The 72,089-nt window shown below is 30.4% G+C and overlaps 2 protein-coding genes and 1 pseudogene across 3 annotated transcripts; 1 reads left to right on the top strand and 2 right to left on the bottom strand.

Annotated features, from left to right (window-relative positions):
* Positions 1–38,326: 38,326 nt before the first annotated feature.
* On the bottom strand, positions 38,327–40,716 carry LOC111302050 (tryptophan aminotransferase-related protein 4-like; annotated as a pseudogene).
* A 2,756-nt stretch (positions 40,717–43,472) lies between these two features.
* On the bottom strand, positions 43,473–49,615 carry LOC149519615 (S-adenosylmethionine carrier 1, chloroplastic/mitochondrial-like). The gene is made up of 12 exons (XM_089758438.1): positions 49,459–49,615; positions 49,106–49,213; positions 47,748–47,830; positions 46,972–47,048; positions 46,566–46,656; positions 45,943–45,996; positions 45,767–45,862; positions 45,356–45,445; positions 44,844–44,895; positions 44,270–44,331; positions 44,103–44,183; positions 43,473–43,741 (listed from the first exon to the last, which is right to left on the bottom strand). The coding sequence occupies exons 1-12, from the start codon at positions 49,511–49,513 to the stop codon at positions 43,610–43,612; spliced, it is 981 nt and encodes a 326-aa protein (XP_089614564.1). The 5' UTR covers positions 49,514–49,615; the 3' UTR covers positions 43,473–43,609.
* Positions 49,616–58,504: 8,889 nt separating this feature from the next.
* Positions 58,505–63,417, top strand: LOC111299319 (putative choline kinase 1). 2 transcript variants are annotated; one of them, XR_016340942.1, is made up of 9 exons: positions 58,505–58,735; positions 59,319–59,695; positions 60,334–60,455; positions 60,534–60,729; positions 61,910–62,027; positions 62,133–62,180; positions 62,677–62,777; positions 62,865–63,027; positions 63,231–63,417. XR_016340942.1 is itself a non-coding variant. In XM_022894452.2 (8 exons), exons 2-8 carry the CDS (start codon positions 59,345–59,347, stop codon positions 62,958–62,960), a joined length of 1,032 nt encoding a protein of 343 aa, XP_022750187.2. In that variant the 5' UTR covers positions 58,505–58,735; positions 59,319–59,344; the 3' UTR covers positions 62,961–63,156. The 2 variants fall into 2 exon arrangements, 1 of the variants encoding a protein (XP_022750187.2); XM_022894452.2 differs by lacking the exon at positions 63,231–63,417 and having other exon boundaries at positions 62,865–63,156.
* Positions 63,418–72,089: the final 8,672 nt, after the last annotated feature.

Here is a 72,089-nt window from a genome sequence, read left to right on the forward strand (position 1 = left end):
AAATATAGAAGGTGGTAATGATAGAGAAAGCAAAGAAAGTGTAAAGTTGAGAATGATGCATGCTTAGTTAGATTTTCTTTTTATATCTCATGGATGATGATCTGGATGGCAGTGTGTAGACACTAATGACATGGCAACTAGAATGTTATTGACATGGCCAGTAAAGTATAACATGTATAAAGACATGAGGCTAATAATATTTAGTTATTAATAATTTTAGTCGTAAATTTTTTATCATCATCCATATATTACAATATCTACATCATAAAAAAGAAATTAAAAGAAATTTAAAAGAGACCAACAATGCATAATAAATAAGTTCAAAATAATTATTATTGCTTAATTTGAATTTATATAACAATATTTTTAGTTCTATTATGCAATCCTATTTTAAAAATGTCATTATTTTATTTCAAAAGTACCCTTCTCTTTCATCTCTCCCATATTCTGATTGTCGATAAGTTTTCTTTTCTCTTTTCTAGTCTTTTTTTTTCTTCCTCTTTCTTTTTCCCTACATCTCCTCCTCGTGCTATTGTTGTTACTTCTATCAACAATGATTTCATTTTTTTTTTATCTTTTTTCATTTTAAAATCATCACTTCACTTAAAATGCCTCACAAAATTAATAAAACTCTTTTTGGTTTTAATTTTTACTATCTTTTATTTTCTAAAGAAAAATCAATGAAAAATGTTTGATTATGTGATTTAAAGTTTTATTTTTTTAATTTTGAATTTAGATTGATTTGGATTTCAAAAATAATGGTTGAAGTACTATTTTTCGTTTTGATTGTTTAAGTGAAATGTTAACTTTTTGATATAAGCATTAGATTTGGAGATTTTGTTAGTGGCCTTTGTTGTCAAACCATTGACCTTTTTTTTTTCCCCTCATTTCTCTCTTTAGGTCACTTTCTAAAAAGATTGCTATGTCAAATAAGTAAAGAGTCAATCTCAATATTGTAGTTTCTATTACAGTATCTTTTCTATAGATTTTTATTTCTAAAATATAAAGATACAAATATAAAAATAAAAATATTTCTACTAAAGGCATTTAGACTTGAATATTTATTAAAGATTTAATACCATATTAATTGTACATATATTGTTAAATTTATATTATTTTTCATATTTATTTCAAAATTTAATTTTTTTTCAAAACAAAAATTTAACTTCATTAATGAAAATGACTTTTATTTTTTCTCCATAAACAAAAATATGAAGATGTTTAATATTTTAAAAAATAAATTTTTTGATAGAAAGTAATATTTTTAATTATGATTTATGAGTAAAATAATATTTTTAACAAAAAATAATTTTTTTTCTTTTTAAAATGTATTAAATTATTTTAAAATTTTTAAAATTTTAACTTAATTTTAAGTTTTAAATATCTGTTTTTTATTTAAAAGAAAAAATCTAACTAATAAGTTATATTACACTAAAAAATATAAAAAAATAATTTTTAATTTAATATTTTATAAGATATGTATGAAATATATAATTTTGAAATAATTTCATTCTTAGTTCTTAAACTTTGAGAGAATTCTATTTTGATCCCCCATTACTACTCGAATCAAATTTGGCTAGTACAAGGTGCTAGCTTACGTTTACTATCAATTTAGACTGTTTCATAGATGAAAAATTCAAAGTGGGACATTTCTGAGCAATTAGAGATTTAATTAGAACTTTTTAAAAATTAAGAACCAAAATGAAATTTGAGTCAAAATTTGGGGAGAACAACTGCTGTTAACCCTAAATTTTATAAAAACAATACCTTAATTTGGTCAGTAGATTTTTTTGGTTAAATAATGATTTGTAATAACAAAATTATCATTTTTGTTTCATATCTATTGGTTAAAATATTAATTTTAAATGATGATTTATATATAATAACAAATTTATCATTTTCATTTAAAATTCTTACTTTTAAAAGAAAACATAAACAAAAAGGAAAATACAAATATATTTAAGCTTAAAAAATATAAAATTAGTCATCTCTTGATCTTGATAGGCACGTGCATGCATCATTGTCATTAAGATATTGAATTCAATGGCTATCAAAAGTATAAGAAGATGTATGTTTACTTAATAAAAATATTATTGAAACCATGGTTAACATGTATGAGTTTTAAATGATAATTCATTATAATAGAACTTGCATATAAATTTTACTTCTAGGTATATATATACACAAAAAGAATTAATATTAGGGATTTAATATCATATTAATAAACTATCTAAGTGTATTTATTTATTTTGATTTTATTCTCAAAATAATTTTTTGTCAAAATAACATTTTCATTTAGTAAATAGAAATTATTCATTTTATTTTATTTTCTTATCACCCATTCCTTAAAACACAACCTTTTAGCTATATTTATATATTTTAGAGAGTACAAGTACATAAACAAGAGATAAAGTACAAAATATTTATTATTATTTGATTTCATATATTAAAAATAATTTAATATTTATTATTATTTGATTTCATATATTAAAAATAATTTACTCTCCACTTATTTCTATGTAATGTTAGGTTTTCACACAATAAATACAAATCTTAAATATTTTTATCTTTTTTGAATACAAATTCTTTTAAATTAAAAATTATAATATGAAAAGTCATCATATTAATTTCAATGTTTTCAAGTGTTAATTAGTTTTTAAATAAATTAACATGAAAAAAATAGAATACGAAGAATTAACATATTTATCTATATATATAATTAGATTTTGAACAATAAATATGCTCATTAATGATAAATATTACATAATTATTTATTTGAAATAAAAAAGTAAAATATGAAATGTTAGAATTATAATTTTTATATTTTTATATTTTAATAATTAATGATTTAAAAATAAATATTTAAAATAAATATATAAATTAACTTTTCAAACTTTTCTCCTGATAAAGCAAATTATAATGATAGGATAAACAAAAATCTATAAAATATAGTCATATTAATTGTTAGGATAAAGAAAATTCTATAAAATATAGTCATATTAATTTCAATCTTTTCATTATCATTTTATTTTTAAAAAACTATCTATTCTACTAACAATTAAATTAAAAAAAATGGTAAAGGTGTGAAAAGTCACAAAAAATTATTATATTAATTTCAATAAATGAGGGATCAAATTAAATGAGTGTAAAACTAAGTTTTTATACATTCTTTTATAACTTCATATGTGATAAATATTTTTATAAATTGATGATTAGATTTAACAACCTATTTGTATCTATTACTCATATAAAATTTTAAGTTTATTCAATTTCCTATTATTTCAATTGAGAATAATATATTTTTAATATATATTGTAGACATCCAATTTGGTCCAAGCCTGGATCAATTAGGCCTAGTCCAATGGGGTCAAGTTAAGCTTAAGGATTTGGTTTATTTATTTAATTATTTATTATTTCATTTATTTTGTTATTTATTTATTTTTTTAGATTTTACCTTTTTTCTGATTAATTTTCAGTTGCTATTAGGAGATAATGATGGAGATCAGAATAATTAAAAATTAAAAAATTAAAAAAAAAGAATCTTGTTGTGAATAAGGTTGGTAGAGTCATAGGTGGATTTAACATACATAGGATAAATTCAATGTTTAATTTGATAATTCAGAAACTTAATCGAAGAAGGAGTCAGGATTAATTAGAAACTCTTTTGATTGAACTTATAAATACCCACTAATCAAAGACCTGAAGGACACACAAAGAGCATAAAACAGAAGACAGCAGCTAGAAAAAGTGCTTGGAAAAGCTAACAGCAATCCTAGAATTTTTAAGATTTTTTCAAAATTTTTGGTATTTTTTTCTGAAAATCTTTTGGAAAAATTCCAAATTCTGATGAAATTTTTGGCAAAACTTGCATTTTTCGACGATATTTTCTAGTTTTCAATGACTTTTCATAGTTTTCGGTGAAACATTCAATCAAAATCGTGGGTTCTAGAGAGAAAAAAAAAAGCAAAGAGGGGAAGAGAAAGAGAGAAGGAAGGGAGAAATTTGAAGAAAAATAAAAACTTTTACCTTTTATATTACCCCAAAATGATGTCATTTTGGCATTTAAAAGAATCCAAGATCCACGTGTTTTGCCAATGGGTGATCGACCTGATCAGAACTCGGTCCATTGACTCGCGTCCCAACCAAACTTAGATGCTGAGTCGAGCCAATTCACACCTTCGAGCCATTTTCTATGCCTAGAGCCGAACCGCACTAAACCTTTCAGCCGAGCCGTTTCATTTTTTTGGTATTTTTTATTTATGTATTTGGTTTTTTTAGGTATTTTTGCGTGAATAAATTTAAAAAAATATAAAAATATATAAAATTTTTAAGAATAAGTATTAATTATCCCATGATGTAATTTATAGAAATTTCAAATAGAAAATTTCTGTAAAATTCTTAGGTCAAAAATTTTATCTAAATTTGTCCCAAATGATAGAATAATTTAGATAAAGTTTCAATAACAACAATTAATATTTATTTTCAAACAAAAAAATATTGATAAAAATTTTGGAATTAAATACAAATTACCCAAGGATGAGATTTTTAGAAATTTCAAATGGCAAATTCCTAAGAAATCTCAAAGTGAAAAATTTCTCTAAATTTATCCCAAATGGTGGAATAATTTAGATGAAGTTTCAATAAAAGTAATTGTATTCTTTTCCAAATAAAATTTTAGTTGAAAATATGTGATAATTTTCCAAGGATGAGATTATTAGAAATTTCAAATGGTAAATTCCTAAAAAATCTCTAGGCGATAAATTTTTTTAAATTTGATCCAAATGGTGGAAGAATTTAAATGAAATTTTAATAAAAAATAATTGTCATATTATTTTCTTTCCAAAAAAAAAGAAAAAATAAAAAGAATTTCTAAATAGGCCCAAATGGTGGATAATTTAGAAATTCCAAAAGAGAAAATATTTCTAATTTGGCCCAAATAGTGGAATAATTAAGTATATTTTCAAAATAAAAAAAATCCAAACCAAAAAATGAATTAAATCTTTTTTCGACAACGGAGCCTTTTTAAGGAAACAAATGAGATCCTTGAATACACTTGATGTGAGGGAATATATTTTGAGAATTCTACCAGATTGATGGAAGAATCTTAAGAATTATTTCCAATATTTCAAAAAAAACTTGAAACCATTAGAATTAAGACCTTAGGATAAATTTAAAATAATATGGTGCCATCCTTTAGATGGGCATGTGGGGGTGCTATAACCTTCCCTACATGTAACCGAACTCCCGAACCCTATTTTGGTTTGTAAACCTAAACCTATTCTTTCAAGGACCTTTAGTCAAGCTTAGGAGCTGCTTAAAATGATAGATTCCTTAGGTGGCCAATCACACCTAGATAAAAAAGATTGGTGGTGACTCCATTTGTTAAGTCTAGCTATAGATTTTTTAATCTATATGTTATGACAGTTTGGCGACTCCACTAGGGATGCCATAGAGAGTCAGGCCATAACTTTTTAAATTTATCCTATCATTTGATCTAATGGTTTACATCATAACTATTTGTTTACTAATGTTGTTTCTTTTTTGTCTTGCATTTTATTTATGGGCTTGATTATTATATGTTCCTTCACACACATTATCACATCCATTTGCATACATGAGCTTTATACCTAGGCTCCGTCCCTCTTAAGAAAGAGTAAAGCACCTACACTCTCGTGAGATGATAATCTTCATAATGGCTAACAAAATACTCCTATTCAAATTTAATCTTTTTCGTTGGTAGCTTGTGATGGGTAAGGATTGGACTGCCTTACTAGTCTGTGATAGACAATGATGTAAGGAATAATTTAGGAACTGTTATTGGTCAAAATCACTTAACCCTATATATAGTGTACACTTAAGAAGTCACTCTTAAGATAGAGCCCATCCTACCCATTGATAAATATAACCTAAAATTAGGATACAAGAAGGAACAACTTGTATATTGCTTATCTAACCATTTGGTTTGCTTCATTTTGTGCTCTTGTATCATTTCCATATCATTTAATTCTATGCATCATTTTCATGCTCATGTTTTAACATTATCATTTGCACCATTCTCATATAGGAAATATTTATCACATATCAGTTATTGATAAATCAGATCTCACACTTACATCTATGGAAAGCCAAATGCAATCAAAGTCTACATCAATTTATCATAAATCTGCTCATTAATTGAAAATCAAGTCAGAGAAAACTCAAAAAAAAAAAGGGTGATTGCTTGTCTGAGGTTTTTATCTCATCATTGCCCGAGAGAGTTCATCTCAACCTCTAACAAAATGACTTGACTGACTTAAGCAATGTTTGGGGATGCATGAATAAAGCAAGGCAGAAGGCATTTGAGAACAAATATGACATAGCTTCACTGCTCCAAGTAGATGTCGATAATAATCTAATTAGAGCCATCATTCAGTTTTGAGATCCTTCTTATAAGTGTTTCATCCTCAATTAAGCAGACATGATGCCTACAATTGAAGAATATATGGTTTTACTTTATTTTGATTTACCAAACCTGGACAAGATCTACTGGTTGAATAAGGTAGGCTATCATAAAAAGTTAGTGCAAATGCTTGGAATTAGCTTGCCTCAAGTTAATGCATGTGTCAAGACAAAAGGTGAAAGTAAGGCTATCCCATGGAGTTTTTTGTGAGACTTCATCTAGGGGCATGTGGATGATGATCAAGGGTTAGTGGCAATGGCTATAGCTTTATATGGACTGATGATCTTCCCAAAAGTCATCGGGTATGTTGATGTCGCAATGATTGACTTTGTTGACCAGTTAGCATACCAAGTCAATGCAACTCTAACCATTTTAGCAAAAACCATTTGCTCATTGAACTTTTGTCATAGAAATGGTAAAGATCGATTTAATGGGTGCTCATAATTGCTTTATGTATGGATGAAGAGTCACATCAAGTGTGAAGAAAACCAGTTCTGTAAACCATACTTGCATTCTAACATTCCAATCAAGTGTTTTGTTACAGCACATAGCCTAAATCAAAGTCAAAAGAAGAATGGGTTTCCTACTTTTGAACCCTTGATAGCTAAGGGATAATTTAGAGAGCTCATTAGATGCATCATGACACAGTGTTGTATAGTTGTGGGAATTAACCTTGGGTATTTCTATTAGGCCTATAGGGTGCTATTACTTATGCCTCAACTCTGGTGAGAAGATAATCCAGATGCGAGCAATTTATTCTAGAAACCCATGGACTTAACAGTGGAAATTCTCTTTCATTGAGAAAGGGGCATGTGAAATGATTGAAAAGATAAAAAAAGCTTGGAAGCAAACCATCCAAGTTGACCAAGAGAAGTTCACCTACGACGTCACCCCATAATATATTGTGTGGCATGCAAGGAGGGGTAAAGATATTGTACTTCCTTGAGAGCAATTAGGCAACCATTCCCCAAAGCCTATTCCTTAAGATCCCCGGTTTAAGGTGGAAACGACGAAAATAAAGCTCTATACTGAGAGGGATGAGTTGGAGTAGGAAAATAAGAGAATAAAGGGAGAAATGAAAGAAAATTTAAAGTTGTAAGAGCAGAAAGTCTAGAGCTTAAATGAGCAAAAAGATCAGTGGAAAGCTTTATTCCATGATCTAGACAAAATACATTCATTAGTCACACCCGAGCTTGCCTAACTCTTAAAAAAAATGAATTACTGAGAGCAAAGGTGGAAAAAGGATAAAAAGCCACTGCTAGGGCACACAAACATAGTCAAATGCTACAAGAAATAGTGGATCAACACACAATGAATGCAAAAGCCATGTCTAATGAATGCAAAAGATAAGCTAAATAGAGTGAGCAATGGAAGGACATGTACACAGAAAAAAAACATCTGAGGTATTTGTTCGATCAACTATGCATTGTTACCGACAAAGCATCAGAAATGAAAGAAGAAGTGGAAGATTTGAAGGCTGTGGTGCAACCAGTGGGAGCTCATGGGTGATGATTGCTTAATTTCCTAGACGAGGCATAAAATCATTACTAGTAAGCTAAAAAATTTATAAAGAGACAATAGGAATAAATGATGATGTTTAGAACTTTAGAATATTACTTTGGCTTTATTATGATGTAATGTTGAAATTTTAAATAAAGTTTCAAATTGAGATTTTTTTTATTGATAATGGTGATGTGGCAAATATTAGTACATTTCATGCATGCATTTACATAGAGCACATAATTTCTAATAATAGTATAATTGTGATACTCAAGGTTCAAGGATAGCTCCATCTAGCAGAAACCCTACTCACCGATATAACACAAGAGCCAGAGCTAGACAAATGGAGTAAGAAAACTTTCATCGACTTGAAAAGATAGAAAAAGCTCAGGAAAAGCTTGAAAATGAGTTGAGTAAGATTCTGGATGCTCTCAACAAGTTAAACAAGGGAAAGAAAGTAGATAAAAACATAAGCCAATAGGACCCTCCATCACAAGAGGTGGCCAACCTTCTATATCCTCTCAAGTTTGGTCCACAACAAGCCCAATCCATACATGTATACTGCTATAGCAGTTCATATACCTTACATACCCTGAAATGTCATCAGCTTCAAACCTAGGGCATTACCATAGCTATGTGAATCTTGTTTTTATTGAAAAGGCAATAGAACCAATGTAGGTTCCTAATTTAGATTATTTGAAAGGGAAAAAGAGAGAAAAAGCAAAAGTGGTTGAATCATTGAAAGACTCTAAGCTTAGTATGTTGAAAGAGAGGTTATGGGCTATGGAAAAAATTGGCTTTTATGGCTTTATAGATGCTGCTGGGCTTTGTCTAGTCCCAGATATTGTTATTCCTTTAAAGTTTAAAGTATCAAAGTTTGAGAAATATGATGGTACGAAGTACCCGAAGACTCACATTACCATGTACTATAAAAAATTGCAGTCCATGCCCACAATAAAAAGCTACTAATGCATACATTCTAAGATAGCCTTACTGGCTTCGCTACCAGGTTGTATGTCCAGCTGGATAGAACTCACATCCGTTCTTAGAGCGATATGGCTCGTGACTTTATTAGTCAATATCGACATATCATAGATTTAGCTCATGATCATTTGTCTTTGAATATGGAAAAAAAGGTAAATGAATTATTCAAGGAATATGCCTAGAGGTGGAGAGATGTAGCTTATCAAGTGCAACCTCTTCTGACTAAAAAAAAAACTATATTGTTGTTGTCAGCACTCTAAAATCTCTTTATTATAAAAAAATAATAGGGAATGCAACAAACAATTTCACTGACATAGTAATCTCGAGCAAAATCATTGAGAATGCCATCAAGAATGGCAAGTTAGAAGGATAGGAGGTATCCACTAAAAGAACCCCAATGAAAAAAGAGACTGAAGCTCAAGCTATGAGTTTTGATAGACAACAGTTCAGGGGTTATTAACCTTACCCACCATAAGGATATTCTCTATATTATCCTGTTATGAATAATGCTTCCTCTTACCCATATCAACTAATCCTACAGTTGTCATATCCCTAGACATATCAATCCTCTTTCAGACCTCAAACTGCCACTTACAGTCCTAACATTCAACCTCTTCCAAGACCACAGACCCATCCTGCTAGCCCGATAGGTGATTTTCATGAGTAGTGAACTACTCATGAAAATCTCGTATTTGATCCAATTCTCATGATATATATAGAGTTATATCGTGAGCTCTACAATAATCATTTGATTGCTCCTAGTCGACTAGAGCCACTCAAGCCACCTTACCCTAAGTGGTATAATCTTACAACCTATTATGACTATCACTACGGGATTGCCTGTCATTTCATCAAAAATTGCATTGCCTTGAAGCATAAAGTGCAACGATTGATCAAGGATAGAATGATTAACTTTGATACAAGAGGGGTAACTGCACTAAACATTAGTGGCAATCATTTGCCTAATCACAACGTGAATGCTCTAAGTAAGGAACGAGAGCATCATCTGAAAAGAAAAGTGGTAAATATTAAGACACCTCTTAATCGACTATTTGATGCTGTATGAAAAGTTGACATAATACAACTAATGAGTTTATACAGTTATCATGAAGCATATATACCAGGTACAAGCTGTAAATATCATAATGAGGTAAATGGTCACTCTATTAAAACTTATGAGTAGTTTCACCATAAGGTACAAAAGCTCATAGATTCATACTAGATGAAACTCTATAAAGAGAGAGAGGTCTCAAAGTGCTGGAATATCTATGACCGATAAGCCAGCAAAACTATTTCTAAAATCGGTAACAATTCACTATAGGAACAAGCCAAAGTCAGTCATAGACAAGCTCATTCCCAAGCCAGTGACTTTTAAAGTTTCGATTCCATTTTCATATAAGGATGATAAAACTGTGCCCTAGAAATATGGTTGTGGTATAGTAGTTCAAGGGTAAGAAGAAGATGCCTCTAGTCTGATGCTGCTAATATAACTGGTGTGAAAGGCATCACCCAAAATGGAAGATGCTACATTCCAAAAATGTTGAAAAAAGGCTAGAAGAGAAAAAGCCAAAGTAAAAAAAGAGCAAAGTGATCCAAAAGTGATACCTAAAAAAAAATGTTAAAAACTAGTATCGAAGAAAGAAGCTTGTGAATTCTTAAAATTGGTGAAACACAGTGAATACTCAGTGATTGAACAATTAAATAAGATGTCGGCATGAATCTCATTGTTATCACTGCTATTAAATTCAAAACCACACCAAAATATTTTGTTGAATGTGTTGAACCAAGCATACATGACACATGATGTGTCTGTTGAGTATGTGAACCACTTAGCTAGAAACTTGTTCATGCTAAATTACATACCATTTAATGATGATGAGATTCTTTTGGAGGGAAGGGGAAGCACCAAGGCTCTACATATCACAGTTAAGTACAAGAGCCATATCTTAGCCAAGGTCTTTATCGATAATGGCTTCGCCATTAATGTCATGCCTATGTCAACTTTGGCAAGGTTACTTATCGACTACTCACATATGAAGGATAGCCAAATGGTCATCTAAGCTTTTGATGGGACCAAATAGGAAATCCTGAGAGATAAAGAAATACCCTTGCAAATTGGGTCATGCTCTTTCAATGTAAAATTTTAAGTGATAGATATCTCTCTATCTTATAACTATTTGTTAGGAAGGTCGCAAATTCACATGACAGGTATTGTTCCCTCTACCCTACATCAAAAGATCAAGTTTAATGTAGAAGTTTGATTGGTAGTGGTATTTGAGGAAGAAAACATACTAGTGACCTAACCTTTGAATGCCCCATATGTGAAAGCTACTGAAGAAGTGGTGGAATGTTCTTACGATCCTTTGAACTAGTCAATTATATAAGGAAAGGACCTAAAAACCAATAATTTTCAAAGATAGTGATGAGTCAGGTCATTAATAATGGTTGGTATCTTGGAGTAGGGCTGGGTTAAAACTTACAGGGGATAAGAGAGCCCCTAACAATGATGGACAACAGTGAAAAGTTAGTCTTAGGCTATAAAGTAGAAGAATGGTAGGTCAAGAGAAGACAACAATTAAAAGAGCAAGACTAATGAGCATCCCACACTTGTACGAGACCTTCAGGCCTTGAGGGTTTATGTACCCAAATATAGAAAAAGATTTTGAACAAAGTATGGAAGAGGCATTCGTTCAATTGTCCATCGATGCTATTGAAGATGAAAAAAGGGATGAGTAAGAACAATGGGTCTGCCCTGGTATACCAGATTATGAGCTAAACAATTGCAGATCATTGAAATGCCTTTTACCCTTGAAAGTAATTCAATGCAATTGTACATCCCAATAGCTTATGCCCAAAGCCTCAGTGTGATCTTTCTTGTTTGGGTTATTTATTTATTATTATTTTAATAAAGATTAGGAAGGATACATTTTCATTCATTTCTTCTAATGGCTTCATTTTTTCATCTTGCCAACATATCCCATTTTATTTAATTTCAAGTGCTTAAATGAACAGGAAGATAATCATGATAATGATCAAAATGTTAATTTTGAAAATTCAATCTACACTGATGAACTTGATAACGAAGATGATTCTGAAGAGTATGTTATCCTTTTAGATCTAATGAGATTGATTGAGCAAGAAAGTAAGCTAATTGAGCCTCATCAAGAGATAACTAAATTAGTAAATGTAGGAAATGAGAAGAATAAGAAAGAGATTAAAATTGATACTTCACTTTCATCGAGAGATAGGAAACGTTTAAAAAATTTATTTCGAGAATTCGTAGATGTGTTTGCTTGGTCTTACTAGGATATGCCAAGGCTTAATACAAAAATAGTAAAGCACAGACTGCCTTTAAAGCTAAAATATAAACTAGTCCAACAGAAACTGAGGTAAATAAAGCTTCAAATACTACTACAGATCAAAAAAAATATGAAGAAGTAGTTTGATGCAGGTTTCTTGCAAGTGGCCAAGTATCCAGAATGGATAGCCAATATAGTACTAGTCCCTAAGAAAGATAAAAAGGTACAAATATGCGTAGATTATCATGATTTGAATAAGGCTAGCCCAAAGATAACTTTTCTTTGCCTTATATTGACACACTAATAGACAATATAGCAAAACATTTGATGTTCTCCTTTATGGATGGGTTCTCAGGGTATAACCAAATAAAAATGGCTGAAGACGACATGGAAAAGATAACTTTCATGACCATATAGGGAACCTTTTGCTATAAGGTCATGCCCTTTGGTTTAAAAGCAACGTATCAAAGGGCCATGATGACACTCTTTCATGACATGATGCACAAAGAGGTTGAAGTGTATGTGGATGATATGATAGCAAAATCTTGTGAAGAGAAGATCATGTCACCAACCTCAGAAAGCTATTTGAAAGGTTAAGGAAATTCTAACTCAAGTTGAACCCAGTTAACTGCACATTTAAGGTAAGGTTAGGGAAGTTGCTAGGTTTTGTGATCAGTGAAAGAAGGATCGAGTTGATCCAGATAAAATACGAGCCATTCAAAATTTATCACCTCCAAACACACCAAAAAAAGTTTGAGGTTTTTTGGGTAGATTAAACCACATTTCTCGGTTCATTTTCTAGCTTACCTATAAGTATGATACCATTTTTAAGCTTTTTCGTAAGAATAACCCTGAAGAATGAAATGAGGAATGTCAAACAGTTTTTGATAAAATTAAGTGATACTTATCAAATCCTCTAATATTATGTCACTTATTCTAGGAAGACCCTTAATTTTATATTTGACAGTGTGCGAGAATTCAATGGGATGTGTATTGAGACATTAAGATGAGTCTAGCCGAAAGAAAAGAGCTATATACTATCTGAGTAAAAAATTCATAGAATATAAATACAAGTATTCTTTTTTGGAAAAAATATGTTGTGCATTAGCTTGGACTGCCAAAACACTCAGATAATACATGCTCTATCACACCACATAGCTTATAGCAAAACTAGATCCAATTAAATACATCTTTGAAAAGCTCTCTTTGTTTGAAAGAATTACTAGATGGCAAGTAATGCTCTCGAAGTATGATATCATATATGTAAACTAGAAGGTAATAAAAGGGAGGGCTATAGCCTAGTTTCTCACAAATCGGGCTATCGAAGATTATGAGCCAATGAGATTGAAATTTTCAAATAAAGATTTAATAACTATTTTCCAACTAAAAAAAAAAGCATGAAGAGAAGTATTGGAAATATATTTTGATGAAGCTGCCAATGCCTTGGGGCATGAAATTGGGGCAATTCTAATTTCTCCAAAAGAATAATACTATCATATAACAACGAGGTTGAATTTCAACAGCATGAATAACATCGTTGAATATGAGGCATATGTCATAAGTTTACAAGCCGCTATAAATAGAAAAGTTAGAGTATTAAAAGTGTTTGAAGACTCAGTTTTAGTTATATATCAGTTGAAAAGAGAATGCGAGATGAAAGATTCAAAACTTATTTCATATCATAAGTATATCCTAAAGTTAATCAAGTAGTTTGAAGATATTCAATTTGATCATTTACCTCGGAAGGAGAATTTGATTGCTAATGCTTGGTTACCTTGGCAAGACTGATCCAAATTAATGATAATATCAATATTCAGCCTATCAAGTTAGATGTCAAAGATGTGCCAGTTCATTGCTCTAATGTAGAAAAAGATGGAGATGGGAAACCTTGGTATTATGATATCGTACAGTACATTAAGAATCAGTAATACCCCATCCAAGCAACTGAGAATGATAAAAGGGTCATTCAAAGACTAGCTATGTGTTTCTTTCTAAATGGAGATGTTTTGTACAAAAGAAGTCGTGACCAAGTATTGTTGAGATGCATAAATACAACTGAGACAAAAAAAATTATGGAAAAGGTGCATGATGGAGTATGTAAGGCACATGTCAATGGACATATGATGGTAAGACAGATCATGAGAGTAAGGTACTATTGGTTGATAATAGAGAGTGACTGCATTGACTATACTAAAAAATGTCATAAGTGCAAGATCTACACTGATAAGATTCATGCTCCACCATTTGCTTTACATGTTTTGGTACCACTCTGGCCATTCTCTATGTGGGGCATAGATGTCATTGGTCTTATTATCCCAAAGGCTTTTAATGGGAATAGGTTTATTTTCGTGATGATAGATTATTTCACGAAATGGGTGAAAGCAGCTTCATTTGAAAGTGTGACACCATCTGTGGTCTGTAAGTTCATAAAGAAAGAAATCATTTGTAGATATAAACTTTTCGAGAGAATCATTTCAAACAATGCTAAAAATTTGAATAGTAAGATGATGCAAAAAATATATGCCAGTATAAGATCAAGCATCATAATTTAGCACCATACCATCCAAAAATGAATGAGACAGTCAATATGGCAAATAAGAATATAAAAAGGATTCTTAAGAAGATGACTGAAACTTATAAAGATTGAAATGAGAAGTTGCCATTTGAGCTACATGTTTATCGAACATCAATATGTACCCCTATTAGGGCAACCCTATTCTCTTTAGTTTATGGGATGGAAGCTGTATTACCAGTAAAAGTGAAAATCCCATCTTTGAGGGTTTTAAAAGAAGTCAGATTGGAAGAGGCTGAATGGATTTGAGAATGCCATGAATAGTTGAATTTCATTGAAAAAAAAAGATTGACAGCATTGTGCCATGGTTAGTTATATCAAAGAAGAATGATGAAGGCTCATGATAAAAAGGTTTGACCCTGATGTTTTCGGGAAGGAGAGTTGATCTTGAAAAAATTCTCTCGAACCAGCATGATAATAGGAGAAAATGGACTCCAAATTAAGAAGGGCCATATGTTGTGAAACGAGCCTTCTCAGGTGAAGCATTAATATTAGTTGAGATGGATGAAAATGATCTGTCTCATCCTATAAATTCTGATGCTGTGAAGAAGTACTATGCTTGAAAAGAAAAAAAATGAAAAAATAAAAAAGAATGACTCAAGTCAAAAACCCCAAAAAGATAGTTTGAGTTAAATGGGGGTTTATCTAAGCTAAAAACCTAAAAAAGTGGCCTATAAGGAGAATACAGAATTGAATTTAAAATTTCACCAATATGGAGGCTAACATGGTCTGATGAGCTCTAAGTTGTTAAGGGCATCAGGTGGTTGAATTTTTTGAAAAGATTTCAAGATATGTTATCATGATTATCTGATTATTTATTTTGAGCATTGTCTTCCTATACCTATCATTGTAATTCTTTTCTTTTCACATTGCCAAAGTTATGCCATCATTTTTGCTAATAAAAAATATTCCACTTCTTTCTTTGTGTTTTTTTTTATTATTTCTTAGCCATTCCTACTCTTTTTATTCTTTAATGCCCTACAATGGAAGAAATATGTGATTGCATTCTTGCTTTCTAGAATTAAAATAATAATGGATAATTGAATGATAGCATGAAAGATTCTTACATTACCTTGGAAAAGTTAAGAGTGATAAAGGCACATATGAAATGTTCAGTTCCTGGTAAGGGCAATGAATTAAAAAAATAAAAAAAAAAAAAGATTTCTTGAAATAGAAGAATGGGAATTAAATGAGAAAGATGATTAAAAGTTACATTGATTTGGTTTTAGTATTTGAAGAATAAAGGGTTCGGAGACTAAGAAAAGAGCTTGAGAAACTTGAGTTCCACAATTGAAGAGAAATTAATTAACATTAGCATGGCATGCATTGCATTTCTAAATGTCTAGTGCATAACACAAGCTGCATTTAAGAATGTCCCATGCATGAAATTAAGAAATAGGGATATTCTAAGATCTCACATAGAGAAGACAGATGGAAAGATTTTTTAATGAAAAAGTTTTAAACTCTTGTTTGAGAAGAAACTTGTAAGGTAAGAATCTAATATTTGGAAAGGATATTTCTCAAGTATTATGAATGATTTGTAAGACCTTTGGCCATAATCTCCTAAAATTCCTTCAGACATGATCTATAACTCCTCTAGATATGATTGTCAATGAGCCTTTTATTTTTCAAAGTCGTTGAGCCTCTGCTTAGATGAGCTTTATTTATTTTTCAAATGTCATTGATCCTCTGCTTAGAAGAGCTTTATTTATTTTTTAAAAGTCGTTGAGCCTCTGCTTAGAGAAGCTTTGTTTATTTTTTAAAAGTCGTTGAGCCTCTATTTAGAGGAGTTTTATTTATTTTTCAAAAGTAGTTGAGCTCTGCCTAAAGGAGCTTTATTTATTTTTCAAAAGTCGTTAAGCCTCTATTTAGAGGAACTTTATATATTTTTCAAAAGTCGTTAAGCCTTTGCTTAGAGGAGCTTTGTTTATTTTTCAAAGTTGTTGAGCCTCTGATTAGAGGAGCTTTGTTTATTTTTCAAAAGTCATTGAACCTCTATTTAGAAGAGCTTTGTTTATTTTCCAAAAGTCGTTGAGCCTCTGTTTAGAGGAGTTTTGTTTATTCTCCAAAAGTTGTAAACCTCTGCTTAGGGGAATTTTGAGTAATTTAGCAAATTTGGGTGTCTAATTAAAAAAAAAAAAGAGTGAATGTGTTGGCATGGTCGTAAGCAGGGTGTTTACGTCTTTGCATAATTCTTGTTGCACAGGAAATGAGTAAAGAGGGGTAGCTATAAACACTCAATTTGGTCTAGGCCTGATCCAATGGGGTCAGGTTAAGCCCAAGGATTTGGTTTAATTATTATTTATTTATTATGTCATTTATTTTGTTATTTATTTATTTTTCTAGATTTTATTTTTTCTTGATTAATTTTCAGTTGCTATTAGGAGATAATGATGGAGATCAGAATAATTAAAAATAAAAAAAATGAATCTTGCCATGAATAAGGTTGGTAGAGTCATATGTGGATTTAACCTGCATAGGATAAATTCAATGTTTAATATAATAATCTAGAAACCTAATCGAAGAAGGAGTCAAGATTAATCAAAAACTCTTTTGATTGAGCCTATAAATACCCATTGATCAGAGGCATGAAGGACACATAGAGAGCAAAAAATAAAAGACAAAAGTCAAAAAAAGTGTTTGAAAGAACTAATAGCAATCCTAGAATTTTTAGGATTTTTTTTTTAAATTTTTGGCATTTTTTTCTAGAAATTTTTTGGAAAAATTTTAGATTGTGATGAAATTTCTAGCAAAACTTGCACTTTTCAACGATATTTTCTAGTTTTCGATGGCTTTTCATAGTTTTTGATGAAACATTCAACTAGAATCCTAGTTTTTTAGAGAGAGAAAGAGAGAAATGGGGGAAGAGAGAGAGAAAAAAGGGAGAAATATGAAGAAAATTGAAAACTTTTGCCTTTTATATAGCCCCAAATGACGTCATTTTGGCATTTAAAATAATCCATGATCCACACATTTTACTAGTGGGTGATCTGACCCGATCATAACCTGGTCCATTGACCTATGTCTCAGCCAAACTTAGCTGCTAAGCCGAGCTGAGCCGCGTTTCCAAGCCCCACCTTCGAGTCGTTTTCTGTGCCTAGAGTTGAGCCACGCCAAACCCTCCAACTGAGCTGTTTCATTTTTTTGTATTTATTTATTTATTTTATTTACTTTTTATTTATGTGTTTGGTTTTTTTTAAGTATTTTGCATGAATAAATTTAAAAATATATAAAATTTTTTAAAATAAGTATTAATTATCCCATGATGGAATTTATAGAAATTTCAAATGGTAAATTTCTGTAAAATTCTTAGGTGAGAAGTTTTATCTAAATTTGTCCCAAATTGTGAAATAATTTAGATAAAGTTTCAATAACAATAATTAATATTTATTTTCAAACAAAAAATAAAAAAATATATTGATAAAAATAAAAATTGCTCAATAATGAGATTCTTAGAAATTTCAAATGGCAAATTCCTAAGAAATCTCAATGTGAGAAATTTCTCTAAATTTGTCTCAAATTGTGGAATAATTTAGATGAAGTTTCAATAAAAGTAATTGTATTATTTTCCAAATAAAATTTTGGTTGAAAATATGTGATAATTATCCAAGGATTAGATTCTTAGAAATTTCAAATGGTAAATTCTTAAGAAATCTCTAAGTGAGAAATTTCTTTAAATTTGTTCCAAATGGTAGAAGAATTTAAATAAAATTTCAATAAAAAATAATTGTCATATTATTTTCTTTTCAAAAAAAGAAGAATAAATAAATAAAATTTTAAATAGGCCTAAATGGTGGATAACTTATAAATTCCAAAAGAGAAAATATTTTTAATTTGGCCCAAATGGTAGAATAATTAGATATATTTTTCAAAATAAAAAAAATTAAAACAAAAAAATTAATTAAATCTTTTTCCGATGACGGAGCCTATTCAAGGAAACAAATAGGATCCTTGAATACTCTTAAGGTGAGGAAATAGTTTTTGAGAATTCAACCAGATTGATCGAAGAATCTTAAGAATTATTTTCAATATTTCAAAAAAAAACTTGAAACCGTTAGAATCAAGACCTTAGGATAAATTTAAAATAATATGGTACCATAATTCGGATAGGCATGTGGGGGTGCTATAACCTTCCCCACATGTAACTGAACTTTTGAACCCTATTTTGGTTTGTAGGCCTAAACCTATTCTTTCAGGGACCCTTTAGTCAAGCTTAAGAGCTTCTTAAAATGATAGATTTCTTAGGTGACCAATTACACCTAGATAAAAAAGATTAGTGGCAACTCCATTTGTTAAATCTAGCTATAGATTTTTGAATCTATATGTTATGATATATATTAACTGTTAAAATTTTATTGATTATCAAATGAATGGCTATACATTTTAAATTTACTTAAAATTTAACATACATGATCTACATGAATAGAGCATAAATTTCAATGATTGGATTGACAAAATATAATTCGTATAAAACAATATGAAAAAGTGTGAAACTAATTAGTTTTAAACATATCTAAGTGGATTCCTTTTCATTTTAGGTTTTCATATTTTATTATTTAATAATTTAAAAATAAATTTTTAAAAAATATAATTATCCTTATTTGAAAAAATTTCTTCTTATACTAATTACTTAAATTTAATTAATAGTAAAGAGAAGAAAAATCACAAATTATTATTATGTTAATTTCAATCTTTGCTTATTCTATGTATTGATGAATTTGGAAATTAAATAAATTTTACTAATATTTCACTTTTATTTCTTTTTTAAGTTTCATAATTTCTTTTGTCTTTCAGAATAATTTTTTCTTCAATATGATTATTATTTTAATTTTTTTGGTTTATTTCTTTTTTAAATTTAGTTTCTTTCTATATTTTATTTTTATTTTAATAGAATAATATGAATATAGACTTTTTTAAGAGAAACATTTAGTGTTTAAAAACCTTATGTATATCCATATACACATACATATTTATGTACATATATATTATTTAAATATTTTGAAGATAAAAAATTAATCATGCGAAGTGCCGGCCAAAAGACCCAGTAGGATAGATTTGTGGTAACATTCCTTTTAAATAGTAGCAAACGTGATTGAATAACAAAATCTCAATTTGAGATTTTAATTAGAATAACTTAGCTTTAAATCTTAAAAATAAATTTGAGATTCCTAATTAAAATAAAAAAGAATTATTTTTTATATAATTTAAGATTTATTGATTTGAATTTCATCCTAAAAATTTGATTTTGTAAAAATTATTATAGAATCTTGGTATGGTTTATCAGTCACAAAAATTTAACTAAAATAGTATTTTTAATAAAAAATTAGATTAATCCAATTGAAATATTTAAAACAAAATCTATCTATTTATTATAAATTAAAGTATTATTATATTTAAACCACATTAAGCAAAGATCACGTTTTTAATACAATTGAAATCCTTACAAAAATTATGATTAAAAATATGACTTTTGTTGAAAAGATAAAAAAATATATTTTTTATTATTTAACAAACATGATATTTTTAAAATAAAATTGTAGTTTTTATAAAAAATATATGAAAAAATTATTTTCAGAATTTAACAAAAATGATATTTTTAAGATAAAAACATAATTTCTATTAAAAAGACAACATTTCAAAGATAAAAACACAATTTTTGTTGTAAACATGAACAAAATATTTTTTAGAATTCAACAAAAACAATGCTTTTAAGATAGAAAATGCAATCTTTATTAAAAAGATAATATTTTTAATATAAAAATGTAGAATTTGTTGAAAACAGAAAAAAAAAAAAATTTTTTCTAAAATTCAACAAAAATACCATTTCTAATATAGAAAACACAATCTTTGTTGATACATGAAAAAAAAAATGTAATTTTCAAAATTAAATAAAGATGATGTTTCTAAGATAAAAATGTAGTTTTTTTTTTGTTAAAACGACGTTTTAAATATAAAAATGTAATTTTTGTTAAAAACATGAAAAGTATATTTTTTATAATTCAATAAAGATGATGTTTCTAAGATAAAAACATTATTTTTATTGAAAAAATGACTTTTTTTAGATAAAAATGTAGTCTTTATTGAAAATATGAAAAAAAATAAAACATAAAATATTTTTATTTAATATTATTACATATAAAATCTAAAATATATTTACTTAATATTATTACATATAAAATTTGTTTTCTCTATGTATGGACAATAACGTTAGGATAATAATTAGAATTTTAAGATTATATTTGTTGAGAATATAAAAAATTATTTTTTAAAATTATTTAATTTCAACAAAAATAACTGTTATTCACATATTACGTGTTACTCATATATTAGTATTATGAATATTACATGTTATTCATATTTTATTAAGAATAATATAGTAAAAGACTTTATTAGATAATATTATATTCATGTGATCCAAACACAAAAATCTTACATTTTTTAATTTAATAAAACCTAAGAATCACACATTCCTCTATAATATTATTTTTATCCTAAATCACTTTTCCTTTTAAATCTAAAAATCTGCTAGCTAAACGCCTTATATATGTTAAAAAATAAATGAAAAATTATTATATTATTTAAATAAAAGAATTATTACCTTGAAAACTAAAAGATTAATTAAATTTTAATTAAGGAATTAAAATAATGGGTTTATATTTGATGCATTATTAATTTATAAATTTTATGCACTATTAATAAATCGAATGATATTATTTTATTAATAAATAAATATTTTAAAAAATATTAATTTTTTATATATTTATTTTGTAAATAAATATTTATTTATAAATTAAATAAAATTATTTGATTCATTACTAATATATAAAATTTATGATAATATAGTAAATATAAACTCTTATATCAATCTAAAATGACAAAACATAAATAAACGATGCAAAGAGTTGAACGTCGATGCCATCAGCCAAATTAAGTTAATATCAAAAGCGTGAAGTTAACTTCCAACGAGACCTTAGTCTCAATAAATTAATTGAAGCTTAGAGCTCAAAATCATGAGCTAAAATACTCGACGTACTAGGTGTTCCTACAGTTCACATACACGTGTCCTGAAAACCTTGTTGGTGGGACCCTAAGAGTACAATCATGTCTTAGAAAAAACGGACGGCTGGTGAATGGTGATAGCCACATGCAAGACGCACGATTTCTTACAAAAATTTCTAATTAAAAATCAAACGTTTTATTTGATTTAGATAAAAATCAAATGTTTTTCTGGATTGTTTAAATAAAATTTCTTCCAACGTAGTTAAAAAAGCGTAGAAAAAGGCGCAGTTAATTTTAGACTATGACAACTAGCATAAAAAATATAAACATGGCAACTGACTCATTTGTTTTATTGTTTTTGAATGAAAAATAAATTAGCTTTTTTTGTCTTATTTTCTTGGTTTTTGGAGAATATGATCAGGTAAAAATTTACTTTGTTGGATAGAAAGTCAAATGCATTTTGTATCTCTACCAGTAGTTGAGGTGAGTAAACATGACCTTTGTCTAGATATATAAAGCAGGGTAATGGCAAAGTATTTCTATATTACACGTACTGGAATTCTGTTGACAACTTTCATTGATGGCGTTCTTCACATGTTTTTGGCATCAACTTCTTCTGAAACTAATTTGTCGAAATGGTCTATCAGTAGATCAAAATCATCTTGGCTTCTGATCGTGCTAAGGCGGAGATAACGCTCTTCAGCACCAAACACACCACCTTCACGGCCAATTACCGTGGCTGATCTAAGGACTGCATAATCATCTTTTCTACTGTCAAGAAAAATATATAAACCAATAATATATTTAATTTAAAATCAAATAGTTTATCATGCATTAAATTTAAAAGTAAAAATTAAAAAATAAGTTAATTAAGCATTGTAGCATCTTAATTTTGTTCGAAATATTTTATCATTTTAACTCGAACTTAATTTTTTAATTTGACTTTGACTATAATTTTTTGAACCCATTATACATCCACTTTAAATATTGTGGGATAAGGCCCGATGTGAGCTTTGTAATGAAACCTATTGCATTGGCCTAAATAAATACTTAAAATAATTCAATAAAAAATCAAATAAAAATTTTCTTTTTTATGAAAATAATCCATTAATGACTCATTGTTTGCTATAAATAATTAATAATTAATAATAAAAATATAAAAATCAAAACAATCAAAAAGAGCTTGACCCAAAAAAATTGAAAGCCATAAAAAAAGGCAAGAATAAAATGAAATAAGGCACTAAACATTGGGCCTTTGTTGAAGGCCCAAGTACACTACAAATGGGACATTCGGTTTGGCCCCATATTGGAGGTAAATATAATTAAAATGGAACACTAACAATTATGCATGTACATGGGAGGTTAACACATGAAGAAGAAAAACAAACTGAAAAGAAAAATCGATGAAGACATGGAAGAGGTATGAAGTGCATGATGTGAAGAATGTGGGGCCATGAAGGGAGAATGTGGGGCGTGGCATAGGAGCCATGCACGAATGTGCAAAAGCAACCACAAACGAAATGGCCTGGGCCATGGCCAGCAGTATCGCGGCATTTGAAAACGGTAGCAGGAAAAAGCAAGAAGGAAGAGAGCTTAGTAGAAACGCACACCAGTAGCAACATAAAGCAGGTAGAAACGAAACCAAAGGAAAAACTAAAAAGACACAAAAAAGAAGAAGGAGAGGTGAGCAGGAAAAAGTGAAAAGAAGGAAGCAAGGAGCGGGAAAAAAAGAAAAACCAAGAAGAAAAGGGGGACCAAACGAAAAAGAAAAAAAGAAAAGAAGGAGTATACGTGAAGAGGGCAGTGAAAAAAAAGTAAACCAAAAATTACAAAAACTCAAGTAGAAAAAAAGGTGAATAGCAACCCAAACAAAAAGAAAACTGGTAGTGTGGAAGCCAGAAACGGGCAGTAAATGAGGGGAGTTGCGGCATAAAAAAGTAGCAAAAAAATAAAACTTGTAGCAAACGTGGGTAGTAGCGAAAGCAAAACAAAAGAGGAAAGGAAGAATTAAACCACGGGTGAAGCAAAAAATGAACAAAAATTGAAACAGAGCAGACGAAGAACATGAACATCTGTGTAGCAACCTGAGAAACGAAACAAAGCAAAAAAAATTAGTAACAACAAGTGAAGAGAATAAACCTAAGGATTTAAATAGCGACGTGGTAGTCATTTAACAACTGTTATTTTGTAGTAATGCTGCCATCCGGCACTGCTATTAAAGAAAAAAATAGATGAAAATGCTGATCACGATGATTATGGCTTGTCGCGAATGTGAAAAGCGGTGTAATAGTCAATGACGATAATAACAATCCGTTATTGCCTGCTACTCCTATTTTCATCCAAAAAATTTATAGAAAAATGAAAACAAAACCATCATGCCTGAGTAAATAAAAGGTTTTCATCTGAGAAAAACCCAAAAAACAAAATAAATATAGTCTCAATCAAACTCAAACACTAAATTAAGATAAGCATAACCAACTAATTAAAGGTAAGCATTGCAATTTAACTTAAAATTTCTTTTTTATTTCTGAAATTTTTGCAAAAACTGTGTTATAAACTAGTGAGTTATAATGTGAGATCCATATTGAAAAAAGTACAGTTCGTTCACTGATACTAGGGCCTAAGGTGAGAAGGATGCGACTAGGAGGTTCGTGCTTTCTATTTTTAAAGCGAGAAAAAGATAGGCGATTGAAGCGTATAGGTTTTAGGAGGAAAGAAAGAAGATGAAAGAAAAAGGAAAAGAAAAGAGACTATGTTTAGAGTTGGACGGTGAACGGAGCATTACTAGTGGAAGGAACCTGGAGGTTGGATCTAGAGTTTCGAGTTTAGAGGGAAAAAAAGAATGGTGCTACTGTTGAGAGAAGAAAGATAAAAGAAAGAACAAATGGTTAAGGTTTTATGATTTTTTATTCATGAACTAAATGGTAAGTTTTGGGATTAAAGGGCAAAAAAAAAAAAAGGGAAAGAATTGGATGGATCTTGGCCTTGCATACTAAATTTTGGCCCAATAGTTGACAAGCTATTTGATTTATGGATTTTTCGATCCTTTAAACTTCACATTAAGACCTTAATAAGTTTTTATTTGTATATTTATTTTTAGTTCATGATAATAATATTTTTAAAAATATTTACCAAAATAAATAAATTATGAATGATTGTATTATTGGTAAAAAAATTTTATTATGAAATATTTATAAATGAAGTATTATATTATTAATAAATAAAGTAAATGTGAATCTTTGATGATAAAATTCTAAAAAAATCTAAGTATTGATTCTATTAAAAATTTCTAATAAGAAAATTCTTTAATACAAAAGACCATCATTTACTTCCAATGTAATATTAGTATATATGGATCCTTGACACTTAATATATTTTATTTTATTAGTTATTAATATTGGTAAAATTCATAGGTAAGAATGAGTACTTTTCTAAATATGAATATTTTACTATGATGACATAAATTATGAATTTTTTTTATATAAATAAATGATCCTAGTGAGATATAAATTACTTTAAAAATTATTAGAAAGGAATTTTTATTATCATAAGTATAATTAATGTGTTTTATAATAAATTGTGTAAAATTAAAAAAATTTTGTGACCTCAATGACTGTGATAACAACTATTACGTCTGTAACCATGATAAACAAACGTGACCAAAAACATGACCGCAACTGCAATTTAAATCTCTGAATAAACCATAAAAAATAGGAAATGACAGTACAAAAAAAAGAAAAAATCTGAAAAGGCAATCATAGAAAACTAAGGCTTCCATCTTTCTTGGGTTTTTAGCTCATTTACTCTACATAAGGATCGCTTTTGGTAAAAAATAAATAGGTAATTTTACTTTTATTCTTCTTAAATAATTTTTATGCATGAAATAGCTTGTATGTTTCCCATGCGCATGAAATTGCTAGTTATTTTTCTATATAGAACTTTTGTGCTCACTAAGTAAAGAAGGAAAAGGTCAATAAAAGAAAAATGCATTTCTTTAGGCCACCATAGAAGGTTTTGGTTAAAGGTCAGAAAATTAAGGAAAAAAAAAAGGTTCCTTTTTACCTGAAACTTGTTACACCTTTTGTTGTACTGGTTAAGTTCAAAACCTTTAGTTTCTTATGTTGGTAGTATCCCATGGTTATGGGGTTGAATACAAGATTATAGGATGTGGGATAGTATCACTTTAACAAGCCTTTATCATGTGTAGGCGAAAATAAAACAAGCCTTCTGCGTGACAAATTTAGAAAGGGTAATACAATGAAAATCCTGGCTCTGATACCGTATTAAATATCTAACTCAAAATCAATTGACAGTAAGTGGAGGGGCCCAATATAAGACTACGAAAATTTTGACATATATTAGATATATGATAACCAACCTTGACAAGCCCTCATCAGCATCTAATTTACTATCAATTGACAGTAAGTGGAATGACCCAACTTAAATATAAGACTACAAGATATAAGATTGTACCACTTTAACAAGCTTCATCCTATATCCATGTTTGTTGCCTTTTATTGTGCACATGATTTGTTGGTGAAGATGAAATAAATATGCATGATTTATTCTTGCTTGCTAGATTTGGTTTTATAGCTTGTTTGTTCTTCATAAAGATTATATTCATGCATATTTCATACCATATACATTTCTTGTTTGTTGTTAACAATAGAAATAAAATAATAAAATATTAATAAGTAATGATAATAAAATTTTAATAAAAAGAGGATATAAATAAAAATATAACAAAATAAATTTTGAAAGCCATGTCTAGATATTAAAGGAATTTCAAATTTAGGTTTTAAGAAAATTTAATGCCACCTAATTGTTGAGGAATTAAATCTTATTTAAGGAAATTTGATTTTTAAAACAAACTTAAGAATATTAGGAATATAAAAATAAAAATAAGTAACTAATAAATAATAATAAAGGTATAAATTAAAAATATATTTTTAATAAAAATAAAATATATAAAAAATAAAAATTCTATTTTTTTTAGAAAAATTATAGAAAATAAGCTTGCTTCAAAATCTGCCTAAAAATTGAAGAAATTTGTAAATTTCTGAAACCTTGAGTAAAACCTTAGGTAAAACCCTAAGTGAAACCCTAAAAAACCCTACAACGAGACTCTAAAACCTATGCGAAACTTAAACCCTAAACGAAACCTTGAAGTCTTTTGTGAAATCTTAAACTCTAAAATAAAACCCAAATTCTTAATGTGAAACCCGAGACCCTAATGAAAACCCTAAATGAAACTCTTAAATAAAATCCTAGGTGAAACCCCAAATCTAGGTGAAATCTTAAACCCAAAATGAAAACCTAAGCCCTAAAGTTCCGAAGCTTCAAATTATTTTAAACTTTTAAGGATTTGTATGAAAATCTTTTGTGAAGTAATTTATTCTTGAATACTGCCTAGATGATGGGTTATTTAGGAAATTTTATTTTTATTAAAAATTTTCATATAATTTTGTAACTTTAAAATAATAAAATTAAATAAATCATAAAAATAAAAATATGATTTTAAATATAAAAAATAGCACCAAAGTTTGCCTAAAAGTTGGAGAGTCTAGGTGATCTTTTTATATTTAAAAATTCGATTCCTATAATCACATTTTGTCATCATTTGCATATATCTCATTTTTAGATTAATGTTTACACTCATTATGCATATATATGCTTATTTTAATTATTAATGTTTAATATTAATTATATCATTCTTTGTTTTTACTACATAAAAAGTTCTTCAAAAAATTCATTTCAAAAGTAAATAAATAAATAAATTTAAAATAAAATTCCAAGGAATAAAATTTTTGGTGCTCTGCCTAAATGTTGGAGAGTCACCAATAATTATCATTTTCAAATAATATTCTTTTTATTTTAAATGAAATGTTATGGCAAATTTTAGACAAAAATGATTATCTTTAAATTCTACTTTTATATTGGAGAATTTTGAGATATTTATTTAATTTAGAGATTTTTATAGTATTTTTAAGTAAAGGTTTTTAATTGATTTTATTTCTTAAAAATGAAGGAAATTATAATTAAATTTCATAAAAAATCATTTTTTATCCAAACTTATAAGTAGCACAGGATTAATTAGTACTAATTTTTTGGGCGCTGTGTTAATCATTTCTCACACATAATTGACTTTCGATCCCAATTCTATTTTCATATACCAAAATTATTTTTTCAATAAACTTTAAACCCTTTTTACTCAAAAGACAAAATTTTTGGATGGCCATTTATACCTTAAAAAAGATTGATGGTAACTTTTTATGTTTTTACGATTTTAAATTTTTACGTCTAATGATCGAGTATCCAGATTGATACATTATGACAAGTATAAAATAAGCATATTTCAAAACTATTTAAAAAATTAAGAAATAAACAATTTAAGCATTTTCAAATCAAACATTTTGACTAATGAGCATTGCATCAAAAATTAATTTCATCCATATGTGCACATGAGATTTATGAAAGTAATAAAATTAAATTTCAAATATGAGAAATAATAAATCCAAGTATTGAAAGTAAATTCCCAATTTTAAAATAAATACTTGATCCAAGGTAGCATTTAAAAATATAATTAAATAAATATTCATATGCATGCCCTTTTTAATTCCATTTTTTTTTTAATTATTGAAAAATTCAATATCAAAGTCAAAATTAAAACTCAAAGGTCAAAAGTCAAAAATCATAAAGTCAAAGGGGTATAACATAAGCTTGGCACATGTGATTCCAACCCATTTGAATAACCAAAATTCAAATTGGTAGCATTTGCTAGAATGGATTGATTGCCTCTATGAGGGGATTGGTCTTGTTAATGGGGTGATCGATCCCCTTTGTAGGGTGATCCATCCATTGTGTTTTCCAAGTTCATTTTGCTTTTGACTAAAAAATCAATCGATCGATTTTTTTTTTTGCTAGAGCAATAGAATAGTAAAAGCTTATAGATTTTTTATTTTGAATCTGAGATTTTGATATTTTTAGTCAAAAATAAAATTTAAACATGTTAAAAACATTATTTTAGACTTATGCAATAAGACATTTAGATCAAAAAACATTTTGAAGAAAATTTTGACATGATTTTCAAATGTTCTAACTTTACCCCTTTTTGCAACTCAAGTATGAAATGTGTATAAACAAAGTTTATGCATTAAAACCATTTCAAACAAGTTTGAAATGATCAAATAAATACGATAAAAGCACAAATATTCAACAAATGCATTTATTTCAAATTTCCAATGATCCAAACCCTATTTATGTTTGAATACTGCCAAAAACACCTTGAAACATTAAATCTTTGTCACTTTCATTCAAAAGACTTTGGAATAAGTTTGTAAACATTTTTCATAAATAAGAAAACTTGTTTGAGTAATAAAACATGTGCAATATGAACAAATTTCTCAAAAAGCTCTTTAGGCCTTATACTATTCAAACATCAATATATACTACACAAAATGATTTAAGACCATGAAAATCAATTTTGTAGCACCAAACTCATGTATGCAAATTTATTTATGCAAAACAAAATAGGATAAATCATTCAAAGCTTAATATGTCCTATATTTTGATTTTTGACATTTTGAAACTCATTTTTGCTTGAAAAAGATCTTGAAAAATCTCATAACTAGTCAAGTTCATTTTTAACCATCTTGAACCATTCCAACAAGTTTCAAATGATAGAACAAAGGTGTTCAAGTGGTTATTTGGCCTTAGAAACAAGAAAATCAAAAAGTCAACTCTTAAATCCTATATTTCCTTGAAAAATGCTACTAAGATAGGCAAAAATATTAAAATATATTTTAAGCTTTTCAAACCATTTAGAAAAGTTTTATATCACAATTTGAAAATGTTCAAATGGTTTTTATGCCAAAAAATGTTCAAAAACAAAATTTGATATTTTAAACTCCAAAAACCTTTGAAACTTACATGTAATACTATGAAAAATTAAAACCAATACAAGTTATTAAGTTTCTTTGTTTAAGCGAGTTTAAAATATTGAATACAAGATATTTCAATTTATTTTACACTTAAAAGACTTACTAAAACCAAATTTCGTATTTTAAGGCTTGACTTTAGCATAAATCATTTTCAAAGCAAAACATACAAATTCAAAGTCATTAAGTTTTGAATGCTCCCCCTAAATTTGTGCCTAAATATAAAAAAAAAAATTAAGCACATAAATCACATAGTCTAAACGTATAACATCAATATCAACCATTTAAAGCAACACCTATACACAAATGGTCCTCAAAATAAGTATAAACATATCTCAACTAATTAACAATTAAAATCACATTCAACAAGCATATATATAACAATTTAGCACTCCATGTGCAATCAAGAATAGGCAATCAATTTCAAATTTATAAAAGTTTAAAGGTTACCCTTCTTTATTATACGTCTAGAGTTCCATTCTTCAAAAGCACATTATAGCTTTTTGCTCTAGCACACCTATAAAAGATTCTTCACTTCATTTTTTATACCTAAATTATTTTGGGTCCTTGAGAGTTAGTAACCAAGCCTCTAATTCCTTTTAGAACCCATACTTGCCTAATTCTAAACAAAACTTTTCTCTTTATAGGACAAGTATATATAGTATGACCATAAAAATGATAAAAATTGCATTTAATCATTTTATTGCTTAAACTCTTATTTAAAAGCTCTTGTTTTTCATTCATCAAAACTTCAAATTTCTTTTTCAATTCTAAATTCTCTTTTTCTAGCATTTTACTTCTCTTTTGACAAGCTTTAAAATTCATTTTTAATTTATCATTTTTTTCCAAATCATTATTTGTATTTATCAAGAAACCATTTTCAACATTCAATTTTGAAATCATTTTCTTGTATTTCATTCTCATTGACTCAAATTCCATAACTAATTCATCAAAGGCATCTTACAATTTATCAAAAGTATATGAATTTGAATCAATTAAATTAGAAGTTACTTTAGACTCTTCAAGAGCCAAAGACATGATGCATTTTGGTCAAAAATTTATCTTTCATGTAGCTTATCCAACTACTGCCATATCTCATTTGAAGTGGAGCAATTTGAGACCAAATTAAAGTTGTGAGAGTCAAGAGCTCTATAGAGTAAGCACTTGGTCTTGGCATTATCCATCACTTGATTGAAATAGTTTGCATCATTTAAAGGAATTTCAAACCCTTTTTCAATCACATTTCAAGCTCTAAAATCTTAACCCATTATGAACACATTTATCCACATTCTCCATTGACAAAATTCATATTTATCGAACATGGGAGCTTTGAGGATTACCTCACCATTTTAGAACATAAATTAAATCATAGGATCTTTACCCAATGTGGTTAAACCTATAAAAAGAGACCAAAGCGTTGATAACAATTATCAGCTTTTTAGGTGAAATGCTGATCCAAAATAATGAGTGAATTGAATTTTTCCAAATATTTCCCAAATAATAATTTCAAAACAATTGAAAGAAGAATTAAAACAATTAACTCCTTAATGAAAAATATGATGCAAACAACAACAATTAAGAAGCCTAAAAACAAATATAAACAACAATAAATATAAAAAGTGTAGGGATAGAGAAATTAAATATAAAAATTTATAGAGGTTCAGTTATTCTCCTCTAGGTACCTTCGTTCTCTATCTTAATTGTCCTCACCAAAGCTTCAATCCACTAATTAAAGAAAAGAGTACAACTCTATCTTTCTCTTAAGGCGTAGATAGTAACCTAACATTTTTAACTTTCTAAGCTAAGTAACAACCTCTCAATCTCACAAGTACAAGAGGATACCTCATCTTTTGATTACAAAATCACTTAATTGAAATGTAATCTAGAATACCTTTCAAAGGCTAAGTGTTTTCCTAATGATGTACAAGGATATTGATGAATTAATACAACAAAGATGGCTTGGATACAACAAATAAGGAATTTTAGCTCTAAAACTCTTGATTTCTTTAAGAGAATAAAAATATGACTTGTTGGTGTTTGCTCTATTGTTTCTTCAACCTTTTTGGTGTGTTGAAATACCCAATTTATAGAGGAATTGAGGAACTAGCTATTGGAGAAGCTTAGGAAATGGAAACACATGATTTTCTTCTAGTCGTTGGAGCTTGTTTGGGATGAAAGGATCGATTGGTTCTTAAATTTCACTCTATTTTTCACCATTACAGCTGAACGGATCAATTGGTTTTAGTACCTGATTGATTGGGTCATCAGATTTTGCATACTAAATGATTCTAGAAGAACAGTGCTACTAGTTGTCTCCTATTTTGCACTCTACTTACTAATTTGATCATATCTTAAGTTATACAACTACAAATCAAAAATTGTTTGAAGATTTATAACTTAGACTTAAAGAGATTTTTATCTATAAAAAATTCATCATCGAATTCATTGTATTCGAATTATAGTGAATTTTCAAAACTACCCCTTGTGCAGATTTTAAACAACTACATAGTGTCTAGTAAAAATTTAAAATTTTTTCTTAGAAAATTTAGATTTAGGTTTTGTTTAATTCATTAGAAAGTAGACTCAAAGAGCTTTCCAACCATATAAAATTTAAATATTAAAACTTTGTGAATTAATACAGAAAAATAAAACAAATTCAATGTTAGAAAAGTTTGTTCTTGTAAAATAACTTTCTTAAGTTAATCTATTTCTCAAAACCAATATTATCAAATTTGTGTTGAGTCCAAAATAAATAAGTTCACTTTAAAAACAACAACTAGATTTTCATTTAAGCTTAAATAAATAATATTTAAAAATAGTTTTGATTTGAGAAATAAAAAAAAATAAAGCAAGGTTTGTTTAAATTTTAAAAATCATTTTATTTATTTAGTACCAAAATAATAAAACTTAAGAACATGTACTAAATAAATCTTTTTCAAAATCTTGATCAAGCTTATTTAACTTAATGTTTCATCATTTCAAAATAAGGATCAATTCAAGACTAACATATTTGTTGTAGGGACCGAAACTAGTGGTTAAAAAAGTCAATCCATTGGTAGAGCATTGAATGTGTGCATGACACATTTATGCCAAGTGGCAGAAAAAATGGAAGGTTGAGAATAGAAAGATTCAACTTTGGAACATAGTGAGGGCAATATATGTTGAAGATTTTGATGATTAGTAGAAAAAAAAAAAAGAAGCCATGGGATCAGGATCTGTTAATGATGCATTGGAAGTTCCTATCGAACATTAGTCTAAGGCATATTTTAGAACTAATGCAAAATGTGATGCAATGGACAACAATCTTGCTGAGGCTTTTAATGGTTGGATAGTTAATGCATGATGTAAGCCTATTATAAGTATGTTAGAGGAAATTAGAGATATGGTGATGAAGAGGATGCATGTGAAGAAGACTTGGGCATCAAAGTGGCCAAAAAACATATCACCAAATGTATTGGCGAAGTTGGAGAAAAAACATTTTATGTATGGAAACACCTATACATAACATGTTACATGAAAGAACCATTCAACCTAATACCAGTCTATTTTCTTCTCCAATCTTGTTAATCTGCAAAAAAGATGGCTCATGGCAATTTTGTGTTGATAATCATGCCCTTAATGTAGTAACACTTAAAAACCATTTTCCTATTGCTATAGGTGATGAGTTACTTGATGAATTATATAGCACTATTGTTTTCTCCAAAATTGATCTTCGAGCAGGCTATCATCAAATTAGAATGGCCCCTGAAGACATCTATAAAATAGCCTTTTGCACAATCAATGGACATTTTAAATTTTTTGTCATGCCGTTTGGCTTGACTAATGCTTCATCCAATCTCCAGGCTCATTTGTTTTGACCTTTATTACGATGATACGTGTTGATTTTCTTTAACAATATCCTAGTTTACAACCATAACTGGGATGATCATCTTTGCCACCTATCTCAATTCTTATAGATTTTATAAGAGAACCAACTCTATGCCAAGCTGAGTAAATGTTCTTTTGGTTGCACCTTTTTTTATTATTTAGGCTATATTATTAGTAGCCAGGGTGTTCAAGTCGATCCTTTCAAAATTGCAACTATAATGGATTGGCCCCTCAACCCTCAAAGTTCTACGTGGTTTCCTTAGTCTCACTAGATACTATGGCAAATTTGTGCGCCATTAAGTTGACATTGATGCATCGCTCACTAACATGCTCAAAAAAGACCACTTTGATTGGTCCCCTATATCTTCTTCAGCTTTGACAGCCTTCAAGTCTGCTATGACCAATCTTCTTGTTCTGGCTCTTCTTGATTTCTCCCACCTATTCACTCTTGAGACTGATGCCTCCAATGCAGCCATTGGTGCAGTACTCTCTCAAAATGATCATTCAATTGCATTCTTTAGCAAAAAAATGGGGCCACATATGCAAGTAGATTTTACCTATGCTCGAGAAATGTTTGCTATCATTGTAGCCGTCCATAAATGGCACTAATACTTAGCAGTCCATTTGTTATATAATCACGAACCAACAAAGCCTCAAAAGGCTTATGTCCTAAACCATTCAAATGCTAGAACAACAAAAATGGCTTGCTAAACTTCTTGGGTTCCAGTACACCATTTGATATCAGCCAGGCAAATGGAATAAAGCAGCCGATGCCCTGTCACGATGCTTTTCCATCCATGCAAGTCACAATGTTATCTCTGGACCCCTTTTTTCTTTCTTGGACCAAGTACATCAATATTACCCTTGTACTGAGGAAGGTAAATCTATGATGGCTATTGTTCTGATAGACAACAAGTCATTTTCAGAGTTTTCTATTGCGAATGGCCTTCTATGGTATGCTGGGTGAATTGTTAATCAACAAACATTACTTAAAGAATTTCACTCCTTACTCATAGAAGGGCATGTGAAAGTATCTAAAACATTGGCTCGATTATCCACCAACTTTTTAGACAGATATGCGTACAACAGTTTAGGATTTTATCAAAACTTGTCAAGTATGCCGGTAAGCAAAATATTTAACCTCCAAGCAAAGCGGCTTGTTAGAACTCTTGCCTATCCCATCTCACATTTGGCAGGACATTGCCATGATTTTATCACTAATCTGCCAACAGTGCAAGGCAAATCCACCATCAGGGTGGTATCGATTGTCCAAATATGTGCACTTTGTTCTTCTACCCTTCTTAGTCATAGCTCCTCAATTGGTAGAGATATTTGCTAAGGAAATTGGCAAACTCCTTGCTATTCCTTGTTCTATAGTCAGCGATAGAGACCTTTCTTTCACAAGTGCCTTCTGGAGGAAATTATTCAAACTTCAAGGCACTGAAATGAGAATTAGTAATGTCCTCAATCGCTGCCTAGAGGCTTATTTACGATGTTTTGTCAATGAGTAACCTCAACACTAAGTTCACATTTTACACTGGGTAGAATGGTAGTACAATACCTCATACCATTCCTCAATTCGAATGACTCCATTTGAAGCCATTTATGCATACCTCTGCCAACAATTGCTTCTTACATTTCTAGTAGCTCCAACATAGCTTACCTTGGTGATAGACTGGTTGAGCGTTAAAACATCCTAAAATGACTGAAAGCTAATCTTGAAAGAGCCCAAAACTGTATGAAAATGCAAGCTAACTACCACAAAATGGAATGAATTTTCAATGATAGAGACTGGGTGTATGTGAAACTACAACCCTGTCACCAACATTCTATTGTCCATAAGACACCAAAAACTTGTAAAAAAATATTGTGGTCCATTCCATATCCTGCGTTGAATTGGACTAGTGGCCAACCATCACCGCTCTCTTACCCGCTGCGAGACCTTGCTGTGAATGAGTAACCTGCTCTCACACCATAAAAGGTTCTTAAGACAAAAAAGTGCAACACAATGGTACCACCCTCAACCAACTACTCATATAGTGGAAGCACTTACCAAAAGCAGAAGCTACTTGGGAGTGGGAACACAACTTGACATCTAATTATTGTAAACACTTAATTTTATTCAAGATTTTTTATCGTTTAATTTAAGCTTGTTTTCGTAATTAAGTGTCAATTCTCACTTTTTGAACTCATTACATGATCTATTTTTAAATGCAATAAATTTTACTATGACCCACATTGAGTTGTATAATACCGAAAATAACGAAATAAAAAGCCTAATGAAAGAATCATCCATCAATGACTCATTGATGACCGTTAAATATCAAAAAAATAAAAAAATAAAAAAGTATATAAAGAATAGATATAAAAAAAAGCTTGGCTCAAGTAAAGTTACGAGAGTCCAAATGCAATTAAACTAAAACAAAAAAAAAAACTCAAACCAAGTCCAAAATAGTAAAAACAACCAACAAAAATCCAGACCGCAAAGTTAGGCCCAATTATAAACTCCAGGCCCGTAACTTTCTTTGTAGACCTTAAGCTATGGCCATTTCGGCTTAAGCTTGTTGCATGAACACGTGAAAGGAAATGGGCTTAAGCTTGCAGCATGAACGCGTGAAAGGCAAGGAAAAACGGTTGCATGAAAAACTAATGAAGATGTGAAAGGAGAAATTTGGGACGTGCAAGGGAGAGGGTTGCCTAAAAAATTTTTTTTGAGGGAACGTGGGGCGTGTGCAAGGGAGAGGGCAGCCTAAAAATTTGTTAAACTGCATGAAGAGGGAACATGAAGCAGCAGAAAATGGGGCCATGCACGGGACGTGAAGAACAGCCACAAACGAAATGGCCTGGGACGTGGGGCATTCCGGATGGGCTGCTAGGAAGAGAGAAAAAGAACCAGTGGCAGCACAAACAAGAAACGGCAGGAAGGGAAGAGAAACAAGCATCAGAAGGATGTGGGAGGAGGAACAAAAATGAGGGGCAGCTGGACCAGACGTGAAGAACGGCAAGCATGAAACTGGGCAAAAAAAAAAATGAGCACCAGAACGTGAAACCAAAAATAAAAAAAAAAAAAACTGAAAGCAGAGAAGAACCGGCAGTAGAAGAACGCAGAAAAGAAACAGGCAGAAGAAAACGTGAGGCAGAAAACTCAAAAAAAAAAAAAAAAAAAAAGGTAAAAGAGACGTGCACAGAAAGGAGAAAAGGCAGCAGAGAACGGTCAGGCAAAAACAAAAAAAAAAAAAAAAAAAAAGAGGGCAGCAGTACCTGAAAGCAGAAGAGGAAAGGGAAAACAAACGTGAAGCTAGCAGTGAAACGGAAAAAGCATAACAACTCTTTTGGCAACTCCATGCCAATGGCGGCTTCATCTCACCTACCATGTAACATATGCCAAAAATCCTTCCCCGACAATAGAACGTGGTTGAACGTTTAAGTTGATAATATTTGTTAAATACTGCATATACAAGTTTGTATGTTTAATAATGTTAGAGTTTTTATTAATACGGTATATAACTTGAAAGGTTGAGATGCAAATTTTTAATTATTTGAAAGTTTATGATGCAATTTGTACATTTTATTTTTTAAAATATCAATTTATATATTTTTTTCAGAATTCAAATACCAAAACTGTAATTAACGTTTTTTTTAATTTAAATCTCATTTGCTAATTACTTGATTGCCTGAACTAAGTAAGTAACTTGAATGCAGGCTGTAACAACAGTGAATAGCCAGGTTTCTTCGGTCCAACTTATTGACTGACTTGAACCCGTGCTGTGTTTTGGTTGATTCAAGGCAAAGGTCGCAAGAAATTGATTGTTCCTCTAATGTTTTCAAATGTAAAAGATTGTAGATTTGAACGATTAATTACTCAAAAAACTTAAATATATTTAGCACTACAACTCATTTTCAACATGAATATGCATTTATCTCTCCTTAGGTTGGATTAAAATATGCATATCCCATGGATTAATCTACAAATACATTTCAAAACACCGTAACAAAAGAGAGAGTTTGAATATCAATAAGTAAAACTATTAAAAAAATAAAATGTGCAATATGAAAATAAAATATTGCACAAGAGTACTTTTTCAATGTCTTGTGCAATTTACTCTCAAACAAAGATCAAATTTGTTTATCCAGAAATTAATCTCCACCCAATATCTTCTTAGTTCTTACCAAAGAGTTTCTCTTTTTTTTTCTTAATTAATTTTGAATTGATTCCTTTTAATATGACAATTGAAATTAAAATTCTCCTATATACAGTTGAAGTTTTAAACTTCATAAACAGAGCAAGAAAGTTTACCTGTATCCATTAATTCATTAAGATATATTTACAAAAATTAATTAATTAGTAATTAATTATTAAATGAACATCATAGTACTCATAACTTACGAAATTTAAAAAAGTCACACAATATGTAGAGTAATATTCCCATTTTAATTGTCCACTACAGCGAATTGAAAGCCAAATAACAAATTTTAATTTCAATAAAATCAGTATTATCAATTGAAAGATTTTGAACACGTTCATGAACATGTTTACAATAGAGGGTTTCTTCGATACAGGCTTAGTCGTGATTGCTATCAAACATAGATTCTCTATTTGTTTAAGATGTATGTATTTACTGTTCACTGCTGAGGTTTTTTAAACTTTAGTTTTTTTCCTTTTTCATTGCATTGCACCCAAAAGGAAATTGATTCAATATAATCCAGAGTAAGAAAAATCCGTAAGAAAAAATATGTTAATTTAAGTATTAATGTCCTTTAGTGATATCAACAAATGTTTCTTGGTGAACTCGTTAGTTCACATAGCTACCTTAAAAGATGATATAACATTGGAATTCAAATCACAATAACTGCAATTTCTTTCTACTCCATTGTAGTTAAAAAAAACAAAAAAAAAAACAACAACAACAATTGTTACCTGGTTCCTGCCATTAAAGAATCTACCAATAATGAATGATATATACCTATATTTAAACTGGAGACTCATGATCTCGAATATCCTCCACCTCTTTACAAATTACAGCAACATAATAAAAATTCCTTGGTTTAACTGCTAAATGTATAGCCCCATCAAGAAGATGAGTTGCCAGTTCTTCAAGGTGGTATTCCCGAGTAACAAGATCCCAGTTATAGCTATCATTCACCCGCGGCAAAAGCAGACTTGTCACACCTGCATTTTGTTGAATGATTTTGCTACTTGTATCATTTTCTAGAGATACCAACATTTGCATCCTTTTCAGCAGCAAAACGAAGTCCTCTTCACTCTTCACCAGGCTAAGCCGTACATATCGGCTTTCAGCGCCGAACAAGCTACCATCACGTCCGGTTACATTGACAGAGTTGAGCTAGCACGGCGTTGCAGTCTTTATCCTTTTCTCTGTCACACTTCAGCCATTCAAAAGCTGCCATTGAAAACAAGCTAGTTGTTGAGATTACAAGTTCTCGTGCTTATAGTAGCGGATTTAGAATTTTTTTCAGAGTTCACATTTATAATATAAATAAAAATTATCGAAGATTTATTAATTTTAGATAAAATGTGTAGAGGAAAAATTTGTTTTTCAATTTTTTGTGATGTTTTCTTTGGTCATATGTGATGGTAAAAGAGTTAATGATTACCTGGAGAAGGTGTTCTGACCTTTTGGGAGAAAGAACAGCGCTGAGGCTCTAGTTCCTGGATTGAAAATCGTTTGGAAATGGACATAGTTTTGCTCAACTTTCTCCGATAGTTCCTCATTGTTTTGTATCCGAAGTGGAACATTTCCTTTACTTCCTTTTCAGCGGCTACTTTTAGCAGCTTCAGAACTTTTAGCTGAGTCTCTCGAGGAACACCATAAGTGCTTAGACTCATATATGTTAACATCCTTTGATACACAGCCTCATCTTTTATTATTGTCCATCTGCAAGAAAAAAAAGAAAGAAAGGTAACTTATAATTGAGAATTTCTAATGTTTATAATCATCAGAAGGATAGAAAATAAATTCTTACCCGGATCTGCTTCCGCCATGTCCGGTAAGCGTGGAGAGAGAGAAAATCATGAGATCTTCATCTGCTGGAGCTGGGATTGGTGTATAATGTGGCCAATGGTAAGCAAGATCAAGGATTGTCTTGACAGATGGGCCTTGAAGAACTGCCTTATTCAATTTGCCATCAGGATTGTTTGGAGAAGTCACAAGCTCGATAAAATCCCCTTGAGAATCTCTTTTGTTCTTGTACAACGAAGTATCTCCTCCGAACATATAATCCTCAGAATTGAAAAACTCAGTTTGTTCCCTGTAAACCTGTTATAATTGCCAATTGAATCACCTGAGGATTACAATTTAAAACGCATCAGCAAAAGCTATGAAATCTTGAAGTATTAATTGGGGCCTCAAACCTACAGGATAGTATGGGGTTGAGGCTACGACTCTTGAAGGTGAAGATGGATCATTAGTGGAGAAGGAATGCACTGCTGCATGAAGAAGCTGGGTAGCACCGGCACCAAAAATAATGAATCTTCCGTCAGTGACTGCATTTCCAACGACTGCGTAAAGTTTCCGAATTTGGGTCTCCAGCTTTTTTGAAATGAGATAACCATCGTTAAATTCGTAGCTCATCCGATGCCATCTAGGAAGTACAATGGTGGTACTGGCTGCATGCTTTCGCCAAAAGGGCTCCAAAAACATAGGATCTCCACTGCAAAACAAATGAGTCAAACCTCAATCGCTTTTTTGGTGCAAGATTCTCAAATACTGATAACTCTAAGTTCACATTCTCTGCAATAGAAAGAGTAGCCAAATTACCTATCAGCGTCGGCGATACATGCCGCGAAGAATTCAGAGCAGTCAGGGCCTCCATAGCAGGCATTACACTCACAAACAGGTTTTCCAGCCATAATTGATCCATCCAAGAAAGCTCTTCCATGTCCTGAACATGAGATGGATGCCACAGCTTCAGCTTCTGCAGCAGCATTTTTAGTCCAACTTTGCTCCGACTGGCCATGGAAGTACAGGCTAACAAATATCAGATTAAGTATCATGGAACAACTTAGAAAAATTGTACGCTTGAAGCTTGTAATCTTAGCCATGTTTTCCCTCTTTTTTCTTTGTAGTCACTCCTAAGCTTAACCCTACGTGTCAAAGGCAGAAAGATGTATAGCTGCTTTATATGGTGGTAGCAAACTAGCAATGCTGCTTCTGCTACTGATTAATTAGGATCACGTTTAAAATGAAAAACAAACTTTGATTATTAAATTTTACAAGACCTTTTGGACTTTCAAACGCGGTTTAATTGTTTATATAAAGACGAAAGAAGTAAAAAACAATATATATATATATATATAAACAAATCAATGACTCCAAGTAAAAATATATAAATGTGCATGGTAGATAATAACATGAAACTTTCTACCTACAAGAGGTTTGTCTAGTAGTTAATAAGGGATTCGATCTCCTTGTAAATTTGGATCCGGTTTTTGTAAAAATAAAACCTTAAATACAACAGGGTCAATATAAAAATATGCATATTTAAAATATTTTTAAAAAATTAAACTCAAACGAAACTTAAGGATACCAAATTAAAAAAATAAGAAGAATTATTTAGTACACTAATAATAAAATTTTTTAACTCCACAAATGAGGTTAAAATGAAAACACTTATCTCACTTTTTTCTTTTAATTAATTTTTTTAAACATATAAGGGACATGTCATAATTTTAATCCTACTTGTAAAATTAAAAAAATTTAGTATCATCAATGTATTTGATAATTTCTCAAAAAATAATATGAAACTTTTTAGCTATAGTAGTACGAGGTATATATGCTTTTAAACAAATGAGAAATTAAACATAGTTGACTCCGAAATCTTCTAGGAAAGTTGGTTTGAGGGTTAATATAATTAGTTTAATCACAAAAGAGAAGTTAGGGGGAAGAATCCTCTATTTTTGCATGGCCCTCTTGTAAATTTATTTTGTAATGCCTAACCACATTTCAATACTTTGTTCTTCCTAACTTAAACCTTTATATATATATAAATAAATATATATATATATATTTTTCCGGGTGAGAAAACAGAAAAAAATTAGGTACACTTACCATCTTCATTTAATTATATAAGTTACTGGAGTTTAACATTTATTATTAATCACTTTATTGTAATCTCTTTTATGTATAAAAAAAAATTATTGTTTAGCTTTTACTTAACAAATTGAACTTTCATCGCTTTACTAATAAATTTCTATATCATTACATTTTAATCCCGTAAGTTGGGAGCTGCTTTTTTTTTTTTTTTTTTAACTGTATAATGTTACATATGTATTACGTAAAGTTGAACGTATAATTTTGTAGGCTCCATAATTTTTTCTTTTGTCAATATAGGCTCAATACTTTTTTCTTTTAACTAATATAGGCTCAATAATTAGTTATTGTTATACTTCACCCCCCCCCCCCCCTCCCCCCCCCAAAAAAAAAGGGTAGTGCTAAATTGTCCACATTTAATAGAGTAAAAACCATGTGTGTAAATAACGTAAGTTTTAAGAACAAATATTTTATGTCTCATTCAAATTATTTAGACCAATCTTTTATCTTTTATTGGCCTGGATCAATATATTTTTAGACTCTATCATTTTTCATTAAGATACTAAAAATATTTACCTGAACGTTATTGTAGGATAAATATTTTAATTTGAATTATTTTAAAATTTTGAAATATTTACATATTCTTTTACCTATTTTAACATATGTTAATATTAATATATCATTCACAACATTTATATGATTGTAATTAATGTTAATTAAATATATTTTATTTATTCATAGTATTCATATTATTATTAATATAAGTCTCTCGAGAGTTTTTTTATATATAGTTAATGTAACAAAATATAAGGTAAAACATGAAATTAACGATTAAGCATTTTTTTTTAGTAATAAGTAGTAAGGTTATGTTAGTACATAAGATGATGAATAGGATAGGATGATAATTACTCTATAGTATGTTTGATTTATATTTAAAGAAAGGAATAAGATTATAAGGAGGATAAATTATCTTTTGAGTATAAGATAATTCAATCCTTTCAAGTGAAAAAGATTATTTTTAATTTATGATATTGAACTTATATGTTTTATTATACCCTTAAAAATTATATCAATAATTAAAATAGTATAAATTTTAAGAAAAAATAATTTTGATCAATAAATAAATTATTTTATCTTAATTTTTGTATATATTAAACACAAAATAAGATGATATCATTTAATTTTATTTTATTCATAATATTATTTTATTATATCTTATCGTAGTTTTTATAGCTCATATAAAGTGGCTGATGCTCCGATCTAAGTGTAATTGGAATTGAAATTTTTACTACGTTGAGTTTGAGAAGTGGTGTTTTTGGACATGCAAGGTTTTGATTAGGGATGGATTGGCTGGTGGCTGGTCTTTTCGGCATGGTGTTGGTTTACTTTAACACCTACAGGCCACGGTATCTATTTTTTTTTTAATTAAGCGGTAAATGATTCTTGGATTTAGTCGGTGCATATCTCCTTAAGCTAATTGAAGCAAATTTATTTCTTCGTGAAAAATTATTTTCTTTCCAACAAGCTAATTTGAACTCAGACTACATAAAGAGAAACACATACTCTTTTTGTTAGTTACTTGAACCATCCCTGAAGTATCCACACTATCCAATTCTTCTTTAATTAAACATCCGGTATTCACTAATCAACCCACACTTCAACAATCCTTGCAAAACATAATAGGAAAATTTGTGACAGTCATATTGAAAATTATTTGTCGAAAGAAAGATCTCATGTGGGACTAATGCAAGAGGCTCACTTTGTCATTCAAAAACAACAGAGAGCTCCCTCAAGCTTAGGGAATACCTCAACAAGACAAAAGCAGAAAATAAAGAGTCACTGAATAGCTTCAAGAAATTTAACTAAAACATACTCTGAAGTAACAGATAAAAACTAGAGAAATTTAACAAGATACCAGTTATCTGGGCAAAGGAAAGTAATATCTGGTCTATCAATAAAAGTTAGTTTTGCTTGAGAGAAAATGACTTTTGATTTTCTGGGTGCCGTTCCGCAAGCAATTGCTTTGTCTTTTCAAGAACACCAAAGAAAATTGAGCCACCAAGACCTATCCACAATACCCTTGGTCCAATGCCCTGCAACAAACAACGGGAAAAAAAAATAAAAATAAAAAAGGTGAATCTGCTGCAATCTTCAATTAGACCTTGAAATCTATCTACATTCACAAGTTCCATTGCCATGACAATTATATTTCCACAACCTTTTATCTGACAGTTTCAAGCTAGCAAGGATTAGGGAAAATTTTGACCACATCTTTCTCAGTTTTGTTAACAAAAGGAGCGTATTGGAACAATCTGCTAAAATGTCATGATCTTTTGCCAGGTTAAGAAAAGGGCCAAAATATTCTTTGATCATAGCAGGAAGAGATAAAAGTATAAGGACAGATAAACAATTAAAATAATGTTCAACAAACACAGGGATAATAAATGTTCAAACCTTCAAAAGAGCATGACTTCCTTCTTCTTTCATTATAGTCCTTACACAGTCAAAAATCCCTTTGTACTGCTTTGCTGACCCCTGCAAAGAATATAAAGAAAGTTAGAGATTTGAAGGAGAAGAAAAATGAAAATTAATGCCTTTCACCAAATAAGAAGGGCATTGACCTGGACCATTAATCGAGTTTTTATCACATCAAGAGGAGTTGTTACAGCTCCAGTTATAGCCCCTGAATATGAATATGTTAGACTTAGGAGATTTATCATGGAAGCAGACTGCAAACCATTGTACATATGTACAGTACAAGATGTACATGGAAGTTATCAGTTATGATGGGCATATAGGAAACATTATGAAAGTATTTATGACTCCCATGACTCTTATAAGGAACAGAAGTACTACAAAATGGGTTCTCCATTGATATGCAAAGCATCATTTTTTTCTCCAGACAAGAATGAAATCTTAAACAGGGCAAAAGGATTAAGAACTTGTCCAAACTCCTATAGGTAAAATACTGTCTTGCACCATTATCTGATTGGAACTCTTTGAGGATTTCTATCCCTTTTGCATCATAATTCTTGTGATAAGAAAATAATAACAGTAGGTTTTCAGGAATTATGATCAAATATACACCTAGCTGGCAATAGTAATAGGCTAATAGTCTATTACTAACTATAAATGTAAGACCAAATTTAAGATATAAATAATAGAAATCTGAAACTTCTAACAAGACTCATTTACCAGCAAAAGCACCAAGTATGGCATTCTCAGGATCATTCAGGTCTCTTTGTGCCTGGATAAAAAGGCAAATAGAATTTATTTCACAATAGTTTCCTGGTTTACCACAAATGAAAAATGGCAAAGTGAGGACGCTTATTTGGGTTCTCTTTATATGATATAAACTAGCCAATGTTGATCAGCAACATAATGATTGAAAACAGTATATAAATGAGTAAAATGAAGTTGCTGAAGTTCTAAGAGTAATATTTCAGTGTCTTCTAACTCAACGAGGTTTCCTCTGTTATAAAATAAAGAGATCGCACAGTTCTTGAGGACAATCTCTGGATAGGATCAAAACTGAGCGCCCTTACCCTTGCTGTATGGAGAGGCTTTGTCCTCGGTTACACAATAATGGAAAATCAATTAATTTACGATGCAGTTGCAAACATTTTAATCTATTGTATTGACTGATTGAGATTTAGAAGCAAGCACTTTCTATATGAATGTCAAAGAGTAAGAAACATGGTGCTTACTGCCCGTTTATATCCTATCCGGAGTTGTTCGTAGATGCAAAACTGGATGGCATCAAAGGGCAAATCTCTCAATAAGAAGGATCCATACCCCTACAATTTCAGAAAGAGAGGTTAGGACATATCCACCAAGATAATCCCACAGAAAATTGCATTCATATACACAATAACCACTAGCTGCCACCAAGCAACAATCACATGCATAAAAAACACATACAATTTCGGAAACTGATGATTGTAATGATCCAAAATACAATATCAGACAACTCTTTCAAAATACTGTTCATAATCGAAATGCAACATCACAGCCTTCTCTTTTCTACTAAGACAAGATTGCACAGCAGAAACTATAAGACTGACATTTTGGGTTGAATCTCAAGAATGAAGAATCAAATGAGAAATAAGTTTCCATACCACATATAGACCTTTAAAACCCTCTTTAGCAACAATAAGGCGTACAGCAGCAGTGGCAGAAGAAAATTGCCCAGTTTGCATCCTTTGCTTAACAACCTGTAAAATGTCCAATGAGCACAAGCAAGTGATAGAGGAGAGAGAGAAGTGAATGATGAGAAATAAGTGAACCTAATTACCTCTGTTGGCACTCGAACAAGGGAAGAAGCAGCACCTCCTAGAGCACCTGCAGTCTGAATAAACTCTTAAAACCAATTTATATAGAAAGAAAGCCACCATCAGTAGATCAAAACATGATAATACTCTCTATCTTTAATAAAAAGGGTCTGATATTGGGTATTATAGAGTTATCACATTCCATACCACCGTTAACAAGCAACTAGACAGAATATGTTGGTACTAGGCAGACCAATTCATGAAGGTTAGGCAAAAGTCTACTACATATTTTATCAGCAGGTTCAGATATTGGACTAACAAATTGAGCCCATGATGCCCAATCTCTGAATCTCTTTCTGTTCTGATATTTCCAACTCTCAATTTGTGTATGAGAAAGAATAATGAACCCCATTCAGGTGTATACCTATCTAGTGAGTTTATTCACGGCATGACAATTAAAAGGATTTAGAAGGGAAATTTTGAAAATGAAGAAGAGCTCTATAAATTATTTTTATCTTCAAAAATCTAAAAGCCAAAAGAAATATAGCTGAGAGGAACCATAAACAATTTAGAACTGCGAAGTCATTGAAGCAAATTTTATTGGAACTCATCCACCAATTTGCTACTTGTTAATAAGAAAACTTACCAAATGAGCAAAAGCACTCAGGTTTTCAGGGAATGCCTTTAACAATTTCTGCTTTGCAGGTTCATAAACACCAAGAAATATAGCTGAAGCCCTGTGGATAAAAAGGTCCATCAGCCCAAATGCCAATCAACCAAAAAGAAATTCTTGAGAACAATTGAGAGCTAATAAGAATTGCAAATTGAGGGTGCAAAAGAGGTGAATCAATTAGGAAAAAATAGACTTCTGGAATTGTAATATAAGGGTTTGTTCAGATGAAGTTACCTGGCACAAATTTTAGTTAGTTTCACAAGAAAATTCTCGGAACTACACTTTAATAGAAAGAACATACCATATGTGAAAGAATATAAACCTTTGTTTTCATGGATGAAATAAGATGGATTATAAAAATTTTCAATTGCATACTCACGGCAAAACCCCAGCAAGGTTTCCACCCAATCCAGAATAAAGACCCTTTAAAATAATTTTCCCTCCACCACGGGCTGCCTAAAATGAGAACAGTGGATTATGAGCACTAATCATAGAGATTCAAAGAAGAAACAGATCTTGTAAGTAAAACATTAAATAATTATGCCAAAAGTTAAAGAGTACATTGGAGGGAGGCTGATAGGAAATTAAGGCGAAAGAATTGTGGGAGAAAAGTCCTTAAATAAGAACATCTTTTGTGTCTTCTGCCCTTAATTTATTTTCTATATAATTTCTTTCCAGAGGAAAAACAATTACAGTAAGGTAAAAGCTTGATTAAGAGGAATAGGTAGTCAAACAAAAGATCTTTATGAACTAAACATTAAATGTGAATCAAATGGTGCTTCAATCTTCATCATTCTAAATTCTCAAGTAAGAAATGTATTTAACCGCAAAGCAATAGTGCTATAAGACTTTTAGGATAGATTAAGGTGTTATAGAATAGTTTATAGGATAAATCAGGCACATGTGGTAGAAATAGTCTCAGGACTACCATCCCTGTAATTTCATAATCAACATACATTAATGTGACAGATCTAAACTTATGAAGATAAGATATTGTGGTTTCCATTAGAACCAACCTAAAAAAAAAAAAAAAAAGGGCGTTAAGATGCAATTTCTTTTTTCAAAAGTTGTAGCTAGTTTGAAAATATGAAAGAGGATTTATCTCAGCATAAAATGCCGGCAATTATTGAAAACAGAACCATTAAGTCAACTCACCTGCAGTCGGGTTTTTATTGTATCAATTGGGTATAGAGTTGCTTCCACAACAACACCAGCAGTAGCTCCAGCTATTACACTCTCTGCACAATGCATAACAAATCTTTAGAAAGATCTGCTTCCGACCATGCTAAAGTTTAATAAAAGAGATATTTATCAGAAACCTAATAAGGACATTTCTCACACCTGTTCAGGATCTTAGGGAAAAACTGGAAATGTAGGGACCAGATTCAATACCATGGAAGGAATTCAGAACACTTGCTCAATACGTATAACAAGCAAGCAGTGAATTCTCAAAAATAGAAAACAAGATAGTGACAAAAATTTGAAGAAAAATATTGCAAGTGGAAAAAATACAAGCTCTAGTTTTACATTGAAACCCAAACAAAAAAATGATTTGTAAATGATTTCTCAAAAAAACATATATTCTTATGGAAGCAGGTCAACCACCTTAGAAGCAACTAGCTACCAAGAAGCTGAATTATCATGTAAAATAAGCAAACTACTTTAACTTATTAGCAAAACAAAGAATGGGAAAATTTTTTTGTTTGGTTACTTCTTTTACATTAGAGTTCCCAAGAGATAACTTTAAGCTAAAATGAGCAAACAACTCTAAATTATTAGCATGACAAATAACTTTTGTTTGATTACTTCTTTCATGTAGACTTCCCAAAAGCATTATAAGCAGCTAACTAATTTCAATATGCAGTGTTGTATTAAATGTGGTCATTTCCATTTCCTTAGTATAAATATAACCTGACAAAAACCTCAAATCCAAACTTTAAACCATTGGAGTTGCAACGACCTAGGATAATGTTTAAGGTTCTTAGAAATGTTTTTATTCATTACTGTAATCCTGCAAATATAGCGGTCCATAGATGAAATGGAACCATGTTTTTTTTCTGTTCCATTAAGGGTATATCCAACCATCCCTCTAAGATCAGAAAGTTTCCTGCTCAAAATTCTATTGCACTTGAATTTCAATCCCATAACTCTTTTTTGAGGTATATCTGCACTAAATGCAAGTGAGTTTAATCACTTTATCTAACTTCTTCTGTCAGTGGGAAGAAAGTTTTATAACAAGCATTTCAATAATAAAAAACATTCCCCAGCTCAAATTAGATTAAAACAAAATTACATTTGAATTCATTTCATGTTTCAACTTTCAAACCTCTTCAACAGCTTTTCTTTACATTCCTAATTATAAGTTATAACCCAAGTCTGAAAGATCACTAATTATCACTCGTTCTAAGTCGCTGGATCAAACAGTAAGTAATCACCATTCATGAATCTCAAGCATTAAAAATGAGTAGAACAACAAATCGAAGAGTACAAATGTAATTATAGATTGAGATTACCATAAAAAACACGAAAAAAATCAAACGGGTTTTCATCTCCTACACGAACTGAACCCAACAACCTCTTTCCTTCCTTCTGAGTACCACATTTCTTATATCTCAATCCATCTGTAAAACAACAGCATTTGTTTCAAAACAAGCAAAATAACAATTAGCTTCAAATTGAATATAAATAACCAAACAAATACTGAAAAATGAAACAATTTAAAAAACAGAAAAAAAAAAAACTCCATGATTTGGTACTCTAAAAGGATTCAAATTTACCAATGATCAATTAGGATCAAAAGGGAAAAAGAAAAAGAAACCGAACAATTTAAAACTGGAAGATAGGTAAAAGGAAAGACAAGACCAACCAGGTGAGATTTTCTGAGAAGTTGACACATTGGACGACACCGTTTGAGGATCCATCAGCTTCAGTTGCTACAATTCTACAACTTTCAACAAGAGAGCTAAGGATGGATCGGATGCTTTCTTCTTCGGAATGGGCGACGAGGGAGAAAGGAAGCAACTGATCAAGGTTTCCTAGTACTGGGGTTTAAGGTTTTTCAAAAGGAATGAATTTACGGAACCACCCTTGTTCTGTTGGTAATATATTTGTTGTATTGAGGGTAAAAATGAAATTTTAAAATATTGTAATTTTATTTTTTGATAAAGTACTAAACTGAGAGGTAAGAAGTAGCGGCAGTATTGGAGAGGGTAAAAATGAAATTTACAATATTCTAATTTTGTTTTTTTGATAAAGTACTAAACTTAGAGATAAGAAGTAGTAGCGATATTGGTAAAAAAAAAAAGTGGCAGTGAATTATTTCTTCAAGCCCATAGTCACACTCCCGATGGAGGGTAAATTTAGTTGTCCCAAACTAAGTAAATTGACTTTCTTTATTTTTAAAGAGTCATAGTTTGAAAATAAATGCATAAATCTCAAATATTAAATTTTGAATTTTAAATTGTTAGATATTTATTTTTTAAAAAAATAATTGTATATATTAGTTGAATTAAATTTCATATTCAACTCATACTCCTTTTATCATAAAAAAAAATTATTTGATTTAATTTACCAATTATTTTTACTCTAGGCTCCTACCTATTTTAGCTCATTTATTGATTGAAACTATCTTTGAGTTTATTTAGCTCAATTTTATGCATGTCACTTTATTATACATTCAAATTTCAAAACATCTCTAGTTTCTTAGGTAACTTTGCAGATTTATATTTTTTTTTTATTTTAGTACATTTTTAGGTAAAAAATTTCAATTCAATTCTTTCAATAAAAATACATACACATGTCAATTAGGTGCTTAGATCCAAATTGTTATTGCACTTGAATACTCTAGTTAAATACACTAATTCAACTTTTTTTTGTTCATTGCAACTTTGTAAGTGAAAAATAAAGGGAAGATTAATTGTTTAGTGTTTATTGATGGTGTTTCAAGTGAAAGTGAGTTGAAACAAATCTGGATCTGTAGTAAGACAATATAATTAAAAGGGTATCAAATTTTATTTTTTGGGAGTGTGCTTCAATACTCACATTAATCCAAAAGTACTAGGATTTAGAAAAAGAAAATGAGTTGCAAAGAATGTTAAGGAAGCTTAAGGATGAAGAGTTCATAATAGTATATCTAGATTTTTTTTTACTTTATATATAAGACATGGGATATTGATATAACTGAAATAGATGACAGTTGATGAGAATTTCATTTAGAGCTCAAAGAGGGTCCATATAAAGGAGCATGTGTTGTATTTAATGATTCCAAACAATTTAAAGATAAGTTAAATTATCGTGAGATGACGTATTGATAAGACGTTAGTAGAAATAGTTGGGCTAACTGTCTCTATAGATGAAAAAGTCCTAATAGGTGAGCAACTCAAAAACAAACTCATATAGTGGCAAGTAGCTTAGATGATGATCTTCCTTAGTATTTGATATAATAATCGAATTTATGTTGATTTGACAAGTGTGGAATTTGATTTTATTGACTAGACAATTAAATGTAACAAAGTCATAATATTATTATTGAGTTTACTTGCAAATAGAAGGTTAAATACTCAATTAAGAATCTAGCGTTTCGATATTTTTTTAATTAAGGATATCAATTTTAATTTAGATCAATGTAAGACTAATCATTTTTTAATGTATTCAAATCAAGATTACTTAACGATAGTGATTTGCATGCACCGCTAAGTTTATTTTATCATTATTTTTTTTATTTTTTCTTAATTAAAAATGCTTTTAAATGTGACCTGAAACCAACAGACTCCCATAAACCTAGAAATCAATGATTGGCCATCACTGTAACCATCATCGATTGCTGACCTTCATCCTCAAAATGAGCCCAAAATTCATCCACTGATCTATCTTACTTTCTTGTTGATGTTATCTATGTGGATTTTTTAACAAGCACTTGAAAATGCATAAATCTACAAAAAAAAAAAGACCCGTAATTTCAACCCTAAAAAAATCCCACCTTCTTTGCTCCAAACGATCCTATTTTTCATTATGTTTTTCTCTTTCACATTTCTTTCCTTTTTGCACTTTCAAAATGCTCTAAACTTTTCCTTAATCACGGAGCCATTTTTTTTCTTATTCAAAGAAAGATCGAATATTTGAAGAAACTAATGATGACATAAAGTTGAAGGTATATTGCCATGAAACCTATTTGATTGTAGATGAAGAGCGACAAAGACCAAAAAAAAAAAAAAATTAAAACCCTTTCTACTAACAACCAAAAGCATGAAAAAAAAAAACACTAAAAACACATCCTTAAAAAAGGAACAACAGCGCCAAAAGCAATAGGAACAACAATAAAAAATAATAACAACGAAAAAGGAGAGGCAGTTTTGGGTTTTGAGTGCTTTAAGTTATTTTTTCTCTAGATATTTTATGAAAAAGGGAGTTTTGGCTTGAAAAAATACATATTAAAAGGAGAAAGTGTTTGGCCAACGAAAAAAAATGGTATTTGAAATTTTAAGCCATGACTTTGAGTCCAGATCTAAGCAGTTCAAAGATGTTTCGAGCAAAACCAAGCATGGATCGAAAAGAAAAAAAAGTCGATGAAAGCATTTGGTAAAATTTTCGGATCAAAAAATAAGCGACTAGTGATAATCGATAATGGCCAACAGTGACTAAATAACGGTAAACACAGTGGTGATGACAAGAATCTGGGCAGCTTGATTTTTAAAGAGAGAGGTGCTTTCTCTTTTTCTATTAGGAAAAGAAATAGAAATGTAAAAAATAAGTAAAAATTTTTCTTTTAGCTTTTATAGTAAAAAAAAATCACTCTAGTTTAACATACGTGTATCACACTACAGTGATGGAGTCCTAACTAAATTAAAATAGTTATATAAATTAATTAAATTAAATTTCAGATTCAACTCATACACTTTTATCATAAAATTTTTTTTAACTTAATTAACCAATTATTTTTACTTTAAGCTCCTAGCTGTTTTAACTCATATATTGATTGAAATTATTTTTGACTTTTTTAGCTCAATTTTGTGCATGTCACTTTATCATACATTCAAATTCAAAAACAACTCTAGTTCATTGGGTAACTTTATAGAGTTATACTTTTTTTATTTTAGTATATTTTTAGAAAAAAAATTTCAATTCAATTCTTCAATAAAAATACATACACATGTCAATTAGGTGCTTAAATCCAATTTGTTATTGCCCTTGAATACTCTAGCTAAATACATTGATTTAGCTTATTTTTGTTCATTGCAATTTTGTAATTGAAAGTAAAGGAAAGATTAATTAGTTGGTGTTTGTTGAGAGTGTGTCAAGTAAAAGTGAGTTGAAATTGGTTTAGATTTGTAGTAAAATAATATGATTAAAGTGTATTTTTAATAAGCGTGCTCCAATACCCAAATTAGTCCAAAGTACTATGATTCAAAAGAAAGAAAATGAGTTACAAAGAATGTTAAGGAAGTCTAAAGATGAAAAGTTCATAATAGTATATTTAGATCTCATTTTACTTTATATATGAGAAATGGGGTGTTGATATACTGGAATAGATGACAATTGATGGGAATTTCATGTAAAGCTCAAGAAAGATCCATATGAGTGAACGTGTACCATATTTAATGATTCCAAACAAATTAGAGATAAATTAAATTATCATGAGATGACGTATTGATGAAATGTTAGTAGAAATAGTTGGGCTAACTATCTCTACGGATGAAAAAGTCCAAATAGGCGAGCAATTCAGGAACAAACCCATATAGTGGCGACGAGCTTAGATAATGATCTTCCTTAGCATTTGACATAATAATTGAATTTATGCTAATTTGACAAATGTGGAATGATTTCATTGACTAGACAATTAAATGTAACAAAGTTCTTAATATTATTATTAAGTTTAAGTGGCAAATAGAAGGTTAAATGCTCAATTAAAAATTTAACATTTTGATATTTTCTCAATTAAGGATATCAATTTTAATTTAGATCAATGTAGGACCAATCATTTTTTAATATGTTCAAATCAAGATTACTTAACGGCAATGACTTGCACACATTGTTAAGTCTATTTTATCATTAAATTCTTTTATTTTTTCTTAATTAAAAATGCTTTAAATGTGACATGAAATTGATAGCCCCTCATAAACCTAGAAATCAATGTTCAATCACCATTGTAATCACTGTCGATCATCGCCTTTTGTCCTTAGAATGAGCCAAAAGTTCACCCACCGATCCATCTTAACTTTCTCATTCATGTTATCTATGTGAATTTTTCAACAAACAATTGAAAATGCCAAAATCTACAAAGAAGACATACAGTTTCAACCTCCAAAAAATCTCACCTCTTTTGCTCTAAACCGTCTTATTTTTCATTATGTTTTTCTCTCTACATTTTTTTCTTTTTCATACTTTCAAAATGCTCCAAACTTCTCTTTAATCACAGTGTCATTTTTCTTCTTATTTAAAAAAAGATAGAATATTTGAAGAAACTACTAACAACATATAATTGAAGGTATGTTGCCATGAGATCCATTTGATTGCAAACAAAGAGTTATTAAAGATCAAAAAAAAAAAAAAAAACCCTTTTTACCTAACAACCAAAAAAATAAAAAAAAATCCACAAAAAAACTCATCCCTAAAAGGAGAATAGCAACACCAAAAGTAATAAGAACAAAAAAAAAAAAGCAACGAAATAAGAGAGACAGTTTTGGGTTTTTAGTACTTTAGGTTATTTTAGGTCTAGAGTTTTTGTGAAGAGGGAGTTTCAGACTTGGAAAAACACATTAGGAGGAAAAGGTGTTTGGTCGATGAAAAAATAGAGTATTTTGAAGTTTTAGGCCATGACTGTAGGTTCAGATCTGGGTGATTCGAAGATGTTTCAAATAAAATCAAGCACGGGTCTAAAAAGAGGAGGTTGAGAAGAGCACCTAGTGAAATTTTGGGGTTGAAAGGTGACGAGCCAGTGGAGGTCGATAGTGGCTAGTGGTGACTAGACAATGACCAGGATAATGGTGACGACTAGGATTTAGGCAACTTGATTTTTAGAGAGGGATGCTCTTTCTTTTTTTTATTAGATAGAGAAACAGAAATGCAAAAAATAAGTAAAACATTTTCTTTTAACTTTTATAGTAAGAAAAAAAATCACTTTAGTTTAATGTGCATGTATCATACTGTAGTGATGGAATCTTATATTGAATTAACTTGAAAACATTTAATTTTACATTGAATCAAATTAAAAATAATATCTTTAATTGAAAAAAATTTAAATATTAGATTCTAAATTGAGCATTTAGCCCAAATAAAATAACATTCGAGCATGTTGCTCGATTGATTAGTATTTTTTTTTATTCCAAAAATATGATTTGAATATCTTATTTAAATAAAAAAAGTTAAAAATATACATGCAATTAAGTTAAGAAAAATAAAATGGTCAATGTCACTTTAATTGATAAAGTCTAATTTAAAACTCCAATTCTTCACGCTTTTAATTACAAGTTCAAGCAAATTTTTTTATTTAAATATATTTTAATAATATTTCTATTTTTTTTTTCATTTTTAGTTGATTCAATAGTTCACTTTAATAAATTGTCAAATATTTTTCCATTTTTTTTGTTGATATAGATTTTTAGTTACTTTTTTAATTGAGATTTTTAAAAAATTTTATTATAATTTTTGAAAATTTTGTTATTTTTTATTTTTTAATAAGTGCCCCTATTTCCCCTCTTTCTCTCTTTTTTTCCTTCGCTCTCCCTATATCATAAAATTCTAAGCCACAAATAGAGCACAAAATAGCAAAAGGTAGCACTATGTGCAAAAGAATGAAAAGAAACTAGAAAAAAAATTCTGCAGTGGAAACTTTATTCAGCCGTGACCATGAGCCATCCAAGGTGGATGGATTCTATAGCCTTTTGGGCTTTTAACTAATTTAATCATCAAGTGTCTTAAAAAGATGGAGAGACACTACAAAATCATTGTACAACTTGAATGTATCAAATATGCTAAGATGTTGACACATGAAGTAATCCTCACATATTCAAATTGTAATTTGAGACATATTACAAGAATTTTATTAGGATGACATTTAAAATGCATGTTTTTAAAAATTTTATGTAATGAGAAAACGTACTCGTTCATTACCTTTTTGGTACAAACGTGGGAATGTTTCTTTTATCTATTCAAAAGTTGTACAAGAAATGATGACCGCATACCTGTGTGTCTCTTAGATGGAGGGATAACTTTGAATAATAGCAAAAGTTCCCTTTATCTGCCAAAACAATAATTGAAAAACTCCTTAATTTATTGACAAGACATCACTTCAAGTTTAACTTTTGAGAGAAGAAAATTTGTTTTTTTTTTTTTATACATTTATTTTGCTCCTTCAGATATATAACAAGTCACATGTAGTTTGGTTGAAAAAATTTTATCTCTAAACTGAAAATTAATCTCCCGAAAATTTTAATACACGTGAGATTGAGAATAAAAAAATAATTATAAGCTATAAATTTTAAATTTTAAATTGATTCGACCTAAAGATGAGAAGGAGAGACTTATTTATACATTAAAAAAGTTGTTGTTTTTATAAGTGTATATTACTCAAATTTAATAAGTAGATTTAAAAATTTATATATTTATATTATATAAAATATTAATAATATATGTAATTATATCGTATTTTATATAAAAATTAAAAATTTTATATAAAAATTTACTTTGATAATAAAAACATAAATTCTTTTTATTTTTATTAAATTTATATATAATTTTTATTAAAATTTTAACTTATATTATTTTATATATTTTTTCTTATTCTTCATATAATATCATTATGTCTTATTTTAGATTATCTTCCATATACCCACGAAAAATAAAAATTGCTTATTTACAGAGTTGTCGAGGTTGATTAACACTTGTAGAGCTTTCTTCACTTGTCTATTTTATTTAATTTATATTTATTATTAAAATATTAAAATATTTTTTATTAATTTTTTAAATAAATTTTAAATTTAAATAAAAATATGTAATAATAAAATATTTCTAAAAATTTAAATTTAAATTTAAAAGTGTTTGTCCAAAATCCGACGTATGACTTTGAATAAATTTACTTATTAATTTCTTGGTATCGACTAATAATTCAACCTCATCAAAAGAAAAGGTAATAAAGGGGAAAATATGTTATTAAAATGTGTATATATATATTGTACTTGTTATATTCTTGTCTCCTAAATCATGCTTGGGAAAGGAATGTAAAAAAAATATAGGGAAGTGAAAAAATGAAGGCAAATTGTTTTTTTTTTTTTTTAATTTAATACAAAAATAAAAAATAAAAAAAATTATGAATAAAATTGTAAATAAAATGATTCATTTCAATTAAAAAAAAAGAAGACTAAATCTGAAAGAGAAAGTTGGATTAAAAAATTTGAAAAGAAAAGAAAGTTTCGAATCCTCCATTTTCCTCCCATCAAAAGAAATCTCTTTTTTTTTTTCATTTACTATCTTTCCTTCCTTCTCCTCTCATTCTTATTGGAATTGTTCGATGAATCAAATTTTGAACAAGATTTTCAAGTTCCAATTCAATTTGACTGGTAAGAATATTTTTATTTTATTTTAATTATAAAATATATTTAAAAATTAAAATATTTTTAATATGATAAATATTAAATTTAAATTAAACGAACATAAACAGATTTTTTATCAACCAAATCCAACCACAAGAAAAAATTTAAATATGTCAATCCAGTCAGACCTTAATTATCCATAAACACTTTTAATTCTTATCAAACAGTCTCAGGTATGAATTTTTTTATTAATTTTTATTTTTATTCAACAAAAGAAAGGTTAAAGACAACATTATTTTGTTGCTGAGGAAGAGCCAAGCCTTACGAAAGAATATGTCCTACAATATTATGTATTAAGACTAAAATCTAAGCCATTAGTTCGTGAATCATAAATTATTATTATTTTTTTAAAATATGAATTATCATCATAAAGCTAAGTGGGTTCGTCGCCGGAAATGAATGGAATTTATTGCTTTTTGGGTTTTAAGCATGTTTGATAATCTCAAGTGCCGTAATGATTAAGACACTTGCAAAAATCTTTTTAATTTCATATATTTTGATTTTTTTACTAAAAATTAAACTGGAAACTTATTTGATGTCGTTTTTTTTTTTTAAATATCATTATAAATTAAACTTTAAATTTCTTATATCCGGATAACTGCCGACAATGCTGACCGTAACCGTACACAGGCACACTCAATGTCAACACAAATTGTGTCAAAACTGAAAACTAAGAACCACGCATTCCGTATCTCAAATAGAAACGGTCCAAAATTATTATTATTTTTTATTACTGCATAGAAACTATCCAGTTATTGGTCATCGATACGAAACCTTTTAAAAGTCAATCAGGCCTTGGTCATCTATGTGATTTTTTTTTTTTTTTTGTTCTTCTTTTTATCTTAATCTCCATAATTTTTAGATTGCATATTAAAATATTAGGAATTTAAAAAAAAATAAAAATACTGACAGTATGTATAAATAATATAAATTTTAGAAGTAAAAATGTAATATGTTTTTAGTGAGGTAAGTTTTCAAACGGTGGAAAAGAATAAACAGCGCAAAAAGAATGGAATCCAAATCCAGATGTCAAGTTTTAATAGGCTGAAAGACTTTGAGTTAACTTGGTTGAAAATTGGAATTGAGTTGCAAATTGGAAGACTTTGAGTTGCAAACTGGCAAAGGCAACCCTAAAGACTCTCATTCCAAAAATCAGCATACGAACAAACAACAAGAAGAAAAGAGCGATCAAACTCAAACTCCAGCTGGGAGTAGTTTCTACGTGTCCATTAATTATTGGTCTGTCTCATTTTTACGCCTTTCAAGGTGTGACAGACAGTCTCACACACGGTCCCCCTCCCTATATAACTTATCAGTGCCACCTATATTTCGCGGGAGAGCTCATTTCACCAGCGAAGAAAAAGTAAACGGCATTTGCTTCTTGTCCCTTTCAATAAAAGCATACAAATCAATCATAGTTTTCATTTCTTTGGGCCTTTCTCTCCTTTTTTTTTTTTTTTTTGTTTTCTTCAAAGATTCTTGGATTTACACTTCACAATAAGAAAAAAGAAAGTTGGTGTCTCAGCTTGCAACTATCTTGGATACAGTCTCTCTCTGGTGAGCTCTGTTATGTTTCTTTCTGGGTGAATTCTATGTTCTTTGCCGGTTTTCTCGAATTTTTGTAGTTTTTTTTTCTGAAATGGGTTCTTTGATTATTGAGTTCCTACTACATGCTTGGTGTTGATTAAAATAAACTCCGAAGATATTTAAAGATTTGAAATTGATTAAACTGTAATCTTTTTGAGAAGCTTTGATCGTTTTAGCTTTTATTTAATTTTTCTTTTCTGGGGAGTATTGTTATCTCAAAATCTTGAAGGTTTCCGCGAATGGTTTCTTCGATTTTTGTGTTTTTGGTACATGCATGGTGTTGATATTCTGAGGTTGGTTGGTAAGAACTACTTTTTATGAATATATTGGAAGATTTGGAATTGCTAGAACTTAAAAGTATAACCATTTTGAGAGGGTAGGATCCTTATAGCTTTTATTTATTTATTTTTATTATTATTATTATTTTGGGCTGAGTTCTGTTCTGTTCTTTCTAGGAAAATTCTGTATTCTTTCCTGGTTGAATTGCTGGTTATCTCAATTTTATGAAGTTGTCTCTCGAAGGAGTAACCTTTTCTGGGGTCTTTGATTACAGGTCAAGGTTAGTCTACTGACACACAAATGGCTATAAAGAAAAATAGGTTCATTCCAAGTTCTGCACCAGAAGAACTGAAGAAAGTTTTGAAAGCAGTGGCATCCGAATGGGGAGATATGATACAAGATATGGAAGAATTTCATGTGATTCCACTTAAGGGAGCTATGACTAACGAGGTTTTTCAGATAAACTGGCCTACAAAACATGCTGATCTTCATCAGAAAGTGTTGGTCCGGATTTATGGTGAAGGTGTGGAAGTGTTTTTCAATAGGGATGATGAGATTAGGACCTTTGAGTGCATGTCCAAGCACGGTCAAGGACCTAGGCTTCTTGGGCGGTTTCCAGATGGAAGGATTGAGGAGTTCATTCATGCCCGGGTATGTGAAGTTTTCTGTGAAAACTTATCTTTTATCTTTATGATGTCTAATTTTAGCAATACCCCGGGTTATAGAACCTTTTTTTTAATGTTAATAGTATAGTATAGAATAACCACATCTTAACTACAGTTCATAGATGATGCTTTATGAGTTGATGCTTTCTTTGCTTAATGATCTTCAAAAGTTGAGCATTTGTCTAGAACCATTAGAAGAAGACTAGATCATGAAGCTGCCTTATTTACTAAGAAATTATCCTCAGTTCTTTGTTCATGCCTATGAACATAATCAAACAAGTACCTCTGGAAAAGGAATTAACTGGCATAACCCAAAATTCCTTGTGCCCTCCAGTTGTTACTTAATGAAAGGTCTCCCGCTTCTTCCTCAATCTGTAAATGATATGCAAATTTTTGTAACATCAACTATTAATTTGTTTAGTTTCTTATTCACAAACATGGGGTGAGCTATGATAATCTATTTTAGCATCCAATGACTACTAGATTCAAGTAACTAATTTTGGGTATTTTTGCTTTGGGCTTCAAGCCAAATCTTTTGGAACATAAGGCTAAGAATCTAATGCTATTGTCTCTTGTTTTTATATGCTTGCCCCTTTCACTTTACTTTTTTTTTTTATTTACCAGACGCTCTCTGCTGCTGACCTCCGTGACCCTGGAATATCTGCTCTTGTAGCAGCTAAATTGAGAGAGTTCAACAATCTTGGCATGCCTGGTCCAAAGGATGTACTTCTCTGGGAGCGATTGAGGTACTATTATCCATATGTGACGTTATTGCTTTTATATTTTGAGTCGAAAGTATATGATCCCTTTTTGCTTCATACCAGGACCTGGCTTAGTCAGGCAAAAAAAATCAGTTCCCCAGAAGCTGCAAAAGAATTTGGCTTGGATATTCTGGGAGAGGAAATCAGCATCCTAGAAAAAGAGTTAACACAGGGCTATCAAGAGATTGGGTTTTGTCACAATGATTTGCAATACGGTAACATAATGATGGATGAAGAGACAAGAGCAATTACATTAATCGTAAGTTTTCTCTTTAGATATTATTAGTTGCTTGCAAGTATGGCTTCTATACAGTGCTTTCAGTTCTAGAGTTTAGCATTTTCTCTGGCATCAACTTTCTTGCTTTTCTTTCTTTTGGCCTGTGAAAGGGGAGACTCCTAAATGCGCATGTTGATTGAAGTTATAACCATCACCTTTTCCTTCTAAATAATTGTTAAACATGCATTTACTACTATTCCTCCGATCAACATATCAGAAAGTTGTTTTATTCAACCAAAAACTCTTGCACTCTTTAAGTTAGTAGTCAACATTTCAATAAATGGATCTCGGTCATTTTATTCTTCTTGTAGAAAACAGTAATAAGACTGGACAACTACTAAGTAATATATGTGCATTTTTGTGGAAATTGTTCTGCTTGATTTAATGGCAATATTATTTCATCTGTGGACTGCTCAGAGAGTAGACTAATGGTCAGCCAAATTGGAATTAGTCAATTGAGCTGTTTATCTGATTTATTAACTTCATGTTTTATCACTTAGTGAAGTCTTATTCTAGTTCAAAATAACAAGTTACTATATATCATAAAATCTTGTTTATTTCTAGATTTTTGTAAACTGAAATTGCAGATGAGGTCTGTATGGTGACAGCTGAAGCTTTAACTGCACTGAGTATATGAAACAAGTTGCAGCTGAAGCTTTAACTGCACTGAGTATATGAAACAAAGAGAAAAGCAAAAGATGAGAAGCCAAGGGACTGGGTCAGCCTCTTTCCTGAGATTCCTATTTATCTCTTAAAAAGCCCATCTATTAGATAAGGATTTCAAAAATTTTGAGGCTTTGACTATGTGGGGATATTTAATGGGCCATGTTTTGTTTCCATGACTTTACACTCTTTACATATCATCTACAAACACTAAGTATGTTATCTATTCTCTGAAATAGGGAATGCAGGAAGGAAAATTATTGTTTGATGAACTTTCCATGTTTTCCTGAAATTTGCGTGCTTTTTTCATACTATTTTTCTGATACTTTCTCTTTTGCATTGCTTATGACATGGTCTTTGGTGCAAATATTTCACATATTTTGGCATACATTTGTGGCTAACTTCCATGGTGTGAGTAAAAATGACATTTGCAGGATAGATAAATGAAATTTTGTGCTGATTATGCATGTTATAAGGAATTATTTATCCCTTTTTGCAGGACTATGAGTATGCAAGCTACAATCCTGTTGCTTATGATCTTGCAAATCACTTCTGTGAGATGGCAGCAAATTATCATTCTGAGACTCCCCATATTTTGGACTACAGCATATACCCTGGTGAGTATCTGTTGTAATTTTTAAGCATCCCATGTTAATTGGCTTCAAAATCATTGAGCATATTTAGATCTAATCATACCTATTCTTTCTGCATTTGGACAACAGATATGGAGGAGCGCCAAAGATTCATCTGTGCATATCTGGCATCTTCAGGTTAGTTATCATTCTGTGTACTGTATGGAAGACTATTTGGCTAGAACCTAGCATAAAAAGAGTCTGACTACTCTAGTGAAGTATGTTATTTGTTTAAATGAAAGTCTCATTACTAGAGTGAAGTATTTTTAAAGGCAACTAAATCATAAAGTGAAAGTGTCATCCCTAGGCTTTCTGTCTTTTGTCTGTAATTATGTGGGGTTTTTCCATGCATCTATCTATCAAACTTCATTCAATAAGGAAATTCAGTTTCCTTTTAGGCTTTTCAGTTGTCATCTTGGGGTTATTGGGAATATGGTCTTCTTTATTTAATGACTTTGGATAAAAGAAGAGCAATGGGGTTGAATTAATCCGGTTTAGTTTTCTTGTCAAACTTAACTTCAGGCTTGAATATATCTAACAAGCCTTTACCCATATGATGGTACATATGAGTCATGTCTTGAAAATTTCTATGTTGATCAGTTCTAACATACCTTTTTTCCTTGATTGCATGCAGGAAATGAACCCAGTGACGCCGAAGTGGAGCAGCTACTTATGGATGCAGAGAAATACACTCTTGCTAATCATCTGTTTTGGGGCTTATGGGGAATCATCTCGGTAGGTGTTTCCAACTTCCTTTCATTGCTTTCCATTAACTTTCCTGTGAGAGATTTTGTGGACTAATTCTCTGATTGGTGTGTACAGGGTCATGTAAACAAGATAGATTTTGATTACCTGGAGTATGCGAGGCAGAGGTTTCAGCAGTACTGGTTAAGAAAGCCCTTGCTCTTGGGTTCCTGACTCGTTAGGCATTGCCCATGTTGACAAATAACAATGTAGCCTTAAGTGCAGCTATAGATTTGCAAAGGTTATGTAGAATGAATCTGGCCTGTTGATGGTGCCTATAAATTGCATGAGAATTCTCTCTTTTAAGAATTGTTAATTTTGTTATTCAAATTCTTAAAGAGTTAAAAACTTCTCAAAAGTTTAGATGAAAGCTGTTTGGAATGTATGTTTGAAATCTGATTTTTTTTTTTTTTTGGGAATATTTACAACATTTTCTGTTGCCAGGAATGGGAAAGGAGTATAAACAGTCTGTTGAAGGCATCGAGGATTTCCTGGGAAATCATCTTTGCATCTTTTTGATGATTCCTTGAGCAAAATGCTGCTGAATTGGCCTATGTCTTGAGTGTAGAAACAAAAGTCTTACAGAATGAATTGAAGAATAAGATGCTTTCTCAGTAAAAGAGGATTTCTCTATGGCATTATTTGAAAATATAATTGCCTTCAAAGTGTCCATTCTAAAGCAAAGCGCATTAGCAGAAGCATTGTAACATAAAACTGCTTGACCATTCGAAAAATGGCATTAGATAAAAATAACTATAAGGAATGTTTATCTTTTTTCCCTACATTAAAGGAAAAACTAAAGCAAAGATTTGAACAGGAATTTGCTTTTGTTAGGAGGCTTTGAGTTTATGAAATTTTACTTGCGAGGTGTGAGTTAATTTAGGATCAATGTAGATGGGCATAGGGATTTAAACAGCAATATTGGTGAAATTAATTATGATAGAGGTAAAATTAAAATCAATGGTAAAGATATATATTTGGATGCAAATGTAGCAACAACAGTGAGGTGAAATGTAGTGAAGAAGAAAAGGATCATTAAAGACATTAGGTTAAATTTTGTAAATAAGAAAATTTTTAGTATATTTTCAAAATTTATGAGTTAATAATTAATTAAATTTTACTTTAATTATTTTTATATCAAATAAAATTTAAAAAAATTTATGCATATTATTTTATATTAAAAAATTAGAATTTCAAATATTAAAAATACAAAAATACTTCAAAATATTTAACATTTGGAATATAGTACTTGTTACCATTACAAATGATATTAATCTTAAAGATAAATATAAATCATATAACAAAATTGTTGAGGGTATTTGGTGGTTAAAAGAGTATAATGGTCTTTTTCCTTATTAGGAGCCCTCAGCAGATAGTCAGAGGTAATTCGAACATTTGTACCGACCTAATACATTTAGTGCCATGTTAGCTCAGCCTTGTCGTTATTGTCCGCCAAGGATCCTATACCTCTTAGTTATAAATACGAACATCTAGGCAACACTAAGGCAAGTTCCATCTACCTTTAATTCTTTATATTACTTTCATTTCAACTTCACTTATTTTGACTTATGTGTTGTAGTGCAAATGTAAGGAACATTTACTGTCTTTACCTCTAATTGCTTTTCTTTTCTGTTTTTCCAAGAACACCTTTACATTGGAGCTCGACATAAGCATTTGGCATGCTAGGTAGGGGACTTTCCCACTCACTAGTTGAGCACGAAATAATGCCACCTAGGAAGAGAACTTTAGAAAAAGGAAAAATAGTCATTCCGATTGGGACATAAACACACAACAGCTAACATTCAGATCGATTTGCCCCACCACAAGTCGATCTGACCATGGAACAATTCTAAGCTTTGACCAAGCAAAAACACACAATAACTAACACTTAGACCAACCTGCCCCACCACATGCTGATCCAACCATGGAATAATTCTAGGTTCTGATCGAGCAAATTCAAGCCTTTAAACAAATGCTATAGACCATAACCCCATTATAAGCTTCGAAAGTGCTTGACCTAGTTACCCTAGTCAACAGGATGCGAAAAGACAGTTAAGTTATAAAGAGATGGAAGCTTACTCGGCCTAAAAAAAAAAAAAGCATAATGCCCCAGCTTGCCATTACCTTAGCTACAACATGACACATGCCACAACCCAAAAATTCAAACAAACAAATCTTGAACACCAATAAAAAAAAAAGACCTGAAAGTTCAAATACAGACCATAAAGAAAGAGTTGAAAGCAAAAATAATGGTATTCAAGGATGAACTCAAATTCTTGGAAACCTCACCTTTTTATCGAAGAGATTGACAGAACCATGCCTCCTAAGGGGTTCAAAATACCGACCTTAGAAACTTATGATGGTACTTCTGACCTTTTCGATCATCTAAAACTTTATAGAACTAACATGATGATGTAGGGCACAGATGAAGCTTTGATGTGTAAGGGCCTTGCTATCACCCTTAAGGGTGTAGCTCGATCATGATATAACAATCTGGAATTGAGGTCAATCACAACATTTAAAGAACTCAGTCACTCATTCTTGTCCTAATTTGTAAGTAGTCGAACAACAAAAGAGACAACTTTAAGCTAAATGTCGATTCACCAAGGTCGCAATGAATCTTTAAAAAGTTATGTCGCTTATTTTAATATGAAAGCTCTGTGGGTAAAAGACTTGGAGCAAAACGACCATTGTAGCTACCCTAATAAGTGGACTCAATATCAAAAAGTATCATCTAAAGTTGACCTTATTACTAGAGCCACCTAAGACTCTGGCCGACATCTTACTCATAGTTGAAAAGTACATAAATGCCAAAGCTATAATGAGAAACAATCGAAGTGAAAGAGGCTCATCTTCCCTCATTAGTAACCGAGGTGAGAAAGGCTCATCCCCCTTCATTAATTGTAAAAAAAGTAAAGATTTTTATAATTCTCCCTCAAGAGGGAGACAACATAGGGCTAGAAGCTCTAATGAAGAAATAAATTGCATAGCACTAAATACCTTTTAAGAGAGGATTTTGATGCAAATTGCGAGAAACCCAAAGCTCAAATTACCAACGCCACTGAGGTAAATCACGAAAAAGGATTTGACTAAAAGATGTGCCTTCCATAAGGACCAAGGCCATAATATTAAAGACTGTGTCAATCTAAAAAATGAGATTAAAGCTTTAACTAGAAAAGGTCAACTGAAAAGATTTATGAAATAGCGAAAACAAACCCAAGTCATATCAGATTCTAGACAAGATTGAAGAAAACCCACCCAGGCAAAGAAGGTAAGCTAAAAAAAAACAAATGGACAAAAGTCTGAAAAGATTAGTCAAGGTAAGAAAAAGGTCGAACTGATAACAATAGGTCGATTGTTGGAGTAATTAATGTAATAACTGAAGGAAGCTAAACCTCGACCAAAAGAAAGTTCAGCCTAAGATGATTGTGGCTATAGGTACTTCGACAAAGAAAAAAAAATTAAAAAGATGAATCGATCTCATTTAGCTCAAAAGATTTAGAAATGATTCAATACCTACATGATGATGCTATAATAATCACAGTCATGGTATATAATTACATAGTCAAAGGGATCATGTTTGACAACAAAAGCTCTACCAACGTCATGTACTACGACACTATAAAAAATTGAAAATCAGTGAAGATCAATTACAATGATCACTACAACCTTAGTGGGATTTGGAAACTAACAAGTACCAATAAAAAAAACTATTAAATTATCGATCTCTCTAAGCACAAAACCTAAATTGGTCATCTTTGTCATAAAGTTCATGGTTATGAACGTCTTATCTACCTATAATATGATATTAGGTCGACCAAGCCAATCTATTATGAGGTTCATAGGCTCGACTCTCCATCTGAAAGTGAAATTTTTAACACCTTAAAGAGTTGAAGAGTTAAAGGGAGACCATTCTAATGCACGATAGTGTTATGTCATCATAATGAAAAAGAGGGCTGGGAAAAAGACTAATAATTCAATCGAGACTGAGAACACTAAAGAAAAGTAAGCAAAGAAATAAAAAAAAGTAAGAAAGCAAGAGCAAGAACATATAACGTAAGACTGACCTAACAGAAGTGCGCTTTTAAGTTGCTCCAAGCTTTTAAGCTCAAATGAAAAGACATATTCTGTTTCATTTTTTGAAAAATTGAAGTAATTCCAAAGATAATCGAGCTCTCAAGCCAATACAAACAATTACATGTCATTTGAATTGAGCTAATACACCGGCCAAAATATAGTTTGAAATGAAAAATATATACCAATTCAACCATATATTTCAACAACTTACCAATAACATACTAATCATTACGTCGGGATTTGTCTTCACAAGAAATGATCCCAACTTAACCAAATAAAAAGAGATAATTGATCAAAAACCTAAGTCAGATGAAAATCGAGCTAAACTGGTAGAGGATCTTATAACTATACAATTATGGGATAATATTCCTGAAAAATATATACAGATCAAAATGAAACTCCAGCATAAAGATCAATTAATTCAACTTCTGAAAAATAACATTGACCTCCTCACTTAGACACTGTCCAATATGCTTAGAATTGATACCTAGATAATGGTTCATAGGCTGCACACTAACCCCAATGTAAAATTAGTTTTACAAACAAAGAGAACATTTACCTTAAAAAGATAAAAGGCTATCAAGGAGGAGGTTGACAAATTATTACAAGCAAGCTACATCAGGGAGGTTTATTACCCTAATGGATAGCTAATGTGGCCATGATTAAAAAACACAATGAAAAATGAAAGATGTGTGTTGACTTTACCAATCGAACAAAGCATACCCAAAAGATAGTTTTTTTCTCCCTAGCATAGATCGACTAGTAGATGATAGCACCAAACATGGTATTTTTAGCTTTATGGATGCCTACTCTAGTTATAACTAAATTAAAATACTGAAAGACGATGAGAAAAAATAACTTTTATTACTAAGAATGACTTTTACTATTACAAGGTGATGCCATTCGGATTAAAAAAAATACAGGGATGACCTATCAAAGTTGGTTAACAAGGTCTTTAAACATTAGATTAGCTGTAACATATGTGGATGACATGATAGTTAAAAGTAAAAGTTTAGCTGAGCATTTAGAAGATCTTAAAGGTACTTTTAACATCTTAAAAAAGTATAATATGAGGCTTAACCAGAGCAAATATGCTTTTGAAGTTATGTGTGAAAAGTTCTTTAGTTACATGATTAATAAGAAGGGGATAGAGGTGAACCCAAAAAAGGTTTAGGCAATCCTAAACATTAAAGCACCTATCTCAATAAAAAAGGTACAAAAACTAATTAAAAAAATAGTCACCCTAAATAGGTTTATGTTTAGGTCAACAAAACGATGTCTATCATTCTTTAAAATTTTTATAAACATTTCTAACTTTAGGTGGACCCTTTAATGCCAAAAAGCCTTTGAAAAACTCAAAAAGTTCTTATATTCTCTACCTATCTTGTCCAAGCCTAGGTCTAACAAAATCTTATACTTATACATGGCCACTATAGACTAGGCCATCAGTTCTATCTTGGTTCGAGAAGAATAAGAGAAGCAAAAATCGATTTATTTTATGTGTAAGGTGTTGACAGGGCCAGAAACATACTATATTGGTATAGAAAAATTAGCTTACGTGATTATCACTTCGGCTAGAAAGCTTAAGTCGTATTTTCAAGCTTATGCAATCTATGAACTGATAGATCAACTACTGAGATAGGTCTTATAGAAGCTAGAATTATCTTAAAGATTAATCAAATAGGAGCTCATCAAATTTGACCTACATATACTACTTAGGTTGACCTTGAAATCTTAAGTGATAGCATGTTTCGTTATAGAGTTTACCTCGGCCTATCCTGAAAGATAACCCGAGAAAGACAAAAAACTCCAAACAAAGAGAGGTGGAAGCTTTTTGTCGATAGATCGACCACGAACCATAATGAAAGAGCTGACCTTATTTTGATCAATTCAGAAGGACTACAATATTAATATGCCTTAAAATTTAGATTCAGGGTATCTAATAATAAGGTGAAAAATGAAGCATTAATAGCTAGTTTAATATTGACAGTTAAGCTAAATGTTCAATGTATAACCATGTATAATGATTTTCAATTAGTGGTCGATCAGATAAACAGAAAGTTTAAAGCTCAAAAAGAAAGGATTCAAAAATATCTAGATAAAGCATTAGCCTTGACAGTCAGTTTTAAGAAGGTCAAGGTAAAAAAGATATCGAGTTTCAAAAACTTGTTAGCAGATTTCTTATCTAAGTTGGCTTCAAGAATAACTACAGAAAGTTTAGATTAAGTCATGGTGAAAGAATTGATATAAAAAAACATCAAGAAAAAGCTCATAGGACAAATCAGAAAAAAAAACTTGAATGACCTCGATCAAAACATACCTGACCATGAAAATATTGCCTGAATATAGGTTTTGAGCTAAAGCATTGATGAAGAAAGTTTTTGGATACACGATGATCAATGAAAAATTATTTAAAAAATATTTTAGCTTGCCTTATCTAAGATATGTTGATGAAGAAAAAATAGACTACAACTTGCGAGAAATCCATGAAAAAATATATGAAAACCATCTCAGACCCTAACTATTAGCCTATAAAGTGCTTAGGTAGGGCTACTATTGGCCTACCATCAAAAGGGAAATGACTAAATCGATTAAAAGATATGATAAATATTAGAGGTTCACTCACATGTAACATCTCCCCTCGATCAAGCTCATTCCTATCATTAGCCCGTAGCCCTTCATGCAGAAAGAAATAGATGTCCTTGGACCATTCAACACAGCCATGAATTAGAGGAAATTTATCTTAGTAACAATAGATTACTTTATGAAATGGCTCAAAGCTAAGGCTTTAGTCACTACGATAGAAACCTAAGTAGAGAAATTTGTGTGAAAGAACATAGTTTATAGATTCAACCTACCTTGGCCTGTAATAACTAATAATGGTAAACAATTTGAAAACTTGAGGTTCAATGAATGGTGTTTAAACTTTCACATCGACCTGAGATTCATGTTAGTCGCCTATCTTCAGTTCAATGGACAAGCCAAAGCCATGAACAATACAATGTTAGAAGCTTTAAATAAGATATTAGATAAAACAAAGGGAAAGTGAACTAATAAACTACCGGTGGTATTATGGGCCCTAAAGATGATCATTAAGATACCAATGGTGAAACCCAATTTCATCTGGCATTTGAAATAAAGGTCGTGGTACCTGTCAAGATCAGCTTTCGAGCTTAAGAGTCAAATTAGGCTTAGAAAAAAAAATGAAAAAGCTCTAAAGGTTGACCTAAACTTTATTGAAGAACAAAGAGATGTATCCCTAACATTGATAGTAGCTTATCAACAAAGGGTGTCCAATTATTATAACAAAAGGGTCCAATATAAGAACATCAAGAAAGGTTACCCAGTGCTTAGAAAAATTGAAGCTTCAAGAGTGAATGACCGAGGTGTTAAATTAGTCTTGACCTAAAAAGGATCATATGTAACCAATGAGGTCATCCGTTATTCGACTTACAAGCTATAGGATATGAATGGTAACATTACCCAAGGATGTGGAATGTGAATAAGTTAAAAGTTTATTACTAATAGCTCAAACTAAACTGAACTCGCACTTGTAACCCAAAAATTAATGATGTCAAAACAAATTATGTTCATCCGATGGTGCTTATGTTGACTTTAGGATTACACCCTAATTGACTTAACAAAATTCGAGGTGGGACTTAGATGGATTTTTAAGTTAATTTAATTTGAGATATTCTTGGGTAATTAGGTAAATCTCCAGTTCACTTAACTGAGCTTGACCAAATCAATTTTAATCAAATCAAATTCTAGCTAATTTTTTTTTAATGATTCAAGGTAAATCCACAAAACTTGTGTTACGATGATTGAATGAGCTTAAACTTGTTTGATTAAAAGAAAAAATAAAACCAATTTGAATTGAAACTTGAACAAAATATATTTGATTTTTTATCGAATTATATGATCAGTACAAAATATTGTTAGCAAATAATTTATATTTGAGGTCTTAATAAAAAATGACCTTGTAGATTAGTATTTCTAAACAAAAATTTACAAAAAGTTAAAAAAAAAAGTTAAAAAGAAAAAAGAGCTATATGTCAGCAATATCAACAGTAGCAATAGCAGTAATAGCACCATCATAAGTAGAAGCAGTAGCAATAACCTTAGCCTAAGCCTCCCCAACTTCAGCCCCCAAAGCAGCTTCAAGCTTGGCATTTAATGCCCCATCTTCATCTTCATCCTCTTTTTCGGGCCAATTCAAAAGAGGCATTGATTTGATATTATTGATATCAATATCAGAAAGATCGAGGTTGAGGTCGACAAATTTGAATTGCACTTCATCTTTGGCTAACTCGAAGGCACCAAGCACATTGTCCTTGGAGAACTCCATTTAGAGCTAGAGGAATTTGCTGAAGGCCTTAAAGTCTTCAATAGCTTTTTTTTTTAGTTCTTCTTTCTCTTTTTCTCTAGCCTCTAACTCTAACCTCAGCCTTGCTATCTCAGCTTGAGTATCATTAAGCTTCAGCTCAACCTACTCTCTCATAGAATCAGCCAAAGCTTTCTCAATTAGAATGGCTTCCAGTTTGGTTGTTAGCTGGTCATTTCTCTTCCTTAGCTCGACTTTTTTTTTTAGGACACATTGAAGTTGAACTTGATGTTGCCTAAAGCATCTAAGCTCATTTTATGCTCTTTACTCAAAATAGTCATGTCTTTTTTAGCCTTAAGCAAGTAAGCCATAATGAGGTAGACTTGATGTAAGGCTTGACTGGTATTGTTAAGGGGTTGAGATGAAAGTTTTTGTTAAACTGCATAAGATGAGCTCTGACTTAAGTAAAAATAAAAATGAGGAACACTTAAAAGGTTGAATTGGAGTTCAACAATTCTCACTAAGTAAAGAGACTACGACTTTGTCAAATTTTCTTATAATGTCGAAGTTTTCCATGGGATTGTCAGTGAGAGTATACTCTAGGCTTGTGTAAATTTTCTCTAAGTTGAGCTTTAATATCCTTCTTTCAGGATTCTCCAGGGTAAAAGAGGGGACCTCAATCCTCAATTTTTTGGTAAGAAGAGTGTCATCAAAGAAAGCTCCCAATAAGCTATTAACTTCATCTTTCTACCGATAGGGGAATGCTGCGTTGAAGAGCTCGACGATTTACCCACTACAGGGTTAATGATCTTATTTCCTCCACAAAAAGGGGGTTTTAAGCAAAATCTTCTTACCTTGGGCCTTTATTCATGCTTGAATAAGGAAAAGTTAGAATCTTTGTT

This window comes from Durio zibethinus, chromosome 3 (assembly GCF_047325235.1).
Source record: "Durio zibethinus cultivar Kanyao isolate XHJ-2024 chromosome 3, ASM4732523v1, whole genome shotgun sequence".
NCBI lineage: Eukaryota > Viridiplantae > Streptophyta > Magnoliopsida > Malvales > Malvaceae > Durio > Durio zibethinus.

Coding starts and splice junctions, on each gene's coding strand:
- LOC149519615 (XM_089758438.1), bottom strand. CDS start 49,513: ATGGATCCTCAAACGGTGTCGTCCAATGTGTCAACTTCTCAGAAAATC. Junction 49,214..49,458: donor TTCTCAGAAAATCTCACCTG/GTTGGTCTTGTC, acceptor GTTGTTTTACAG/ATGGATTGAGATATAAGAAA. Junction 45,446..45,766: donor GTTTTAAAGGTCTATATGTG/GTATGGAAACTT, acceptor CTGAAATTGTAG/GGGTATGGATCCTTCTTATT.
- LOC111299319 (XM_022894452.2), top strand. CDS start 59,345: ATGGCTATAAAGAAAAATAGGTTCATTCCAAGTTCTGCACCAGAAGAA. Junction 62,028..62,132: donor GGACTACAGCATATACCCTG/GTGAGTATCTGT, acceptor TTTGGACAACAG/ATATGGAGGAGCGCCAAAGA. Junction 62,181..62,676: donor TGCATATCTGGCATCTTCAG/GTTAGTTATCAT, acceptor GATTGCATGCAG/GAAATGAACCCAGTGACGCC.